At 39.6% G+C, this 72,089-nt stretch overlaps 1 pseudogene across 1 annotated transcript; it reads left to right on the plus strand.

The window, feature by feature from the left end:
- Positions 1 to 18,336: 18,336 nt before the first annotated feature.
- On the plus strand, positions 18,337 to 19,398 carry LOC126930937 (60S acidic ribosomal protein P0-like; annotated as a pseudogene). Its single transcript, XR_007717716.1, has one exon. The product of XR_007717716.1 is annotated as a 60S acidic ribosomal protein P0-like (transcript).
- Positions 19,399 to 72,089: the final 52,691 nt, after the last annotated feature.

Below are 72,089 nucleotides of genomic sequence, written 5' to 3' on the forward strand. Positions count from 1 at the left end.
GATGCTCTCTGCTGACTAGAGGTCAGTTTGACAAATTTATTTGTGTATCGTGGGCATTTGACTCCTTATTCAAGGATCACTGTCTGGGCCCACAGATTAATTACAGAGGAGCAAGTGATGGAACTAGTCAGAACCAGAGTCTGTTGTTTTAATGTGAAAAGGGCAACCCCTCCTCCTGGAATGTGGAAACTGAAGTTCGCCCCATCACTAATTGAATCAAGCCAACCACTAGAGCTGAATTATCTGCTTACTAGAAAGTAAGTCTGGCTCTGCTAACTATGTGGAGAGGGAAAAGGAACCTGCTGTAGCATCTCTGACCCAGCCTTCTTTCTCTGGGAATAAGAAAGGTATTATTTGCGAAACTCAATGTTTAGAAGCTCGCTTTGAAATCAGTCAGGGAGTCTGGGAGCTGATGCATGCTCTGTTCAGAAGGAAAAACGAAGCAGGATGGACTGGAGGTCAAGCACTTCCTACCTATTTTTCCAAATGCCCTACTTTCTCACTCTGAGTGTCCACCAAACCCCCAGGTTTTTTTTGTCTAGTCAACAAAAATAGAACTCAATGCCAAGATTAATGCCAGAAAAATAAAACTGGGAACAAAGGGAAGATAAAAGTTGGATTGCAGAACTTACATATTTGCCTACATATTCCACCCCCTCAATACTACAGTTATTTGTGTGTTGTAATAATATACCAGCTTCTCAAAATAGTTACTGTTTATAAATGTCTTAAATAAGCCAGGTAATATGCAATTGGTTTTATTTTTAACACCAATAGACTTTGGCCAAAATTAATTAATGGGTTATTAATATCTCAGAGATGTTACTTTAAATCCAGCAAAACAACTTGCTAGATAATGTTCAAAGTGGATACATTTATTACGTGGGCTATTCCTTTGTATAAAGGACTAATAGGAAAGGCTAGAGAATTTCAAGTCACAATTCAATTCCAACTTTTGCTTATCTTTAGAGTTTGTGGTTAAGGTCCCTTATAGTTTCAGCCTTTCTATATGAGGATTTAACTGGAACCCTGTAATTTCTTTGTACTGTCATTTGTATTTCCTGTCTCACTAGCCTCACCTTGAAACTGGGCAAGTTCCCAAAGATATCATAAGTCAAAGTCAAGTTGAACTACTTTTCAAAGGCTTTTTTGGTGCCCTTTTCTAACCAGGGAACTTTTATTTACCTTGACTCATGGTTCCAGGAGCTTAGAAAAACCTTTGCTGCTGATTCTGCTAATACTCAATAACTCCTTTTCAAATTGCCTAAATGTTAAGCAAATGCCATCTATAATTAACTGAAAATTATCAAATGCCATATTTGTAGCACTTGATGCCTTTTTGACTTTTTTAAAGTTGATTTACAATGGCAAACAAAAATAAATAAAAGAGCAGTACTTTTTCTTTAAAAAATCTATAATATGCCACAGTTATCTGGCATAATTATGATATGAGTTATTCCAGTTGATGGTTTCCTGATACAGCAAGTTGACCATTTGAAACTTCAAGAACTATAACAGGAAGAAATACACAGAAGATTCTGGAGTCCGTCTTTTCTACTTATTTGTTGAGTAACCTTCACCCCTTTAAGCTTTAGTTTTTGCATCTATAAAATAGAATCCACTTTGTGAACTATGAAAAATGCCTGGCTCATAATAAACATGGATTACAAAATCATGTTATTATTACAGAGGTATGTTCTACGTCTCCCACCAGATACTGTCCAGCCTTTAGAGTAGAAAACGCCTCATGCCTGTTCCTATAAGGACTGATGAAGGAGCTGCCAGACAGAAGCACTGCCCGTCATCTTTGCCTTTTTCATTGCTTGTTCCACTCTTCCACCATCAGAGGCCTTCTGCCTGCCATCCAGCGGACTCTACCCTACCATCCTCAAAGCTTCTATTTTCCCCTGGTTCTTTTGCCCCTTTTCTTCTTTATTTTGCTTCTTTTTCCTGTTTTCCTTGGCTTCTTTGCATATATACATCACCAATTAGCATATCCTTTACCATCTTTTCCTTTTAATCAGGGAACTGACATTGGTTTTCTGTTTTTAAAAGCTTTCTTTCACCCCAGAACTTAAAACATAATAGTAATAATAAAATAGATTTAAAATTAAAAAAAGAAAAGAAAAAGTTTTCTTTCTACCACAATCACTCTTACCTCTCTTTCTATTCAGAATGCTTGAGGGTGAAAGTAGACTTGATCACTACTTGCCTGAGGTTTTGCTATGTCTAATGCCAAAAGTCATAATCAAAGTCAGCTACTCACTTCTATCTTCTCTGCTTATTCTGCAACTCCATCTGTCACACAACTGCTGAAAACATCAACAACTCTTTTGTGTATTAATAATGATTGCTACGTTCACTGAATGTCGAGGAGGTGCCAGTATCAAGCTGAGTATTTTAATTGTGATATCTCATTTACTTCTCACCATAATCCCAGGAGATAATAATAATGGTGTTGGTGGAGGGGATGGTGGTGATGATAACTCCCATTTCATAGAAAAAATAATCTAAGGCTCATAGAGGTTATCCAGCTATTGAGTGATTAGGAGACAATAACTAATCAGTCTTGCTTAAGAGTCTTAGCCCTTAACTCCATACTCTATGCTTTTTCTTATAAATTTGTTAGTAAGAAGTCCTCTGGGTTGATTAAGCATTGAATCAAAGAATTCTCAATTGAGACCTCCTGTTTAAGAAAAACTTACAGTAACCATTTAAGAAAATGTATATAAAAGTAAATAAAATCTGCCTTTCTCTTCCTGTTGAACTGTGTCATCCATCTCCAGTTTAGAGACAACCTCAAAAATCCAAGCAGGAGTTTATTTTAAAGATCCCCTGTGGGTCACAAACCCCTGGGGCACTATTGATTTACTGCAAAGAGTTCCCAAATCCACATGTACACCAAGCAGAGTACAAGTCTGTTTTTCAAGTAACTAAATAGAGGCTGTTGAGAGGAATAGTAATACAAATGAATGTTTTAAATTTACTGATTTTATAATCATTTCATCACTTGTAATCATTTTCGTTTTCTCTGTCAATGGATGACTAAAGTAAGTCAATTATCATATGAATACATGATAACTTATCTTAAAAGTATTTACACTCAGAAAATAGGCATCTAGATATGATTAGATATGAGGCTTCCTTTGTTATTCTGAAAGGCAGAGTTGCCCAAGCAGCCTGAATTTATGTTGAGAGATCTACATTCTAACTTCAACTCATGCTTTGTGTGAATGGTATAGTTTAGTGGTAAAGAATGCTGGTGCTGAATCATAGCTCTGATACTGATGAATTGTGTGACCTTTTGCAATTTACTTAACTCCTCTGTTCTTCAGATTCCTCTTCTGTATGGAGAAAGTAGTAACACTTTCTTTTAAACGTATTTTAAAAGGTATTAAACATGACGCTTTTAGAACAGTCTCTGGCACAGAATAAGCTTTCAGTCAATGTTGGGTTTTTATCTGGTGTTCTTAGTATTAATACAAGTAAATCCAATCATCTGAAGGACTCACGGTCTGAATGGCAGGGTTACTCCCACTTTGGTTATGAGAAGAATGGTAGATTTAATCTAGCTCCGCTTCCTCCTTCCTGGGTGCTCCTAATTTCTCTTTGATTTCACATTTTTTTTCTTTTTTCGTAACATTCATACTCTAACTTACTACGTAATTTATTTATTGCTTATTAAGTACTCTGTACCCACCCCCTACGCCAAGTAGAACATAAACTCTACAAGGGCAGAAATATCTGTTTTGTCCACTACTATATTCCACACACAAAGAGCAGTGCATAGCACAGAGTAATTGCTCAATAAATATTGGCTAAGAATGAATATAAGGATAACCTGTCAAATCTTTCATATTTCGTTTTTCTCCACCCTTTTCACTCCCCTTTCAAGTCTATTCTTCAATGAACAAGAAAAATAATATCAGGACTAATATTTTGGGGGCACTTTCTGAATTCCAGGTAATGTATCCAGCATGAAAAACACATCATCTCATTTAATCCTATGAAAACAGTTGAGCTTTGAACAATGCGGGTTTGAACTGTGTGGGTCCACTTATAAATAGATCTTTTTCTGCCTCTACCACCCTTGCAACAGCAAGACCAACCCCTCCTTTTCCTCCTCTTTTGCCCGCTCAACCTGAAAACAATGACAATAAAGACCTTTATGATGATCCACTTCCACTTAATAAATACTAAATGTTTTTTTCTTTCTTATGATTTTCTTAATAACATTTTTTTCTCTAGCTTACTTTCTTATAAGAATATAGTATATAATACATATAACATACAAATAACATGTTAATCTATGGTTCTCTGGGACAAACTGCTCATGTTATTAGCAAAGCTTCCAGTCAAGAACAGGCTATTGATAGTTAAGCTTTTGGGGAGTCAGAGTGATACATGGATTTGCAACTGCACAAGGGTCTGTGCCTTTAACCCCCTAGTTCAAGGGTCAAATATGAATATAATTGTTCTCTTCATTTTACAGAGGTTGAGGCACTTGTCCAAGGTCACACAGATACTTTAAGTAGGAAAGCAGGTTAGAGCCCTGAGTTAGTCTTACTGTGGCATCTGAGCTCTCCAAATGTGACTCTGGGCCTGGCACAGTGGCCTTTCCATGGAAGATGGAACCTGAGTCCTAAGGTTAGGACCCAGTCCCAGAGGAGATGCTTTATCTGCAGACACTGAGAACAGAATCCCCCACAGAGTCAGTAAAGTGAAACTGAGGCCATCTATGTTTGCCAACATGCTAACATGAATTTTACAGTAATAATGTTTCTATCTTCCAGTTCATTGCATTTACTCTGCCATCATGAATAACATATTCCAGTGCATGCTAATCTAACAGCCTAACCCCAGAGTAATGAAAATGAAATCCTGCCACACATGAGGCCCTGAATTTTTAGCAGCATTTACCACTCAATATTAATTAACCTAAATGATCCATGAAGATTTGGCTTTGCAAGAAGTTTGACTATCTGTGGCTGCAAGGTTCTATAAGATTATGTGTCTGAATGATTGGGATAATTAATTCCACTAGTCATGAAGGAGAAGCTCATGAGATTTGGAAATGAGATGTGGGATTTAAGCATTTCCCAGTTTCTGTGGCAACTGTTGCTTCAATGACAACCAGTCAGGGCACAGAGTTACTGAACTCCCATCATCCTTGTCTAGCCTTGGGCACTTCCAGATCACTCTAAGCAGAATCATTATTATATCTGAGAATATACTCATCTTACAGGCCTGTGTAGGATTCAACAATACAAGGTGGCATGTATTAGAGTGGTACCCTAGAGCTCCGAGGCAAGGAGATTTCTTAAAGAAACATTCCAGAGAGGAAGTGATGGAATTGAAGTTGTGTGGCAAATGTTGAGATGCTTAATGAGCACAACTGTCCCATAGAGACTCAGACACAGCTAGGCTGCTCTCTCTCTATTTGTTTATGGCATGATAGTGGTGCAATTACAGAGAGGGAATCCCATCCCCACCATTGCTACTCAGCAGGCAGGGGAGTCTTGATGAGATTGAACTGAATAAGAGTTCTCCCTGTTATTATCTTTCCATTCCCTCCTTTAATCCAACCGATCTTAAATACTTAGTCAATGGAAATGTGGCCTTGTAAGGATTAATGCTCCTGTTTCCCCTTAACTATTTCTATTAGTAAATCAGATTTAAGTCAGGGGCTTAATATATATTTTTTTACATATTTTACATACATACATACATAAAAAAACAAGTATTTTTGTACTTAAAAAAATCTTTTACAAGCCCCTCAATTATTGAATAAAAATGGATTGGTATTTCCATAAATAAAAGCTGGAATTAAAAGAATAAACCGGAGCTGCTGAGAAAAAGTTTATCAAAAAGTGTTTTTAGGCAAATAAGCAATAATAAGCAATCGCTTAAATGATCTACATCAGAAGAATAACAATTTATTTATCTGGGCAGCAGGATGGTAAGATTTTTTTTTTTTTTAATGCAACAGTCTGATGTACTTCAGTGCTTATTTGAACTGAAGAAGCAGGGAGCTGCTTTCCAGTCACCTTGGAGGAGGCAGGTTATTTTTCTTTCTCTGCACCTAAGGATGCAGGTACCTTAGCTGAAGTGGAGAGGTAAATAATAGATGGATAGGTAGATGGATGACTGGATGGATGGATAAATAAATTCATTCACTAACTATTTATTGAGCACTTTTGTTTTGGGTACTAAGGACACAAAGTCATCAAAGATAAAAATCCCTGTACTCATGGAGCATATATCCTAGTGAAATACGAGAGATATGTTTGAATAAATCCCAAACGGATATGAGAGCTCTTAAGTCCCTGTGAAGTTGTTTCACAAACCATAGAGTGCATTTGCCTTAACCTGAACAGACCCTTAAGAATTAGTATCCCCATGCTGTGGGATTATTCCTGCCATTGAGATCAAACTGCCCTCTGTATTGATGAATGACATATCCATGGATGGAGCCAAAAATTAAAACTAAGTGAAGCTATTAAAATGAAAAGTACATTTTGTTCCTGCCCTGTGAGGGATAATATACATATCTTAAAAGTACCAGATGTGTTTTGTGCACAACTGTGTCTGCAAAGCTAAAGAAGACAAGTATTGGTCAGGCCATTCATGAGAATATACTTGGATTTTGCTTACTATAAATAAGCAAAAGGAAATGAAATTTTTCATGAATGTAGACTATGGCACCTGTCACTCTCATTTCTGAAAGAAATTAGGCCTGCCCAGAAAAACATCCTTGGGGCAATTTTTTTTCCACTAAATTTTTTTTGTTTTGTTTCGTTTTGCTTTTGTTTTTGTTTTTTTGAGACGGAGTCTCACTCTGTCGCCCAGGCTGGAGTGCAGTGGTATGATCTTGGCTCACTGCAACCTCTGCCTCCCAGGTTCAAGTGGTTCTCCTGCCTCAACCTCCCAAGTAGCTGGGACTACAGGCACGCGCCACCACACCCAGCTAATTTTTGTATTTTTAGTAGAGATTGAGTTTCACTGTATTGGCTAGGGTGGTCTCAATCTCCTAACCTTGTGATCCACCCACCTCGGCCTCCCAAAGTCCTGGGATTACAGGAGTGAGCCACCACACCCTGCCTTTTCCACTAAAATTTATGGTACAACCAATAAAACATTGGGACCAGACCTTCAAATGCTAATATTCACATCATTGTATGTACATCTTAATGACAAAGGTAAAGAAATAGTAAATGTTTCTCTTGAACCTACATTCCTTCTTTGGGATTTTTAGGTAAAGTGGGAAAAATGGAGTGTGTAGCTCCTTTAGGACAGGAACTCTTGTGGGGCTGGAGGGCATGAAGCATGGAGGAGTTCCCTAGGAGATGGAGCTGGGCTTGCTGCTAATATCATGGTGAAATTATCTTGAGCCAGTTATTGTCCTCAGGTTTTCAGGTTCTGAAAGTAATTTTTGTCATGGCACATACAGCTATTCAGGCCTTTCAGGACCCAGTTAGACACTGACCAAACTCACAACATTCGATATATAAACCAGAATGCTATTTTATTAATTTATGTTAGAAATCATCTCCCAGTAGGAGTTTATGTCTTCTGATGGGCATGAATATTCAGACCTCCAAATTATACATTAAAAAGCTTAAATGAAAGCCAAGGAAATTGCATGATCTCAGGACAAGAGGATTCCACCAAGCCAAGAAATAAATGAATTGTATTTCTCTAGGGAAATATTTCAGCACAGAGCTAAGAGTTTAGGATCTGAGTGAGACTAGGGTTGACTTCAAATCTCATTTACTACCTCTGGTGACCTTGAGAAAGCTCACTAGTGCTCAGTTTACTCTTTTAAATGTGAGGATGAAGAAAAGAAAGAATCCTTTTAAAGCATTTAGTACAGTGGTGATAGGAAGCATTCAATAAATGTTCAGTATTATTATACTCCTATCCAAAGAATTGACACTGGTTTTCTGGAATAAAAATCTATCTTAATAGGGTTGTTATGAGAATTAATTAGGATACTCAAAGAATATTAACTACGTTTCTAGATTAAAAACTAGGATAGCTTTTATGGAGTCAAAATAACCACGCCTGGGTAGTAGTGCTTCACAGACACTAAAGCTTCCTACTCTCACGATTGTTTCCATAAGGAACTACTGAACACCCTGGCATCACCCAAGAAAGATGCAATCCGATTGAATCGGATCACAGTTGCTTTTTTCATCAGACACATTCCAGACATATCTTTCTGTGGCTGGCAGCCCCTGTGGGTTTGGGGGTTTCCCAAATCTCTCAAGCAGGTTACTTTGACAAGGGTAAGATTATCTGTTAGAAGCTACTAGTTTCAGCCTCAAAATGTGCAGGTGGGTTTTCTCCTGGCCATTGTATTAAATCCATTGATTTTTCAAATGATGAAGAACAACATCTGTATGTGGAACACTTGAGCAGCTGGTTAAAAATGCAGACATCTGGCTGGGAGCGGCGGCTCATACCCTGTAATCCCAGCACTTTGGGAGGCCGAGGCAGGCAGATCACAAGGTCAGGAGTTCAAGACCAACCTGGCCAATGTGGCGAAACCCGGTCTCTACTAAAGATACAAAAAATTAGCTGGGCATGGTGGCACACCTGTAATCCCAGCTACTTGGGAGGGTGAGGTAGGAGAATCGTTTGAACCCAGGAGGCGGAGGTTGCAGTGAGCCGAGATCACGTCATTGCACTCCAGCTTGGGCAACAGGGTGAGACTCCATCTCAAAAAAACAAACACAAAAACAAAACAAAAAGCAGACATCTTGAAACGGCAGGAATGGTGGTGATCCTGGGGCAGGGTGGGGGAATGGGTGGCCTGGGAAGGGGCAAGGGAAATATTCTGGGCTGTTGGAAATGCTCCCCAGCTTCATCTGGGTGGTGGTTGCACAGTTGTATACATACATAGAAATTCACTGAGCACTTAAGGTGTGAGCACTTTACTATGAATATGTGATAACTCAATTAAAAGGTTTGCCCTCACCTCGGGCCTTTTGAATCAGAATCTCTAAGAGAAGGGCATGTGGATCTTTATTGTTTAGTAAGCACTCTCAGATGATTCTAATGTGCCCTGAAGTTTGAGAACCGCTGATCTATAAAAGGACATTTTTCAATATCAAAGACTCAGAAAAATAATTTGGAATCAAGACCATCCCAGGAAATGTGAGATGAGTGCCACAAATACCAGTATTCATAAATTCTGAAACCTTGGAGATGTGAGGCAACATCTGTTTCTTGTCCTAACAGGTAGGTCTCTGCATGCAGCTCTAACACAAAAATTGGAATGAGCCACTGGGAGGTGAGAACCCGCAGAGAGGCGTGCAGCAGGCACTGCTCTCAACATTCACCTTTGCAGCCAAGAGCCTCAGGCAGCAGGATTCCTCTCTCCAATCTGATAAAGTCAGAGAGCCGGTCAAGTTACTGGGGGTTGAATTACAATGCAGCACATTTGGGAAGAGCACTTGTCAAGAACATACCTCCTCCAAAATAAGCAGGAGTCTGTTCTGAAAAGAAGAAAAAGAATCTGCCTAATGGAGCTTTTTGAAAACTGAGATAAAAGATTTTCTTGTGTGACTGCCTGCAGAGTGTCATGATTCTGAATGAAAAGCTCTGCTGGCTCACAAACAGATGCTCTTATGTTTGGGAGAATGAATTGAGAGAATATTCAGGGATGGTCCAAGATTGCTGCAAGGATCTGTGTGCTAAAATCTCCTTCTGCGTTGGTGTTACATTATGCTGCCTCCTTTTCTTAGCATTATTCATTGTTATTTCCATAGGGCTGTATGCAGGAAAAGGCAAGTACACTTTACTTAGAGGGCATCTTCTGCCTGCATTTTTGCAGACTTGGGGAGGCTATGCAACGTCCACATGCTGTAGAACAAACCACAGGACTCTGTTAACCACCTCTTAAGTTTTCTTTTTACAATTCTGAATTCTGGACTTAGGAAGTAGTCTTTGATAAAGGAGGGCTCTAACTGAGCAAACAGAGTGAGAAAATGCAAATCCAGGATCTCCCCATGGACAGAATGGCTAAGGTTACACTGAAAAGTAATCCCCAGCACAACCTTCATTATTAATCTGCCCCAGCTTATAAAATGCTCTTTTCCCCACTCACAATAATTATTTCCTTCAGCTCATGCTCACTCCTGACAACACACCTGTTATTGCAAATCTATAATAACAGAGGGTAAATTTCCCTGGAGTATCTCAAGGTATTTATCTGTTGGCAAAACTGTGCTCTCTTCTGGGACTATTGTATGTACACAGATATTTCTGCCCACATGAATTACAGCATTTTCCATCTGGAAAAGGCCTTGAAGATAATCTAGGGAAGCTTCTTGTTCATAGATAATAGAAACAGGCCCAGAAAGACAAACTAACTCCAGGTTACAGAGCCAGTTAGGGATAAAACCTGAACTTCAGTTCACATCCTTTAGCCAAACTAGGATTGCCTTGATCACTCATACTTTGTCAACTAAGCATTTTTTTAATAGATTTAATGTTTTAAAGGCAGTTTTAGGTCCACAGCAATATCGAGGAGAAGGTACAGAAATTTCTCATATACTCCTGCCCCCACACAGCCCCTCAGTCCTTTTAAGTGCTTAGTAACTCTGGGCCAGTTCATGAAGGTTAAACCAAGTTAATACCCCTTCCCTGTCTACCTGTCAGATATTTTTACAGGATTAGATACCTGTAAAATGATATCCTATCAGAGTCACATTAGGAAGACTTCAGAAATGGCTCCATTCTCCTGCAACCAAAACGTACTTGTTCACTTCTCCCTCAGCAACTAGTCCTATTTCCTCCTTCTTGGGAATAAATCATGTCTCCCATTGGCAACACTATGTTTCCTTCCTAAATTCTGGAATTTCTCCACCTCTACTTTCCTGGGATCTGCCGTACACAGTCTCTTTTAGTGCACAGAAAACCTACTGATTATTTTAAAACAGTCCATGTCTTTTTCTTAATGTTTATCGTTAGTTTTCTCACACAAAAGCATAGGTTACTTTGGGGTTCTTATTAATCTGTAGTTGTATTTCATCAGTCTCCTGCAAATGGATGACAAAAATGTCCACACTATTCAGTAAGTTGAACATTTTCATTGTGCCCCATTGTCCCAGCAATGAAAGCACATGTCCAGGATGAGTCATCCACTTCCTGCCAAGAACAATTGGCAAGCATACTGTGGCTTCCTTTAGTTTGTCACTTCTTTGTCTCAGCCATTTAATTTTTAAATCTTGAATCACGGTGTATGATTTCAATCAAATCTGTAATTATTATAAGCAAATACCTTCTTTAGTTTAAAAGACAGAGGTTACATGTGAAACATATATATAAGCAATTCAGGAACTTAGCATTGCCCAGTAACGATATGTGGCTCAGCCCTACTTGTTTTTCAAGAAGCATCAGCATGGTTTGTGGTATTTCCTCACTGCCTAACTTAAGATGGGGCATCTTAAACATTTTTTTGATGTTATATCCTTCCAAAATTTTACAACGTTAGCTAGTTTAGTTTTGATGGATGGAAAAGACAAAACAGCAAGTCTAAAGTCATGAGGTATCAATGAGAGAACAAAGAGTATAATCCATGTCAAGGGCAACTAGCAAGAGACCGAAAATCTAACAACAAGCAGATCTTGAAACCTCTCAGGATAGATCCTTAAATTGTCACCGCGGTGCTCCCTACTTAACCCAGTTTCACCTTCATTAGTTCCCATGCCCCTTTCCCTAAGTTTTCTCAGATATCAAGCAGAGCCTTCCATCTCACCCAGCCTCTCAAGAGCTTCACTCTCAGCATCTGCCAAAGTCTACCTTCCTCACTTCTACTCTCCATTCCCAAAGAGCAAGAAGGTGGATATGTACCAGAAAAGGGCTAGAGATCCTTTACCTCAGTCTTTTAATTTTTAATCATTGGAAAGAGAAGGAATGCATTACAGGAGAAAGAATAATGGATTTGGTCAGAAACCAAGACAAAGTCTGATTCTGCCACTAATCACTCTGTGACTTTGAACCACTCACCAAAATGAATTTTAATCTCATAGAACTTCAATATCCTCATCAGTAAAGCGGGATAGTACACTTGTTTACTGTGAGGTGCAAAATTCGTCAAATGCCTTTATAAACCATATGGTGCCATGTGAATGTAAATAGTACGATGTGGATTCCTCTAGCACCGATGGCGAAGTGGCACTGAAAGGGCTTCTCAGGCTTCAATAACGCCTACACAAAAAGCGATCATTATGTCCTCACTTTTCCCTAGAAGTCTTCATTAAGAGAAAGGTGAAAGAACCATGTATACCTGGGCTAAATAAAAGAAATGTATTGGAGAATTTCTTTCTACTCTCTAATGTATATTTTACTTTAAGATAAATAGTTTAAATGTCCTGTTAAATAAAACTGATGCTCTGGGAAGCTGTGATATGTTTACCGCACGGCTTTTTGTGCCCTCAGAACCGCACCCCGTGTATTCTGGGTTGTAGACCTCTCCTTTCACCATATGTGCTTCCATAGGAAGCTCTCAAAAGCTGTACTACAATCATCTGATTACTGGTCAGCCTCTTCTTGACAGGCTCTTTGCTTTACATCTTGTTTCTTCCTAAAGCCTAGCATAGTGCGTGGTGTATTTTAAGCATCCTATAAATATTTGCTAAACATAATAAATAAATTAACTTTCTCTTTTCTCTTTTTTTGAGATGGAGTCTCGCTCTGTCTCCCAGGCTGGAATGCAGTGGCATAATCTAGGCTTACTGCAACCTCCACCTCCTGGGGTCAAGCAATTCTCTGCCTCAGCCTCCTGAATAGCTGGGATTACAGGTGCCCACCACCATGCCTAGTTAATTTTTTTGTATTTTTAGTAGAAATGTGGTTTCACTATCTTGGCCAGGCTGGTCTTGAACTCCTGACATCGTGATCCACCTGCCTCGGCCTCCCAAAGTGCTGGGATTACATTTTTTTGGGGTAACTGATAAACAATGCCCTAATTATTATTGACTTCCACTGATAAAAACTGAAAAGGCAAAGTGAGAGATTGAAAAGTTAAATGGCTGGGCCAAAATTCTAAGCCCAATGCTGGCTTTGAACTCTTCCACCCAGTTCCCAGACACCTTTCCCTGATCCTAAAGAGCCTGCCTCTCAGCATAAATGTTCATTTCATCACAGGTATGCCTGTCTTCACGTATAAACACTATTGATGGCTTACTCTGTGCATTTAATTCCTATAGTCCGCAATTATAAATATAAGAGACTTTGCTCCAGTCTTTGTTCTACATTCCACAATGTCTGTGTCACACACAAATTTCCCTTTGAAACCAGTGAGCATTCTGTGCCAGAAGATATCCTGGGGATGGAGGAGGAAGGGAGGGAGAGGGGAGAGAGAGAGAGACAGAGAGAGAGAGAGAGAGAGAGAGAGAGAGAGAATCAGAGTCACCATCTGTTGACAGTACTCTTGTGCAGAGCCAGTTTTGAAGGTTAATGACATGTCACGCATCCTCCAGCGTCTGGTAACAAAAACAGGCTGCTCTCCCAGAATTCGTTAGGGAGTTGTGGCCCCATGGAAGATGTAACTCGTCAGCCAGCACTCCAGTAGGGTCCAGGAAGACAATTTCTGCCAAAAGCTGGATGAAATTTAATGGAGATCCAGGAAAAACAACTTTTACTAAAATTCAAATGTGGAAGTGATCATTTTTCCCCGAGGCCAGTAAAAAGGCTATAAATTATTGACCTTCCAAAATGATCCTGCATAATTTTTATAAGGAACGCTTGCATTTCATCAGCAATTCTTCAATATACATCTACTCCTTTCTCTATTTCTTTTCAGAAAAATAAAGATTGTAAGCTTGTAATGCAAACAGGTCCAAGGGTTCACCAAGGATCTGCCCATGGCTTTTTTAGACGGTTAAATTTTTGGCATTGCAACTGATCCATAGCAAATCTGGGTCTCAGCTTTATTGACAGCCTACTGTTTAATGACTCACTTTGCTGTCTCATCAAGAATGCACCCAGTGGAAAGGCTACACCTTCTCAAATGTAATTGCATGCTTTCTCCACATCTCTTCTGGGCTCTCTTTAATTTTCAAAGCCCCACTGAGCAACCTTTAAAAATCTGAGCCCTTTCCCACCTGGTGCTCCAGGGATGCTTTAAGAGGAGGCGATTCTGCCTGTTTTTCTGTTAACCTAAGAACAAACTGTCTGGTCCCAGCATGGAGTAGAGTGGCTTGAACAAGAACGTGTAAAAAGAAACAGAGCAAGGAAACTGAAATGCTTCCAAGTTCCTCAGCATCATGTCTTTATAGCGTTGACATCATTAATACTGTTTGAAGTTAGCTCTGCCTAACTTCAAATATAAGTGTAAATTACAAACAAAAAACTAAATGAGTGTTCAATTACTTGCCAGCTTGGAGTATCCAATCCTCTCTTATTCAAGAGCAGAATTAAAAATAAAAGTTTGGTGGTATGAGGTGCTAAAATGATCACTCTTATAGAAGTCAGGAAATTTGGGCCATTTTCAGGTTCTTCTTGTGTGACTTTGTATAAATCACTAACTTCTGTGGGCCTCAAATTCTCCAGCTCTAAAGTTAAATTCAATTTAAAAGTATGTTTTTAGCCACTAAAAACAGGAGTGGATTTGTCTAGATTGGCACTGTCCAATAGAACCTTCGCCAATGAAGGAAATGTTCTATATCTGCACTATCCAACATGGTAGCCCTAGCGATATTGAGCACTATTGCGTATGTAAATGTAAGTACAATGACTGAAGAACTGGATTTTTACTTTTATTTAATTTTAATCAATTTAAATTTAAAACAAATATGTTTTAATGTGGTTAGTGGCTACTGTATTAGACAATGCAAGTTTAATTATTTCTAAGACTCCTTATTAAAGGTTATGTTTTGATGATTAATTTTTTTTTTTTTAAAGATGGAGTCTGGCTGTATCACCCAGGCTAGAATGCAGTGGCATGATCACTCACTGCAACCTCTGCTTCCTGGTTTCAAGTGATTCTCCTGCCTCAGCCTCCCAAGTAGCTGCAATTATAGGCATGCATCACCACACGGCTAATTTTTGTATAGTCGAGACGGGGTTTTACCATATTGGTCAGGCTGACCTCAAGTGATCCTCCCACCTCGGCCTCCCAAAGTGCTGGGATTACAGGCGTGAGTCATCGTGCCCAGCCTATGTTTTGATTATTTCTAACCGTAGCTAATGACCCAGAGTGAATCTTTCTTTTTATTCTGACTACTGTAATATTTACTTTATAAATTATTTGATATAAATAATCTTTAACAGAGTAATTAATCAGTCTGATTAAAAAATAGGAACTCTACATGAGAAAGATAAAACATATGAAAGAATTTTATAAATTTGAAAATGCAATGTAATTATAAAACAGTATTAACGAAATCTGTTACACCTAACTGCACACCTTTCTTCAAGTACCAGCTGATGCACATAGATTAAAAGCTGTTCTATCTCATAGCCCAGACCAATGGGAATACCTTGATGGAACCCTGCGGAAGGACAAAACACTTAACCTTCTGAGTACCTTTTTTCATTGATGTTTAAATAAATCGATTTTCGATTTCTTTTCCCTTCCACCACATTTGCCAAGGGTTTCTATCTAGATGTTACTATAACCTACACAATGAAATCATTCTTATGAATTATGCAACGCCTTATAACTGTTGCATGCATTTCTGTTGCTTCTTAGCTTTGCTTTGCAGCAGCAGAGCACATCAAACGTTGACCACAGGAAGTCCAAAGGGATGACTGTTGTTTACCAGAGACTCCCATGTTGGCCTGAGCCTGCATTTGCCTTTCTCTACTTCTGTTTAATTCCTTTCAGCCTCTAAACCTCCTCTCACTAACCTTTAGACTCTTCCAGCCCTTTCCACGTGGCATCTTAATTCTTCCTTTTGAGTTCACAACACTATCGTTTTTTCCTCTGGTCTGTGTTTGGCTCCTCCTTCCTGGCACATCATTTACTTAGTTCTGTACCTTCATGACTATCCCTTGCAGTGTGGCCCTGGGATTGTCTCCCCGTGGGGAGCCTCAGCTGGTACAGCCTAGAGACTATGCCTCTAGCCCCTCCCCAGATTCCTGAGGCCTAGATTCCAGAGAGTAATGGGTTTTAACAGGGAAAAAAGACTTCTCCTACCAACTATTGTGGAACAAAACATTTCCTGCTTTATCTTATTTTTTAAGTGATTCCAGGGTCTTCTATATAAGACACATGGCTCATCATTTGGGAAAAGTTATTTCTTTTTCAAAATAACTTTACTATATGTATAACCAGCACACAATAAATGATATCAACATAATCAAGAGAGTGAATATATTAATAACCTCAAAAGTTTCTGTGCCCCTTTTTAATCTCTCACTACCTCACTTACCTGCCTCCCCAATCCCTGCCGTGGGTCCAGGCAATCCCTGGTCTGCTTCCTGTCACTATAGATTATTTTGCATCATCTAGCATTTTATATAAATAAAATCATATGGGGCTGGGCACGGTGGCTTACACCTGTAGTCCCAACACTTTGGAAGGCCAAGGCAGGCGGATCACTTGTCAGGAGTTTGAGAGCAGCCTGGCCAACATGGTGAAACCCCGGCTGTACTAAAAAAAAAAAAAAAAAAAAAAAAAAAAAAAAAAAAAAAATAGCTTGGCATGGTGGCAGGCTCTTGTAATCCCAGCTACTCAGGAGGCTGAGGCAGTAGAATTGCTTGAACCGGGTAGGCTGAGGTAGCAGTGAGCCACTATCACACCACTACACTGCAGCCTGGGTGACACAGCGAGACTCTGTCTTAAAAAAAAAAAAAGAAAAAGAAAAAGAAAAGAAATCATATGGTATGTACTCTCTGTTGTCTAGCTGCTTTCACTTAGCATAATTATTTTGACATTCATCCCTACAGTGTATATCAATAGTTCATTCCTTTTTATTGCTAAGCAGTGTTCATTGTATGTATATACCATACAAATGGATGACATACCATCCATTCATCTGTCAATAGGCATTTGGGTTGTTTCCAGTTTTAATAATTACAAGATAAAGTTTCTATGAATATCTACAAACAAGTCTGTTTTGTGGACATTTGACTTCCTTTCTCTTGGGAAAATACTTGGGAATGGAATAGCTAGACCATATATATATATATAAAAATATATATATATATATTTTTTGGCCAACATTTGGCATATTCAAGTCTTTTTAGCTATTTGAATAAGTAAACAATGCATATTTTCAGCTGCTTGAAGTTGTCCCACAGTGCACTGACACTTTAAAAAAATTTTTTTATTCCTTTGTCTCTATGTTTCATTTTAGTTTTTTGTTTTTGTTTTTGTTTTTGTTTTTTTTGAGACAGAGTTTTGCTCTTGTTGCCCAGGCTGGAGTGCAATGGCTCGGCTTACCGCAACCTCTGCCTCCCAGGTTCAAGTGATTGTCCTGCCTCAGCCTCCCTAGTAGCTAGGGTTATAGGACTATGTCACCAGGCCCAACTAATATTGTATTTTTAGTAGAGATGAGGGTTCACCATGTTGGCCAGGCTGGTCTTGAACTCCTGACCTCAGGTGATCCACCTGCCTTGGCCTCTCGAAGTGCTGGGATTATAGGCATGAGCTACCGCACCTGGCCAATCTTTTCTTTAAAAATGTCTAAGCTGCTGTTAACCTCATACAGTGTCTTTTTAATTTAAGACATTATAGCTTTCAGCCCTGTAAGTTCAATTTGGACCTTTTTTATTTTCCAGGTCTGAACTTAACATTTTTGCTATAGCTTTTGTGCTATAGAATAATACAGTTACAATAACTGTTGAAATGTTCTTGTTGGCGATTTCTAACATCTAAGCAAGTTCTGGTCTGGTGTCAATTGACAGGTTTTTCTCCTCATCATTGGTCATATTTTACCACTTTTTTGCATGCCTAGGAATTTTTAAATTAATTCCAGACATTTTGAATTTTCCCTTGATGGGTGCTGGATATATATGCATTTCTACAGATATTTTTGAGTTTTGTTCAAAGACACAGTTACCTTACTTGGAAACAGTCTGACACATTTGAATCATGCTTTTGAGATTCATTAGGCAATACCAGAGCAGCATTTAGTCTAGAGCTAATAATTCTCCACTGCTAGACAATATTTTTCTAAGTATTCTACCCAATGTCCCATGAATTATAAGTTTTCCCATCTGGGTGATGGAAATAGGCACTATTTCTATCTCTGTGTGAGTTATTGGTACTTTTTCTTCTAATTTTTCTGGGAGGCAAGAGAAGTTTTCTCACACACATGTGCCCAGCAACATTCTCCTTAAAAATCAAAGGAGCTTCTCTCACCAGGCATCCTCGTGGAAGTGACATCGTCTTTCAACCCTGCATGGCAATCCCTGACTCACCGCTGTGATGCCCAGCGAAGAAAGGGTGACCTGGAAGTCCAACTACTTCCTTAAGATCATCCAACTATTGGATGATTATCCAAAATGTTTCATCATTGGAGCAGACAATGTGGGCTCCAAGCAGATGCAGCAGATTCGCATGTCCCTTCGCGGGAAGGCCGTGGTGCTGATGGGCAAGAACACCATGATGCGCAAGGCCATCCGAGGGCACCTGGAAAACAACCCAGCTCTGGAGAAACTGCTGCCTCATATCCGGGGGAATGTGGGCTTCGCGTTCACCAAGGAGGACCTCACTGAGATCAGGGACATGTTGCTGGCCAATAAGGTGCCAGCTGCTGCCCGTGCTGGTGCCAGCCCAGAACACTGGCCTCGGGCCCGAGAAGACCTCCTTTTTCCAGGCTTTAGGTATCACCACTAAAATCTCCAGGGGAACCATTGAAATCCTGAGTGATGTGCAGCTGATCAAGACTGGAGACAAAGTGGGAGCCAGCGAAGCCATGCTGCTGAACATGCTCAACATCTCCCCCTTCTCCTTTGGGCTGGCCATCCAGCAGGTGTTCGACAATGGCAGCACCTACAACCCTGAAGTGCATGACATCACAGAGGAAAGTCTGCATTCTCGCTTCCTGGAGGGTGTCCGCAACGTTGCCAGTGTCTGTCTGCAGATTGGCTACCCAACTGTTGCATCAGTACCCCATTCTATCATCAGCGGGTACAAATGAGTCCTGGCCTTGTCTGTGGAGACAGATTACACCTTCCCACTTGCTGAAAAGGTCAAGGCCTTCTTGGCTGATCCATCTGCCTTTGTGGCTGCTGCCCCTGTGGTCGCTGCCACTGTGGCTTCTCCTGCTGCTGCTGCTGCTGCTGCAGTCCCAGCTAAGGTTGAAGCCAAGGAAGAGTTGGAGGAGTCGGATGAGGATATGGGATTTGGTCTCTTTGACTAATCACCAAAAAGCAACCAACTTAGCCAGCTTTATTTGCAAAACAAGGAAATAAAGGCTTACTTGTTTAAAAAAAAAATCATAGGAGACAGCTGGGAGCGGTGCCTCACGCTTGTAATCCCAACACTTTGGGAGGCAGAGGTGGGTAGATCATGAGGTCAGGAGTTCAAGACCAGCCTGGCCAAGACGGTGAAACCCCGTCTCTACTGAAAATACAAAAATTAGCCAAGCATGGTGCACACGCCTATAATCCCAGTTACTCAGGAGGCTGAGGCAGATAATTGCTTGAACCCGGGAGGCGGAGGTTGCAGTGGTGCAGAGTTGGCACCACTGCACTCCAGCCTGGTGACAGAGTGAGACTCCATCTCAAAAAAAAAAAAAGATAAAAATTGAAGGAGAGTCCAGGCACAGTGGCTCCCAGCACTTTGGGAGGCCAAGGCAGGCAGATCACTTGGGGTCAGGAGTCCAAGACCAGCCTGGCCAACATGGTGAAACCCTGTCCCTACTAAAATACAAAAATTAGCTGGGCATGGTGGTGGGCACATTTAATCCCACTTACTCAGGAGGCTGAGGCAGGAGAATCGCTTGAACCTGGGAGGGAGAGTTGCAGTGAGCTGAGATCATACCACTGCACTCCAGTGTGGGCAACAGAACGAGAGAGGCTCTGTCTCAAACAAACAAAAAAGTGAAAGGAGACCCTTAGCAGGTCTCTGGACTTCTCTCTTCTGTGGCTCTCTGTTCTCCAGAACCCTGCCCTGCAAACTCTAGCTGCTTTTGTCTTCCTAGACTTTCAGGTCCTCTCAACTCACTGGGTCCACTGGCCCCACCTGCGTCTCCTCTCCCTGGACAGCCACCTGGGAACTCATTCAAGCAATAACCTGAGGCAAATACAGAGCTCACCTTGTTTGCTCCCCATCCCCCAGGTATCACTTTTTCATCACCTGATCTCCAGTGTCTTAACAAACTTTGTTCTATATATTTTGCCTGATTTTTTTTTCATTGATTCAATTGGAAAGATAAACTTGGTCTCAGTTACTTCATCTTGGTCAGAAGCAGAAGTCAATTATTTCTTTTTGGCATACCCCCAATCTAAAGAGGATAAAAAAATAAAAAATAACTGTATCCTTATAGGAAAGTTTCTAAGTTAGGTTAAATCCACCCAGGCTGCCAAAACAGTACAAAGCTTCAGTTGGAAAGTGGGGGAAATGGAGTGGTCCTTTCTCAGTGTTTAGGCCCATGAGTGCAGAACTTTCTGGAACATGGTCACAGGCAAAAGGAAACAAGAGACAAGCTGCTTCTTAGGAGATGGATCACAACACAAGATTTTGAGTCCACTGGAGAATAAAAGAAGGATATGGAAAATAATTCACACTTCACTGTCATTCAAAGTTCCTCTCTTCCCTTCTCACTTTGGTTCCTGCCTCTATTGATGCACTAAGCATTCTGAGTCTCTGCCATCTTTGTTAAGATTCCTTTGTTCTAGTCTCTAGAAAATCTCATCCCCCACCCTCCTCTTTCTCTTCCCCAAGCAAGAGCTCTGTCTCTCACATCATTTCACTTAGTTATAGTTAGAGGAAGGGACATTCATTTTAAGTCCAAGGATATTGGTGTTAAGGGAGAGGATGAAGCTGTCTGGAACCTTTGTCAATTCAGAGGGCTACATTGTAACTGGTGAGGACTTTCTGATTATTTTTTCTCTTTTTTCTATCAAGTGGAAATGAATTATAATTTTAACCTAAAAACAGATGCCTCTGAATACCCAATTTAGATAAATATAAGATTGAAAAAAGATACTGCTTTTATTTCAGATTTTAAAAATGAGACTCCAAATAGTATCTGATCATTTTAGCACTGAGTTCAATGTTTACTCTACTCTGACAGCACATCTTTTTTCACAGTTGCATAAGAATTATGGCAGAAAGTTAAAAGAAATATAGTAAAACTCACAAGAAACACTAGACATTTTTGAATAAATAGGAAAATGCCATAGACCAGGTCACATTCTCAAAGCATAGTGACATGCATTAAAAGGCCATTATAAAATGACACAAAAAACATTAGTTCTGACCCCAGTATCAGAACTATACACATGTGTCACCTTTTGATCACAAAGCATCTAGTAACAAAAATACAAGGATTGTCTCTTCTTAGAGTGACCACATATTTATTTCTAAATGAATCTATAGAGCATAAAAATAGATAGCTAAATATTAAGTCCAGGCCAGGCACGGTGGTGCACACCTGTAATCCCACCACTTTGGGAGGCTGAGGCAGGTGGATCACCTGAGGTTAGGAATTCAAGACCAGCCTGACCAACATGGTGACACCCCATCTCTACAAAAATTAGACGGGCATGATGGTGGGTACCTGTAATCCCAGCTACTCAGGAGGCTCAGGTGGGAGAATCACTTGAACCCAAGAGGAAGAAGTTGCAGTGAGCTGAGATCGCACCATTACACTCCAGTCTGGGCGACAGAGCAAGACTCTGTCTCAAAGAATAAAAAAAATAAAGATTAAGTCCAAAGAAATACTTGATATCATGTAAAGTTTTTAAAACTTCACTTAAAACTGGTTTCATTCAAACTGATTTACATGTATATAGACAGAACCAATGTTGTAAAATATATACAAAAATAGATAGGTAGGTAGGTAGATAGATAGATAGATAGATAGATAGATAGATAGATAGATAGATAGATGATAGATAAATAGAAGTCATCCACAGAATGTTATTTTCACATCGTTTTTTCTTTGCATTCTGCAGTGTACTGGGATAGCAGGAAACAGGGCACAATCAGACTTTCAACAACAGTGACAAGACAGGATAATGTAGTAGTTTAGAGCAATGTTTCTCAAAGTGTAGTCTGAGGAACACCCACATCATAAGCATATAGGGCACATGTTAAAAGTGGAAATACCTAGGGCCCTCTATGACAAATTAAATTCAAATTTCTGAGAGTGTGGCCTGGGATTCTGCATCTTAACATACTTTTCCACGGCTTCTACTTCATATGAAAACTTGGAAACCCCAGGTCACAAGCATAGACTCTGGAGCCATACTCCCTGGGTCCAAAACTCGACTAGATAGCTATTTTACTATGAGTTTGTCTCTCTGCATCAGTTTCTTCATCTGCAAACTGGAAATGATGATATTAATAGCATCTACCTACCTTCTAGGATTGTAAAAACATTAAACGAGTTAATGCATAAAGCCCTTAGAAATGTGTTGGGCACAATTTAAGCGCTATGTATGTCAATGCAACCAGGGTAGTTAAGTCAACCATGTTCCAAATTACTACCTCCTATATAAAGTACAGGAACTTAAAAGGAACAAAATAACAAGAAGTTATAAGGAGTAAGAACACAAGTTAGATCCACAGAATTCCCCTTAGCTAAGAGTTGGAAGGTTTTTGTTTGTTTTAGTTTTTGCTGGCAAAAAAAGACACCCTTTTGTGAAGCTGCACTTGCCCCCTAGAGAATATGGCAGCACCAAGTAATTCTCCTTCATTTATGGTCAAGCAACATTGCTCTCCTTTCTGCAAAGTTCTAGCTAGTTGTCTAGGAGTTGTCCTCTTCGACTAAAAGCCATATGCCTCAGAACAAAAAATTATTCATTAGGCTCTTGTTAAGACACCCTGGCTAGCACAGAGGCGCCCTGGCTGGCTACCTGCCCTCTGGACCTTATGTGACTCAGGTATTCTGACCTCATTCACACTGGCAGGAATTCACTTTGGCTCAGTTCTACAGTTTCTAGCAAAGACTAATTCTTGAGACAAATTAGTGGAGAAGATTCTGAATAAATAGCATTTAGAAACTGTTCTTATTCATAAGCCCTTGATTAAGAATGGATGGAGAGATAAATATAATAACCCTTTGAACAACGTCTTATTAGTAATTCCACAGCTTTGCTTCCACCATGGACCAGGATGTGATACATGGAGTAATGGGAAGTCTGGCAAGGTGTGTTCCCAGCATCTTCTGAACCATTCATTCAAATTATGAGCTTCCTCCAGCCTTCATTTGCTTTTCCTTCCAGCCTCGCCTCCCTGGTCCATGGCTGTTCCCTCTTACTAGCTCCTTTGTCCTTCTCTTGTTTCCTAACCTAAATTCCATCCTGCATCAATATAAATATCCATTATGATAAAGCCCAATTTCCTTACCTTTACGCCAAAGCTTCATGCTCTCCACTCTCCTCTCCATATACAGTAAGTCCTCACTTAATATCATTGATAGGTTCCTGGAAATTGCAACTTTAAGCAAAACGATGTAGAGTGAAAATTATTTTACCATAGGCTAATTGATATGAACAATAGCTAAGTTTTGGTGACATATTTCCGCCACACAAAAACAAATTTCTAAATAAAGACCCCAAACATGTCTAATATTACACATTGAAATAAATGTGAGCTATATGGACATTTAAGAGAGATTAATAAAAACAAGTAAGATAATTATTTACCCATTATTCCAGTTCAAGGTGCAGATGGTCTGAGCCTATCCCTGCAGTTCAGGGAGCAAGGTGGGAACCAACTCTGGACAGGACGTCATTCCATTACAAAGCATACACACACACAGAGAGACACACATACACACTCAGACTGGGACAATTTAGACACACTAGTTAATCATATGTGCACATCTCTAGAATGTGGGAGGAAACAGGCATACCCAGAGAAAACCCATGCAGATCTGAAGAGAATGTGCAAACTCCACCCAGACGGGGACCCCAGCAGAGAACTGATCATTTTTCCTAATCAATGTTATAATAAAGCCACGTTGAAAGAAGCAATATTATTTGAGGACCCAATGTATTCCAAATACATTAAACACCTTGCAGGTTTCCAAATGTGCCGCTGTCTCCCCGCCTACACGTCTTCACATATATTATCCCTTCTCCCTAGCGCAGTCTTCTCTCATACCCAACTCCATTCATTCACTTGGCTAATGCCTATTCACTCTTCAGAACTTAGCTAAGGCATCACCTCCTCCAGCGTCTTACCTAATCCAGCTCCTCTCAACGTATACATTAATCAGCTTCTTTTCACAAGTCCCATGTATTCCTCTGCCTCCCCTTTCTGAACTATTAATCCTTAAAGAACCAGCTTTCCACTAGAGCGGGTATTACGATAGTCTAGGATCTGCTATGGATGACCCAGCTCAAGACAACCAAAGCTGCTTGTTCTCCTATGCCTCGTTCATCTTTGTACTCCTATCTTCTAGCAGAGTGATCGCACTGATACACCGCTCCATGTTTCTCGGTGAGATGAATGTGATAGGTTGTGACCATATGGCTAAGGGTTCCAAGTTCATGTGACTTGGTGGAAAGAACGCATGCTTTGGAGTCAGACGGACCCGCACTTAAATCACAGGTCTGCCGCTTACTGTCTATGATATGGATGACAACTTACATAAGCTAATTTGAATCTAGGTTGTATATCTGCAAGTGAAGACAATAATCTTTACCCTACAGAGACATTGTGAGAAGTTAGTATAATACATACCAAACCCTTACCCAGTGCTGATAAAATGTAGCTTTTATTATTATTGTATTAATCATGAGAATCAGGATTTATTCCCATACAAATCAGATCAAAATCAATAGCAATTTGTAATCAATGTATTGCAAATATCTGAAAGACACTCTGAGATCTTTCTCAAATATCTAAGAATCGTTGCACACACCTAAAAGATACTTTTAGGATACTAGGTCCCTACAATAGTGCTGCAAATAAAATATATATGAAGTTCTTTTCAATGACAGGATCAATTCCTAGACAGCTGGTCCAGCTTCCTTCCAGTCAGTGTCTTGTTGGAAGAAATTCCCAGATGTGCTGAAAGTAGTGTGATAGATGTAAAATGGTATTTTTAATTAAACCCTTATTGAACATAGTGTGAAATGTTTTTACTTAATCCTTTGAAACCAATAGATAAAGCACTCACTGTTACCCCCATGTGATAACTGAGGGTTAGAGAGGTTAAGCAGCTTTCCAAATTTGCACACTGACCGAATGGGACATAGCCTTCAAGATTTGAGAAGACATTTTTGATGGTAGAATTACTTTGTTAGTTCTCTTATATGGTGAGATAACTAATGTTGATAACCTGTGAATAACTTAACATCTCTCAGAAGTTTCTCAGCTACAAGTTCCTCTGCACCCACCCTGGTTAATTTTGTGATTTGAATAGTCAGAAGAGATGAGTCAGAGAGGACTTTTACCTCAAACTTTCCACCGGAGTGGGTGTTACTATGGTCTAGGACCTGCTGTGTATGACCGCTGAAGACAACCAAAGCTGCTGCTTTTCAGGACTGCGGTTGTAGACTAAGAATAAACTATATGCCTGGCCTTGCAATTAAGACAGCAGGCATCAAAGATGGGTGCCGATCTTCTTGACTCCATGGTGGCAGCAACAGACCATTTGTCAATTTGAACTTATTTCCATTTTGTAGCTAACCTTGTTCTTTTGGCAAAAGCAATTGGTGCTCGCATGTCAACAGACATTAATCTGACTTCATGATTTTCTAGTAGGAAAGCATGGCTTATTCTTAATCCACTAGCTCTATAATTCATTCATTTTTACTAGTTTATTTTAAATGTATTTACTTATTTATTCCTTTATTAAGCACTTGCTATGTAGTGACATATTGAGAGACACCACAATAAAGTTGTAGGAATATGAAAGTTGGGTAAACATGGTTTTGCATCACACTTTTGTCATTTATTAGTTAATAACCCATGTTATTATATGTGAGTAATAAGGGCATCAGGTTGACTGGGCTTTAAAATCTCAGCTTTACAACTTATGAAATCTGTGACCTATAAGAAGTTTTCTTTTTTCTTTTCTTTGCTCTGTTATCCAGGCTGGAGTGCAGTAGGATGACTCAACTCACTGCAACCTCTGCCTCCCAGGCTCAAGCAATCCTCCCACCTCAGCCTCCTGAGTAGCAGGGACCATAGTCATGTACTACCATGTCCAGCTAATTTTTGTATTTTGTGTTGAGACAGGGTTTCACCATGTTGCCCAGCCTGGTCCTGAGCTCCTGGGCTCCCAAAGTGACAAATATCTTTGAGTTTAGCTTCTCTCCATGGTAAAATGGAAAGGATAATACTTACCTTATAGAATTCTTATGGAGAATTAAAACAAGATGTGAATATAAGGCACCTAGCACAGAACCTAACAGACAGTAAGTGCTCAAGATTTATTTCTTTTCCCTCCGACACTAGGTCCCAGACACTGCAGAAATAAATACATCTGAGATTTACAACTGCCATAAAAGAGATTATAAAGGGAAAGGAACTTAACATATTAAGCCCCTACCTTCTTTCAATCCATGTCTTAGGCATTTGCATGTGACGGTAGCCTTGAATTTAAAGTGCACTCATCTTAATTTAGTCACTCATTCATTCATTTGTTCACTTATCAATAAATATTTATTCAGCGCCTTCTATATGCCAGTCATTTGCCTAGGCAGTGGTGACACAGCAATGAATAAGTGGACCACGTCCTACCTTGAGCTTACATTCTAGAGATCTATAACCTTCCTGCCATACCTTGCTGCACAGATAAAAAACTCTGAAAATTAAAAACAGAAAAAAATATTCTTTCCAACTTGGAAATTAGAGAATGCTTCATGGAGAAGCGGAAGTTTGGCCTGAACTTCAAAGAACTTTAGGGCTCAGAGTAGGCTGGGAGAGTGGGTGGATGGAGCTCTTGCATCATAGCCCAGAGGCCGGGAAGAGCAGGACCTGCGAGGAAGCAGTGAGTTTGATTTGGTTGTTGGGTGGGGTGGGTAAAAGTGAGTAATATGAAATCTTTTGGAAATGTCTATGGAAATCAGATGGTGGTGCACATTGAAAAGCAGGCTGAGGAGTGTGGACTTATGTAGACCACAGAGAGCCATTTAAGTTTATTGAACAAGGTGGTAATAGGATCAGGGATAAGCTTCAGAAATATTAATTGGGCAATAATGCATAAAATGGATTAAAAGAGGGAAGGACTAGAGACAGAGGAAGACTCAGGAGGTTGTTAATTAAACATTGCTGGTATGTTTGGGGTTTTTCTATGGCCAGCGACAGACAGATCACCAGCAAATTCAGGTAAAGTTTTTCTTTCATCAGAATTTGGAAAGGTAAAAGTGGGTTAAAACAAAAACAGGAAAAAAAAATCTGCCTCATCTAAGAATGCATTACCTAATATTACACAAATGACAAATTCTTTTGATACATGAGAGATGTTTAGTGTCTTCAGTAGAACAACTAAATTAAACATAGGAGCGGAGAAAACCTGAGACAACAGGCCTTATGGTATAATATTCAAATTAAGTTGATTCTTAGGCCAGAGCTGTAAAATATTTGCAAACAAATTCTGATTCCTTGATTTTTTTTTTTTTTTTTTTTTTTTTTTTCTTTGAGACGGAGTCTCGCTCTTGTTGCCCAGGCTGGAGTGCAATGGCTCAATCTTGGCTCATCACAACCTCCACCTCCTAGGTTCAAGCCATTCTCCTGCCTCAGCCTCCCAAGCAGCTGGGATTACAGGTATGCACCACCACGCCTGGCTAATTTTGTATTTTTAGTAGAGATGGGGTTTCCCCTTGTTTGTCAGGCTGGTCTCGAACTCCTGACCTCAGGTGATCCGCCCGCCTCCGCCTCCCAAAGTGCTGGGATTACAGGCATGAGCCACCGTGCACAGCCCGATGGTTTTTTGTAAAAAAAAATTTCTATTGTAAAATAAGAATAAAGTTAAACATTTATATAAGAACTCTTGCAAGGTGGTAAATGCCCTCAGCATACTTTTGGTATAGCTTATGCTCTTCCTGGTTGGTATAGGTTGAGAATCTCTAGTTTAGAAATAAAAAATCTAAATGATTCCAAAATTTGAAACTTTTTGAACACTGATATCACCCTGCAAGTGGGAAATCCCACACCTGACCTCATGGGATGGGTTGCAGACAAAATGCAGTCAAAACTTTTTCATAAGCACAAAATTACTAAAAACATTAAATTATCTTCAGGTTATGTGTATAAGGTGAATGTGAAACATAAATGAATTTTGTGTTTAGATTTGGGTCCCATCCCCAAGCTATCTCATTGTATACATTCAAATATTCCAAAATCCACCCCCTTCCCCATCCACCAAAAAAAAAATCATGAAATCCTAAACACTTCTGGTCCCAAGTATTTCAGATAAGGGACACCCAATGTGTAGTGCTATTGTTCTGGGTCAAATTCTCAGTTGATGGAAAACAACACATTCCCAGACCAGCCACGTGGGACAGCATTCTGCCTTCCAAACATTACCTGCCTTTGCTACTTTCTCTTGGTTTCTGAAGAATCAAACTCAAACTACCCCAAATTGAGGTAATTCTCTTCTCTCTCCCATCCCCTTCCAACCCAGCTTGCTCTTCCCCTTGCCTTTTCACTTAAACAACAAACACTGATTAAGCACCTACTCTCTACCCACTTCTGTATGGATCATTGGGATCTCTGCTAAGTGCACCATTGACCAACAGAATCTTGTAGTCATCCTCAATTCTCCTCCCTCCATCTCTTATATCCACTGAGCAACCAAGACCTGCTGAGTCCATCTCTCAGAAGTCTTTCATATTCATCTGTCCCTCTTCAACCTCATTGATCCTGACCTAGGATGGGCCCTCATTAGTGCAATCCTGAATGATTACAAAGCCTCGTAACTCCTCTTTACCACTCACCCCCATCCCCATCCAGTCTCTCTACAATCCAAGCTCTCTCTTGCATGGATGGATGCCAATATGCAATCTTTGAAAACTTTGAGTAGCAAGGTTTTCAAACATCATCTCATCCCTTCTTAGGATGAGTGATCCATTTGTAAACTGCTGATTTACACCTTGCTACTCAAGGTGTGGTCAGCAACCACAGCACCAGCATGGTCCTGCAGCTGGTTAAAAATGCAAACTCTTACAACAGAATCTGCATTTTTAACAGAACCCAGATGATCCATATGCACATTTAAATTTGAGATGCACTGACTAAAAGCACAAATCCAATCCCTTCACTCTCTAGTTGACATTCTAGTGCAAAGACCAACAAATTATAACCTACAGTCCTAATCTGGCCCATTATCTATTTTTGAGCAGTCTGTGAAGTAAAAAAAAAATGCTTGGAAATAAATCAAAAGAAAAATAATATTTTATGACACATGAAATTTATATGAAATTCAAATTTCAGTGCTTAGTTTGATTGGAACACAACTATGCCCATTCATTTATATGAAAGGAGTCTTTTAAAAGTTTATGGAAAATGCATATTATGAAAAAAACTATGCATGGAGTTCAAATTTTTTTTGCACCAAAATAAACTCATGCCAACTGGTTACAGCATATATAAAAAGGATGTAGTTTGAGGCATAAACAAGGCTAAGACATTAGTTTGAAAAGAGCCTCAATAAGAACAATATGAATTCTGCTAAAATTGAAGCAAAAACAAACATCAGATTTATGGTGAAGCTTGAGTGGAAGAATGATGAAATCACTGATGCTTTATGAAAAGTTTATAGGACAATGCCCCAAAGAAATCAGCAGTTTACAAATGGATCACTCATCCTAAGAAGGGATGAAACGATGTTTAAGATGAAGCCAGCACCAGCAGATCATCCACATCAATTTGTGAGGAAAAAATTAATCTTGTTCATGCCTTAATTGAAGAGGACTGATGATTAACAGCAGTAACAATAGCCAACACCACAGACATCTCCATTGGTTCTTACACAATTCTGACTGAAAAATTAAAGTTGAACAAATTTTCCACTCAATGGCTGCCAAAACAATTGCACCCAGATCAGCTGTAGACAAAAGCAGGGCTTTCAATGGAAATTTTAAGCATGCAGTATCAAGATCCTGAAGCATTTCCTCTAAGAATTGTAACAGGAGATTAAACAAGGCTCTACTAGTACAATCTTGAAGACAAAGCACAATCAAAGCAATGGCTACCAAGAGGTGGAAGGGGGCCAGTGAAAGCAAAAGTGAATCAGCCAAGAGCAAAGGTCATGGCAACAATTTTGGGGGGATGCTCAAGGCATTTTCTCATTGACTTTCTGAAGAGTGAAAGAACAATAATATCTTCTTATTTTTATTTATTTATTTATTTATTTTGAGATGCAGTTTTGCTCTTGTTGCTCAGACTGGAGTGCAATGGGGCGATCTCGGCTCACTGCAATCTCTGCCTCCCGGGTTCAAGCGATTCTCCTGTCTCAGCCTCCCAAGTAGCTGGGATTACATGCATGTGCCACCATGCCTGGCTAATTTTGTATTTTTAGTAAAGATGGGGTTTCTCCATGTTGGTCAGGCTGGTCTCAAACTCCTGACGTTAGGTGATCTGCCCGCCTCGGCCTCCCAAAGTGCTGAGATTACAAGCGTGAGCCACCACACCTGCCCATAATATCTTCTTAATATGAGAGTATTCTGAGGAAGTTAGCCAAAGCTTTGGCAGAAAAACACTCAGGAAAGCTTCACTAGAATCCTTTTTTACCACGACAATGCACCTGCTCATTCCTCTCATCAAACAAGGGCCATTTGCAAGAGTTTTGGTAAGAAATCATTAGGCTTCCATCTTAGAGTCATGATTCAGTTTCTTCTAACTTCTTTTTGTCTCTTAATCATAAAAAAATCTTTAAAGGGCACCTATTTTTCTTCAGTTAATAATATAAAAAACATTACTTTGACATGGTGAATTCCCAGGACTCCCAGTTCTTTAGAGATGAACTAAATGGCTGGTATCATCACTTACAAAAATGTCTTGAACCTGAAGCTTATGCTGATTAAGAAAATTTATATTTTTAATTTTTGTTTTTTAATTCAATTTTCATGCACTTTTTGAAATCCCCTCATATATTGTCAGTGGTTGCTTTTGCATACAGTGGCAGAGTTAAGTAGTTATGACCGAGACTGTATGATCAGTAAATTCTAAAATATTTACTATCTTGCCCTTTAGAGAAAAAGCTTTTTGGCCCTTTTTCTAGGGAGAAAATATACGTAATTTTTTAAAAAAGAGAGATGGACATCCCAATTACTCTGGTTTGATAATTACACATTGTAAACAGGTATAAAACTATCACATATGTCCCAAAAATATGTACAACTATTAAAAGTCAATTTAAAAAATACAAGTTATGAGCTATGAAGACAAGAAATAAAGACTTGAATAAAATGTTGTATCTCTTGTTTACCCACAGCAGGTGCCGATACCCTTCTGTGATCCCACATGTTACGTTATTGGTACGGTCTTTGCAGAGTGAGGAAAAGAATCAAATACATTCCTCCCATTTCATGGCAGCTGATGTTTCCCCTTGGAAGGACAGAATGGTAGGTTTTAAACATGATGAGAGGAGCAAGATCATCTGGGTGTTCAGAGATGAGAAGGAAATCATGGAGGATTTGAGGGTCAATAATTGTACGGGCAGTTTCCACTCAGGTCCTTATTCCTACAGCTGAAAAAAAAGGGGGAAAAGGTGTCTTCTGGCTCTGCAGAGCTAAATAAATACTCCCATCGTTGGGCAATAATTCTTCCATTGAAAGGAATGTCTGAAGATTCCAAAATTCCGTGCTTTAAATATCAACAGCCACCCACCTGCAGGCCTTTACACATTCCCTGATTTTATGGCTATGTAAGATATTAAAGATATCAGTTCAGACCTTGTTTTCCAATGCAGATCCTTTTGGAATAACCCTGTCAGAACTGTTTCCAGTGGTTTGCTCTTTGCTTAATTGATACATTCCTTCAGAGTCACTAAAGCAGGTGTGAAAAATAGTTCGAATTCCAATTCCATGCCAGAACTAGAAAGAAGTGAAAGCCCCTTAGATCAAAAAGCTTCCAGAGACATTGTAACAGAGGCACTGAACATTTAAAGTCCGGAAAGTGGTTGCCTTTCCATCCTTCTTCCCTTATCCCTAGCTTCACATTTTCTAGAACAGTTAACTAAATGATTTTGCATTCACTTAATAAAAAAAAAAAGGTGTTACCAGCTGACAGTTGAGATTGGTCAATGTGCGAAGTACTATGGTAGATCTCTGGGTTACAATATTAAAAAAGATATTGTTCCTGTCCTGGAGAAGTTAGCAGCTATATGGGGAAGGCAGATGCAGAGACAGACAATTACAAACCAGTGTCTTCAGGGCTATGGTTCAGAGTGAGTATGTGAGCACAGAGAAACACGCAGCTCAAGCTCACGAGATTAGAAAGGTTTCCCAGAGGGGATGTCTGGGCTGAGTTCTGAAGGACATGTAGAAGTCAGTCGGATAAAAGGCTGGAGGTTAAGAGTAGAACAGGTATTCAAGGCAGAGAAACATCAAAGATGAGGGAAAATGGCCCACGTGAGCTGCAGGACAGTAGAAGATAAGAAGAGGGTTGAAAAAGTGGAGAGGAGAAAGGCTGGTGGGGTCAGGAAGAGGATGGCACATCTGCCATACCCCAAGAGCTTAGATTCCCTACTGAGGACAAAGGGGGCTTATTGTAGGGTTGTTGGTGAGGCAGCATGATCAGAGTTGTATTTCAGAAAGCAAATTCTAGCTACGGTGTGGAGAAAGCACTGAAGAAAATCAAGATTGGAGGTAAGGAGAATTAGGAGAATGCTGCAGGGGAGAAATCATGCTGACTCGCGCCATAGTGAAGATAAGGGTGGCAGAAAATAATAAGGCAAAGGCCACCATATACAGCCATGCAGAAAGCCATGCCCTGCACAAAGCACTTTCCCAAGGGGCAGATGGTTGTTGAAAATCAGACTTGGTCTCCTGGCCAAGGATTGTGACCCAGCAGGAGGAAAAAAGGAACCCTTTGTTTTCATCAGCTAGACAAGGTATCATTTCGTTATTCTCACAAAGTCACCATATGTATGGGTGGCATTAAAAGCCCTGCCAAAGATGAGTATATTCTAGAGAACTTTGAGGAGGAAAACAGTTGATCAGATATAGCAGTTAGAGAGAGAGGATTCAAAGTGGACACCAAAATGTTTGGCCCTGTTACCTTGACATTTACTAAGGCAGGAAATGCTTTCTCGGGCTAAACCAGTTCCATTTCACCTATTCAATCCAATTCCTTTTTTGCTATCATGAATTTCTTAAACAAATTCAAATACATTTATTCAAATAAAAAATACATTTTATTCATATTTAATAATGTTCATTTTTTATTTGATTAAAATTTTTTTTGGAGGTAATAGTAGATTCACATGCAATTGTGAGAAATAATGCAGAGAAATCCTATGTTCCTTTTACTCAGATTTCCCAAATGGTAACTTGTAAACTATGGTACAATACCACAACCAGGATACTGACATTGATACTGTCAAAATACAAAACATTTTCATCATCACAAGCATCCCTCATGGTGCCCTTTTAAAAGTATGAATGCAGAAAATCTGAGACAGGTCTCAGTTAATCTAGAAAGTTTATTTTGCCAAGGTTGAGAACGCACCCGAGACACAGACATATGCCCAAGGTGATCAGAGCACAGCTTGGTTTTATACATTTTAGGGAGACGTGAGATGTCAATCAATACATGTAAGAAGTACACTGGTTCAGTCTGGAAAAGCGGGACAACTTGAAGCAAAGGCAGAAAGACTGGAAGTGGGGAGGGAGCTTCCAGGTCACAGATGGGTCATACACAACCTGTTACTTTTTTTGAGTTTCTGATTAGCCTTTCCAAAAGAGGCAATCACATATGCATCTGTCTCTGCCAGAGGGGTGACTTGGAATTGAATGGGAGGCAGGTTTGCCCTAAGCAGTTTCCAGCTTGAGTTTTCCCTAGTCATTTTGGGAGCCCAAGATATTTTCCTTTCACAACCTCTAATTTCTTACCCATTTCTATAATTTTGTCACTTCAAGAATATTATATAAATGGAATAATGGAGCACGTATCATTTGGGATGGACTTTAAAAAAAAACTCAGCATAATTCTCTGGAGATTCATCCAGACTGTTGCATGTATCAATAACTCATTTCTTTTTATTTACAAGTAGTATTCCATGGTACTGGCATACCACAGTTTGACCATTCATCTGTTGAAGAATATCTGAGTCATTTTTAGTTATGGGCTATTATAAATAAAGCTGATTTAAACACTTGTGTACAGGTTTTGTGTGTGAGCATAAGCTCTCATTTTTCTGGGACAAATTCCCTGGAGTACAATTACTGAGCCATATGGTAATTGCATGTTTAGTGTTAAAGGAACTGCAAACTGTTCTCCAGAGTCCCTGTAGCATCAGCTGTGTAACAATGATCCAGTTTCTCTACATCCTTGCCAGTACGGGTGATGTCACTGAAACCGCCTTTGCAAAATTATAACGGAGGAAATTATGACAGTGAAAGAAATCAGACCTAACAGACTCTATCTTGCTTCTAACCCTTCAGCTGTCCTTGCTCATTCCTGGGTGGAGGCCAAACTAACTTTGGGAAAGAATTCGGTTCATGATTTGACTCTGAAACAAAATTGATAACAGCCATTTCCAGAAAGACTCCCTTCCTGCCTGGTGTCCAGTCTTTGCAGGACTAACAAATTAGCTATAAGATTAGAAATTACAATTTAGGGGTCATGTAGCCTCTGGCTCTAAGAGTCTAAACCTCCCCAAATTGCTCCTGGGGATAACATCACTATTGTAAAGCTTGAGATCAGTGCTTGAGATATTTTGCAGACCCTGCACTCGATGGATCATCTGACACCACCCAGACTGGTAATCTGGCCCAACCAGTTCTGCTATCATACCCAGGAACAGAAGACATTAAGAAAAACTCACTTCAACTCCCTATGATTCCATTTCCAACCTGACTAATCAGCACTCCCTACTCCCCAAGCCCCTAACTGCCAAATTATCTTTTAAAACTCTGATCCCCAAATGCTCGGGGAGACTGATTTGAGTAATAATAAAACTCTGGTCACCCACACAGCTGGCTCTGTGTGAATTACTCTTTCTCCATTGCAATTCCCATGTCTTGATAAATTGGCTCTGTCTAGGCAGTGGGAAAGATGAACCCACTGGACGGTTACATCGCTACATTTGTTGTTGTTGCTGTTATATTTTAGCCACTGATAGATGTACTGTATGGTTTTAATTTAATTTAAATTTTAAATTCACTATGGTTTTAATTTGCATGTTCCTAACGGCTAACAATGTAGAACATCTTTTCATGTGCTTAATTTGCCTTCTGTATATGTTTTCAGTGAAATGTTTCATGTCTATTACCTATTTTCTAATTGGACTGTTTGCTTGGTTTACTGTTATGTTGTGAGAATTTTAAGATTTCATTTTTATTCTTTGTCTTTCCCGTTTTTATTTATGACACATCTGAGACAATATGGTATAGGGTGAAGAAAGTAAGCTTTATCATGGGACAAACTATGAATCCCAGCTCTCCTCAGCTTCAGAACATTCATCTGTAAATTGGAGATGATAATGCTATCTTGTAGGGTGGCTATAAAAGGCAGTGTATATACAAACCACCTAACCTAGTATCTAACTTATACAATGTAAATACTCAAAACATGTAGCTACTCTTTTATTATTTATTGATCAGATCAAACATTCTGTAGCTTACTTCTTTTTCCACTCCCTTTGTCTCAAGTCTTATGGTCCTGTCTTCCTTCCTTTTATACTGCCAACATTACAACAGTCAATACCTTCTAAAAGTGCTTGCCTAGTTGCATAGAAATCCTTCTACCTAAAGAACATCTCAAATGTGCATGTTCAGCTAATAACACTCCATTCATAATTTTAAAACATTTTTAAAATACAGCTCCTTAAAAACAATAATAGGGTACTGGGTTTACTACCTGGGTGATGTAATAATATGTACAACAAACCCCCATGACACGCGTTTATCTATGTAACAACAAACCTTCGCATGTACCCCCAAACCTAAAATAAAAAATAAAGCAAAAAACAAACAATAATAAATTTTAAATTGTGAGTATTGACAATACATGTGCTTATTTGGGAGTATTTCCTGAAATTTATCAGAAAACAAAGGAAGATAAAGGAAGAAGAATCCAGATCTTGTTAGACTATGTAGCTTACATGGTTTTTCATAAGCTATAATTTTTACATAGTTTCATTTAGAGGGCATTAAATGTACACTGCATGGCTGGGCCTGTGTTGGATAATTTACGGACATTTTAAACAAAAAAGAAAGCATGACTTCTCCTTCTGGGAAGTAGGGCTTTATTTTCTATTTTCAGTTGGAAACTTTGAAAAGTTGAGTTTTATTTCAATAGGACAGTATTTACTGAGACATTTAGGTAGGAAGCAAGATCTTAGCCAAGAACTGTTAGTTAATCTTCAGCAGCTTATACATAAAAAGATATTACTGGAAACACTTACAGATTTGTTTATCCTCAAATAATGTGATCTATTTTCATTTTGAGAAAGAAAATAAAGAATTCCACAGAAAGAAATGCTTGCATGACTTTCTGAGTCATACTGTGTAGATTTTTTCCAGTAAGCTACATTATGCTGGATGCTGTTCAAAAGGGAAAATGTCAAACACACTGAGGTTCAGTCTGGCCAGTGGGTGGGTTTACTCAAGCACAGAAATCAAATATAGGCATTCAAGTCAATACCTCAGAAACGACAGAATGAATTACAAATCAGAGCTGGAATTTTAGAAGTTATTTTTCAGCTGAATCCCACAAATACAATATAAATGAATAATCCTTGTGAGCATTACAATGGCATTTATTGTATTTTTCTTAGAATCCTAAAGTTGAAGAAAACTAGACATTATAAAATTTAACCTTTCTTTTATATCATATCTCTGACACTTCTCTGACAGATTTTCCTACTTCTGCTTAAAAACTTCCAAAAATGGAGAGCTCACTACTTTGTAGTACAGTCCCTTCCTTTGTCAGATAAATGGAAGGCAAGGAAAAGAACCTGGAATTATATAAGCCAACATAATAACAGTGTTGGCTTAAGGACGGGCAAAATGATGCATTTCTTGTTGTTGTTCTTTTGCTTGTATTTTCTAGCTTTTCTATAATGGGTTTGTGTTTTTATAATAGGTAAAAGATAAGTACTCTCCAAAACCATGAAGAATTCCAATATTAACACTGGTGTTATCCCAACTTTTCACTCTAAAAATTAAGGCAGAGTAAGAATCAGTGGCTGAAAATTAGATACAAAAATTACCAATGTTCCAAAAATCTATGACTAGGAAATATCTATTTCAACGGCATCAATATGTCAACCAAGTATGTTGATCAAATTGTTTCCAGCAAAATTGCTCTGGTCAAATAGTAAGTTACTTAATAATTGTTAGACTATGTGCCCTCTGCTTCTATCAAAACATTCTGAGGATGCCAAACATTTTAGAAACAGTATCATTCTGTGAACTCTAATCAAGTTATTATTGATCTACACCACCAAATTTATTGTGTTCTGTAATTATCTAAATGGTGGTATTATTATTATTATTAAACTTAACATTTATCCCTGTTAAATTGATTGTATCACCTTGGTTTTTTCCTTCTTACAAGGTGCTAAGTGGAGCACTTAAGAGGTTATGGGGGAAAAATTTGTTCTCAGATGAGAAAGATCACGTTCTGCAGAATTACTCATGCATCTTTATGACTATTCCTGCTTCCCCACCTCCCAGGTCCTTGGCCTTCCCTCCTTGTTCCCAGTATATTATTAGCCAGCTCCTAGTACATAATATGCTTTCAAACAGATCATATGTATTGAGCATCTACTATGTACCTAACGCTTCCACATAGGAAGCGTTATTCCTCAACAGCCCCCCTTGTTTCTCAACAGCCCAGCTGATAGGTATCTACAGGTGCAGAAACAGGGGCTCAGTGATTAAGTAACTTCTTGAAGTTCCACAGTTACTCATTGGCAAGAGTATGATTTGAATCTATATCTGAATGGTTTTAATGCTAATGCTGCCTCTGGGTATTTTTGGCCTTGGCTTCTTGGCTTTAACCTTGCCCTGCAAAATCTCAGGTAGACTCTGTCACCTCCTCTCTGATTTCCAGCACTAAACACTAATCTAAACATCCTAGTTTTTTTCCTTTGCATTATCCATAACCATATTGGATGAGGTGCTTCCTGACTATTTAGAATTTGGGTATCCAATGTACAAGCACTATTTTCAAGATCTATAAGAGTTTATATTTGCTCACCTAGATTTTCTTCTAAGACATTGATAAGATTTGTGAAACACCCAAAGGAGAATTTTTCCAGAGTGCTATCTCTACATAAACATAATTTGAGTATATATTAGACAACCTACAATTCACCTTCTTGTCCATGAACATATTTTAACAAATTTTGTCAAATATTTTGGTGACATCAAAGCCTACAACATTTCCCTGATCTATCATTTTAGAAAAATTAATAAACAGTAAATCCAATACATACTGGACTATACTGGTTCATGTACTTGAGCAGTTCAAAGATAGGTCTGGGATGATGCAGATGCTAAAGTAATGTCACCCAGACCTAGTGTCTCTTCTTGGTTCAGTGCTCCTCCATTTTGACTTCCATCTTAGGGTCTACATAATACATGATGTATGCTGGCAGCTCCCAGCCTACACCCTCCCAGGCCCACTACATACAAATCACTTTCACTGAGGAGTTACAAGAGGCACACAACTAAGTAAGAGAGCCTTTAACCACAAAAAGGCAGTATAGTCTAATAGAGAAAGCATGTGCTTTGGTGGAAAATAGATCTGGATTTGGATCTAAGACTTGTCCTTGAGCAACTTATTCAAACCTGGTGTTTTAAATTCTAAAGTGGAGATTGTATGTAGTTCATAGAGTTGATGCGAAATCCTAAAATTTGAATAAAATAATGTAAATTAAGCACCTAGCATAATGCCAGGAACATCGCAGCTACACGTCGTATCAGCAAAAGTAAGTATACCAATAGTAATAATGCTAGTAGGGATACATGTTCTGTAACATTGATGTAAATTAATATATTGGGGTTTCAGAAGGTTCATATCTGATTGGGGTGATGGGGCTAGAAAACATTTCATGGAGGAAATGGTATTTAAAGTGGGTCTTAGAAGGATGAATGAGGGCCAGGCCCGGTGGTTCACCCCTGTAATACCAGCATTTTGGGAGGCCGAGGCGGGCAGATCACGAGGTCAGGAGTTCAAGACCAGCCTGACCAACATGGTGAAACCCCATCTCTACTAAATATACAAAAATTATCTGGTCATGGTGGTGAGCACCTGTAATCCCAGCTACTCAGAAGGCTGAGGCGGGAAAATTACTTGAACCCAGGAGGCGGAGGTTACGGTGAGCTGGGATCGCGCTGCTGCACTCCAGCCTGGGCAACAAAGCGAGACTCTGTGTCAAAATAAAAATAAAAGTAAATAAAAGCCATGAGGCTTTCATGGCTAAAGAAAAAAGGAGACTACCTTCTTAATTTTAATTATCAGATTTAAAATGTAAAAACATTGAAGATGAAATAGATGAAATGGTAAACTTCTAATAAATCTCACACAGATTCATGAAATGTTTTCTCAGCAAATAAAAAGACAAATGAACTGTGATCAAATGATTAAAGGGCAGTCATGAGATGTAGAGAGCATGTTATTTTCTTTCTTAGACACACCATCATCTATAGCTCAGGTGGGATGTTCATCTCACACTTTAGCACTTTGAGGTCTAAGCCAAGCTACAGATGCAGTGAAAATAGAAATGCTATAAAACCAGGGATGCCACAGTCCAATCTGGTGCAGTAAGAACACAAAGGAACAAAGTATCAAAAAAGATGAAGCACATGTTCTCAGTAGGTTTGGTTGTAAAGAAAAAGTTCTCAAAGGAGAAAAAAAGTTTTAATTCTAGAAACCTTTTTTTCCAAGTGCGTTTTGCTTTTGGGACCAAGTTGCAGGTTAATTTGGGTGGCTAAATAAATCAATAAGTTGTTATTCTGATGTGGACATAGTACTTTGCCGTTAAATAAAAGTTTCTTTCTTACATATTATCTTGTTTTATCTAGTTAAGGAGAGGAAAGGATGGAAGACAGAGGGGAGACAAAAAGGTCAGACATATAATCAAAGTAGCCTAATAAAAATTAGTTGGTATGGAGCTAAAGGGATGCCAAGGATTCCAATCAATTTGTACCTCAATGAAATGTGTGTGCTTTAAACACTGTGGTTTAAACCTTGTGGTTTGCAGACACTGAATTTCACAGATGTGTAATCAAGGAAGTCACCATCACACAAAGTTCTTGTGAAGTAGCTTTCTGAAGTAATTCACTCAAATTCTCCTGATGGTGAATGTGGGGAACATCAACCCATTCATTTGGGAGAGGAGTTCCCTGACTCTTACTTCCAGAAAGGAGACCATCTTTATGCACAATCTGTTGACCTCACTTAATTTCTTCAGTTTATTTCCCCTGGCTCAGAATCCTGAGAAAAAATCTAAACATTAAAATGCTGCACCTGAGAGGGTTTATATCTCTCAGTGGGGTAGAGCTAATGTCAAAACTACAAACTACCTGATACCTGAAATAGGCTGATAGCTTTTAAGAGTCATAATCCAAACAGAGCTGTCTGTTTACATTTCCTTATGTGAGTGAAATACCAAAGCAAACCAGATGTCTTTTGATGGGCTCTGGATTTTTACACACACACACACACACACACACACACACACACACACACACACACACACACACACATATTACATCCTGTCTTACAACTGAAATCTTTATCCACCCTCCCAACTCCATCCTTACCATCAAGGCCATTCATGGCAACACACTGTATCTGTTTTGTGGGAATTCTAAGGGAAATTAAATATAAAGTATAGAGGTGTAGACACATAATTGCCACTCCTTTATTTAACAAGTAATTGGTAAGTGCTTGCTATGTCCCAGTCACCATATAATCAGTAGGCACTATATGGCCAGTTGTTTTATGGGTTACCCATATTCTAGTAACTTGGAAATTCTGAAATAAAGAAAAAGTATCAGAACAAAACTGGAAATAAGATACCACTTTTTCTATTTACACAAGGAAATTAAGACTCAGAGATATCAAATAGATTGCCTGAGATCAAGTGCCCTGTAAATTGTAGAAGTGGGCTTTGAACCAGGTGTTCCTGATTCCAAACTCCACGCTCCACACCACTCGGACTCTTCAATAACTTTTTATGTGTCTATTGATGTGAACCAGTATTTACTCTGATGCTTAAAAAAAGAACTCTGTTTAGGGGAATGTAAACCAAATAAACAACTCAATCCAGAAAAAGAGTAGGAAATAGGCAAGCAAAGCACAAAAGTCCCAATTACTCAACTAAAACCATCTTAATAGAACCTGTAATTCATCTCGCATTCTCTGAGAAGCAATGAGTAGGCAAACTCTGAGCTATTATTCATTTACTATTTAATATTTACTTCCCGAACCCATTTCTGAATTGCAATTCTGACTGAAACGAAGACATAATTATCTTCTGCTCAGGACCATGAGACATTAATATACACACACTTTAAAAAATCATTTTATTGAATTAGACACCCATAGCTAATAAGCAGAGATGTACACTGTTTCTTGTGCAGTTTTCATCATCTTCTCTCTGGCCTTCCTCCCAGTATTATTATTATGCTCTTTGGCTCTTGTGTACACAACAAGGCACCAAGTGATGAGTGATTCTCTAGGCCAGAATATCATTTATTCACTTTGAATGCACACAAGTCAGAAAAGAACAAATGCACCAATGAAAAGTATAACCTTATTTTTTTAACAACTATTATGCTCATTTAAAAAATAACCAAAAGATACCAACACCACCCTAAAATTAAGAAATAAAATTAATCTATGTTAAGAGAAATACCAAACAATCCTCCATTCTACATAGAATTAATCCCAGGCTGGAGGAACATTGACGCATTTCAGGAAGCCAAAAGAAAACTCTGCAAATCAGGAAAAAGCAATCTGGATGAAATGGCCAAAAAAGGGCTTTGCAGAGTTTAACACTGAAGATGGAGACAAAGTCTAATATTTCTTATCTATTATTTGAGAGGCTTTTTTATATATACAAAGAGAAGGAAAAGCTGCATTTCTTATCTAATGATTAAGAGCAAATAGGGTGAATCAGAATTTGTTAAAATTAGGTGCAGCTGCAAGTGACAAAAATGACAAAATAGCAATGGCAGAAGTGCATTTCTCACATAAATAGAGTCTGTGGGAAGACAAGCCATGGCTAGTAAGCAACTTTATACTAAATCACTCCCGCTCTGTCCAACACTGTGCCTGGACTTACTTGCTTTCTTGCCTTACATCTGTAAATCCAGCTCTGCCTCATCTCAGCTACCCAAAGAAAGCAGCCCCAATGGGTGTGGGAAAGAATTACTCAATAAGCAGTTACCTATTTGGAAGGAAAATCGATCTCAATGTCAAATCAAACCATAAGCCAGAATAAATACAGATGGATTAGAGTGCTAAAGTTTTTTTTTTTTTTCCCTCAAAAAAAGTAATCAAATCATGAAAGATCTAAAATAAGAGCAAATATTTATCAACATCCTGAAGGGGAAGGTCCCTCTAAGTTTCAAAGGAATAAAATAATTCATAAAGGAAAAGATCAATAGATTTTACTATGTAAACTTGTCTAAAATGTCTCTGTGTTAAAACATAACCAAAATTATAAGAAACTTTTTAAAACTGGGAAAACATTTGCCTTAAACATGATAGAGAACATTTTCTATCATATTTGAAATTGCTGAAATAAATAGATAGAATAATTACTGTGACCTACCACAGCTCCACACATTAACGTGAATGAATCCTACGAACCAAATGTTACACAAAATGATCCACTCATGGGAGTTCAGACTATGATTTCGTTTTTATGAAGTTCGAAAACAGGCACAACTAAACTGTTTATGAATCCCTACATAGGTAATAAAAATATTAAGAAAAGCAAGGGATTGATGATCCAAAGTCAGGATCATGTTTTGGGTGAGGGAGGGAGGTGGGAAGAGCAAACACTCTAGACCATGGTCTAGGAGGGAAAGTGGGCCTTGGGCCAGCAGGCAGGAAGGCGAATGAGGAAACCACCTTTTACTTTGTGGGTTCCTAACTTGAGGCCTGATTGCACAGTTCTCTGTAGAATTATATTTCAAGCTGTACATACGTTTTATACACTCTTCCATATGTACCACATGTACTTCCCAATAAGACAGGGGAAAAGATCTCAAAATATAAATGGGAAATGGATGTGCACAGAAAATTCACAGAAAGTGGAAATGCAAATAACTAGCCATCTTAGGGGAAAATATCCTGCTTACTAGGAATTCAAGATACGTAATTTTTCTATCAACACATTGTCATTTTCTGCCTAATATTTGTGATTGTTTTTCTTTTTATAAAAACTTAATGCTTATAATATAGTGAAAGAGTACCCTTAAATGCTACTGAAGGAAGTGAAAACAATTAGGTAACATGTGTCAGAGGTCAAACCTGTCTTTAGGCCAGGCACGGTGGCTCACGCCTGTAATCCCAGCACTTCTGAGGCGGGCGGATCACCAGGTCAGGAGATGCAGACCATCCTGGCTAACGTGGTGAAACTCCGTCTCCACTGATAATACAAGGCTGGGCACAATGGCTCACGCCTGTAATCCCAGGACTTTGGGAGGCCGAGGCGGGTGGATCACAAGGTCAGGAGATCGAGACCATCCTGGCTAACACGGTGAAACCCCGTTTCCACTAAAAATACAAAAAATTAGCCGGGCATGGTGGCGGGCGCCTGTAGTCCCAGCTACTCGGGAGGCTGAGGCAGGAGAATGGCATGAACCCGGGAGGCGGAGCTTGCAGTGAGCCAAGATTGTGCCACTGCACTCCAGCCTGGGTGACAGAGCGAGACTACGTCTCAAAACAAACAAACAAACAAACAAACAAACCAAAAATACCTGTCTTTAACCTTCAACCTACAAATTCTACCTAGGGTATCTGAAGAAATAGTCCTAAACTGGAAAGGAAAAGCAATACATATCAGAGAATTGATATTGATACCAGCTAAAATTGTTAAATGCTAATTCTCTAACATCTAATCAAAGGAAAAAGCAAATAACTGTACAGTTAAGTAACAGAATATTACATAGATAAAATAACGCTTATAAAATTATAATAATGTAAAATACATTATATTAAAAGAAATAAGTTGGACACTAAACTGCATATATACTTTGGTACATTTGTGTAGACGTATACAAATCTTTTACCTAGAGGAGAAAAAGTCTAGAAGGAAATACATAGAAATGTTACAACTGTGATTTTCTTTTCAAAGTGGAAACTATGATAAATTTTCTTTTGAAAAAATGTCCCTGAATGTTCTAATTTTTAAATAATAAGAATACATCATATGCAAACTAATTTCTCTCTCTCTCTCTCTTTTTGTCTCTCCCTTTCTTTCTATCAAGGTTCTTTAAGGTATTGCTGATTCTGGCCCAATGGGATTGGACATCAGCCAGATTTCTGATTTTGCAACATCCAGTCAGAATCAAACTTTTTATATTCACATTAGCCATGTCTTGATTTATACCTTCTTTCCAGCCTCTGATCAATGATTTTATTTCCCAACTCACTGTTCACTTTCACTTTTCCAACTTACTATTGAGCTGGGCTGACCATCAATTTTCTGACATCTTTCTTGTGGCTCTGCATCAGCTCTCTGGTCCCTCAAGGACAGCCCTAATGTGCATGGCCTTTCAGGGATTTAGTGGTGCAAAGATGCTCTAAGTTTTAATTCTATGATGGGGGTTATTTATAGTTCCCTTTGTTTCCATTAGAGGGATTGCTATATTGTACAGAGCTACAGCTAGACTAATTTTACCTTAGCATAGCATAGTGGTTTAAAGCTTAGACTTAGATTCAATTAGACATGAGTTTGAGTCCTGGCACTACTGCTTTATTGTTACATGACCCTAAGCAAGTTATTTTTTTTAACCTAGTTCTTCTTCTGAAAAACATAAACTAATACCTACCTTAAAACTTTTACTGATCAAATGAGATGATCCATGTAAAACTCTTCATGCCTAGCATTTAAAAAGTATTCCACCAGTGTTCCCATTAGCATTATCTACCTGTACAGCATCATCCCTTCCCCACTTCTCACTTCAAATGTTACATTCTAATAGAAAGTAAAATAACCAATCATTTTGCATTTAATTACATTGCAGTTCTTTGTCTTTTTTGTCCCCTGCCAAGCCAACAATTTTACCTAAGAATGCTCTTCAATAAATGCTGCTCTCAATTCTTTCATGCAATAGATTCCTTTAAGCAAGTACAGGATTCAACAGAGTCCTAAAAAGAGGTTAGGAATATACACTAAGTGATGTCCCTGTAGAGCTGGAAAGCAGAGCAACCGGTGCTGAAAGAGAGTGCAAAAGCTGCCTGAAGAATTTGGAGCCAGAGTCATTGAGAACTTCTCAAGCATAGGAATCAAAGAAACAGAGCATGGAAACCTTCAAAGTCGCATGTGAGATACTAGGAGTATGAATCATAAAAAACAAAAATAGTGCCTATGGTTTGCCCACATGGAGTTCCTAGATAGATGACTTTGCTTTAGCTCACTGGCTGACTCAATGAAAACCATCAGTCACTTCTGTTGTTTTGCATTTTGAGAATGTGATAATTGACTGACTGTTTCACTTTGGCCATCTTATGAGTAAGCAGTATACCCCACCTTGATTACCACAGAATAGCTGCCTGAATTACATGGTAAAATGCACATTCACTTTCAATGTCTTAGCTGGAAATGCCTCCTCTTTGTGTCCTAGAAAGACCCTGTCCCTTTCAGATTTTTTTTTTGTTTGTTTGTTTGTTCGTTTTGTTTGTTTGTTTGTTTTTCTGCAGGAAATCTGGACCATCCGCTGGGGAGAAATCTATTTCTTTGCAGGGTAAAATGCTCCCTACAAATGGAATAGCTTTTATATCCCAGGACTGTTATTCAAAACACCTGTAAGCTCAGCTTCTTACAGTGGCGTCTGAAAAAGTGCAAAACAACAGCTATGTCTGGCGAGTAAAATCAATGGTTTCCTCGCAAACTAGAGTATGTGGCATACAACATAAAACGCAATTATATTTTGGATTAGGCTGAGCAGTAACAGGATTAGGGTAACAATGTTATCAACATTTACCCTGTTAAATTCATATCAGAGGACAGAGGCTTGCTCATTTCACATGATATCTTACCTGATTAACTGCAGGCAAATGGATATGGTTTCTGTTCTCCCTTTCTGCCCCAGAAAGGGGCCAAAATATACATAGGCTTAGAAAAAGGCAGGTGCTTCTCCACATAATTGGATCTGACTTGAACATATTGCACAGAAACACCACGAAGACTCTGGGTGACATATTCTATGCTTAACTATATGTTTAACATTTATAGGTCATTTAGTCCTCATCTGTATTATAATTTTGCTGTGTGCCATAAATGCAAAATGAGTTTTAGTGCTTTTTGATGTATGACTACAGTTTATTACATTTCCATAAAGCTGTCCAATATTTACTAGAGTTTTATACCTATATTAAATGATTTTCTTCAACTGCCAAGGAGATGATATTGCCATAGTAACAGTGTAATTTTCTAAACCCCATTTTCAGGTTTCTTTGGTTTCATCCAAGTGGTACATTTTCCATTTAACGTAGCAGTACATAAGGTGACAGTTGAATACCTTTATGTATGTGCTAAGAACTCTGACAGAAACTTTACCCTTGGGTCATATGAAACAATTCTTGGAAAAAGCTGCAGGAGATAGTAAATGGCTTAGGAAATTCAAATTTTCTCCTCATAAGCAAATGACAAAGGAAGAACACCTTGAAAGTTCACCTTGCCTACTGGACATTTCTCTGAGCCTCGGCAATGAGATGAGGAAAGTGATCCCTTCTTTCCAGTGTCTTATGGGGTACCCCAGCACTGGGTATCTTAAATCCTGATCTTGGGGTGCTCAATGTCAGGAAAAGTTTGTACTAGTGTCAACACAGACCTCTGATCCCTCTACTGGTTTTTATTTCCTTCACAAGCTATAAATACAGATTTTTAAAATTTTGTTTGCGTGTTTGCTTTTTGTCTATCCATGGGCCTCCACAGTTAATCCAGAGTGAAGTAGTGAGTTCCATGGGAGCAGGTACCATCTCTGCCTTTTATCTTACATTCTGAGCATGAAGCACAGTCTCTGGCACATAATAGGTGTTGAATAAATAAATAATTCAGGTAGATGATGTAACATTCCTTCCACATGTAGACCCTCAGCCCTGTAGATTCCTGGTTAGAAAAAAACGAACAAAAAAAAAAAAAAAGAAGAAGAAAAAAAATACTGTTTCCCTTCAGGGGGAATAAAGCTGCAATAAACTTAAATTATTTCATTATAGGACTTCAATATGAAAGACTTAAAAAAAAAAAAAAAGCTGCAACTCCAAATGTACCTTGTGTTTCAACCATGCCTGGGCTAGGATCCCTGTTCCAGTCCCACCAGCCCCTCAATGATGGCATGGGCCAGGCAGAGTGGTTTACATGGTAGATGTCTCTATCTGCACTAATGTTACAAATCAGCCTGCTCTTGACTTAGCTTTTGCCTTAGGTACACCCTGCACAATATGGCAGCTTGATTCACTAAGTCATATTTCCATATTGAAAGCTTTCACTACAGCAGAAAGGATGCCTCCATCCCTCCCACCTATTCTATGTGTGAAGGACGCTAGTTTCCTCCATGGAGAGACATAATCCATAAAGGTCTCAAAAGAGAGAGAACGATAAATCTAGTCTTGCATTTTCAGAATCATTTTCCTATCTAAAGAAAAATAACTTTAAATTAAAATGAGTATTAAGTCAATGATACCTCCAAGTTTCAAGTAAAAGGGAGAGTGTGCAGATACAAAGAAGCCTGTTACTAATACCAGGTATCTTCATGTGGAAAAATTCCTGTCATTCAAAGCAGCAAGCTGTACTAGTGCATTTCACTAAGGCAACAGCTAGAAGGGTCAAAACAGTGCTCAAAAGGCCAAGCCAGCCTGGGCTCCATCCCCACAAGAAGCAATCACCTTGTGCTGCTTCATGGCCATAGTTGTTCCACTCACTGGGCAGCCCTCTCATTCCAACGGTCAAAAAGGGAATCCAGCAAGAGAACATGGGTAGAGAGCACGCCGGGAGACAAAAGACATCGTAGCTCTCACACTTGATTCACAACAAACCAGAACGGTAATTTTCACATGTGAAGGACAGCATGTCAGCTGACAGATCCATAGTATTATCAGGAAGACAAAAATGTTAATAAACACTCCAAATTTCATTCTGATTGAACCACAGGAAGATAAACACAAAGGTTATGGAAGTATCAGTCCTGAATATATTCTATTTCTAAACTGAATCCCATATATGTGCTTTCTAAAATTCAAATTTATAAATAGGACATTAGTATAAGGCACTGTGATCAATTATAATAAATAGGCATAATTGACACAGTAATTGATGTTTGATGAAAAAACGCAAGGTAACTACATAATTTCAAATATAAGAGACAATTGTTTTTCCAAGAACCAACTGGAGATGTTAGTTTTGTCTTTAATATTTTCAGAAGACACGCTGAAAATATTTATTTATAGCTCTTCCTCTGTTATTTCTGCAAGAGGACTCTCATGGTACACTTTCAATATTTTATCTCTTGGATTGATTGTAACAATACAATAATATTTCCTTTTGTCATATTAATAAAAAACAACAGAGCTTTGCTACAAAAGTTACAATTTAATGAAAATCCAATGTAATAAATACAATATGTTTTTATTATCCAATTCCCTCAATCTCAAAATCAATATTAATTAAATATATAATAATAAATGGATTCATAATGGAGAAGTTATTTAAAAAATGCAATCAGTTATGGCCAACTCTATAGTGTTTAATGACTGACATATATTACCATCTTACTGATCATTCAGCATAAATATTCAGCCAGAATCTTAGAGGGACAGAATAGTTTCTTCCTTGCAATGAGTTCCATTTTTCCTTTTACATAAATGTATGTAGCTGGGATTACAGGCACACACCACTGTGCCCAGCTAAATTCTGTATTTTTAGTAGAGATGGTGTTTCATTATGCTGGCAGGGTTGGTCTCAAACTCCTGACCTCAGGTGATCCACCCATCCCAGCCTCCCAAAGTGCTGGGATTACAGGCATGAGCCACTGCGCCCAGCCTCAGGTAGTCTGTTTTACAGACGAAATAGAGAGTGTCACACAATCCAGTAAGTTAGCTCGCTAATTGAAGTCAGTTATGAGAAATACTAGCTACATAATCAGCAGATTTCACTTTCCTAGCTGGAATCCCTCAAGTTCAATGTGTTTTAGGATGGTATTTTGTTTTGTTTTAGATTATAACTTCTTTTCTAAGACTTCTGATTTTCCCCATATGCAAATCGATTAAATTTATTATGCAAAGAAAATACACAAGTAATATGAAATTACCTGTGAGACAATAGTTATTTTTTGTAAATATGTGTCCCTGATCTAAAACTGTTTTGTGTGAGACTTGTTCAATAGTAATTTTGGTCCCTTGATGTAGAGCAGGGTTCAGCTGCCTATTTTTGTAAGGCTAGTTCTGGAAATCAGTAACACTCTCTAGACTTCTTGTTAGTGATCCCTCCTTAGATCACTTAAAATCTCTGCTAGGGAGGATACATGAAAGGCTGGCCCAGAGTTTGGCTGTGGACTCAATAGGAAGTTGAAATGCAGCCCGTAATAAAGGTGAGACAATGAAAAGAAAGGGAGCTCAGGAGAAATCCAGCTCTGGGGAGGAATGCCGGTCCGGAAATGGATTTTGTTCTTACTTCCCTTTTGTGTTGTGTTTATGCCAAGCCATAGATCTTTTTAATGCAAAAGCAGTTATTTCAGGCTGAGGTCTGATCTTTCAGCAGGAGACTTTCTAGGTAGTTTCTTTCACATTATTCAAACTGCTTCTGCTAATTGATTGCCTTTTGTTTAGAGTCCAAAATGGAACATTATACTTTTCATCAATTTTCTCAGCAGTCTGCAAATGTACTATTTATTGTGTGTAAAGTTCTACTTAAATAATATTCAATCATCTTTCCAACAAATTTCATTGAGCAATGTTCCTGGAGTTGCTTAACAACGTGTAAAGCCTATTCATTGTGTGAAATGCTTCTGATGATAAATAGCCAATGTAGGAACTCTTTAGGCTTATAATTTCTTTAGATGAATTTTCTTGACAGTGTTGAAAAATGAATACCACTGTTTGCAAATAAGTATGTCATAGATTCCCATCAGCTATTCTTAAAGCTGCCCTTTTTGGGGGCAATTGCATAGTGGTGTTTTGGGGAGGGGGGTGAGGAGCATAAAAACTTCATAAAACATATGTATCACCGTTATGTTAATATATTTTTATTTCTATTCAAAAGGCACTTCACCTGAAGCAGTGGTTTCATCAAAAGCTGGTATTAGTAATTTTTATTCAAAGCTCTCCCAAATAAGCAGAGTCTATAAATGAAATTGTCTGTTATTCACAACCTGATCGTTGCCACTCTGCTTAAATAAAAACCTTCACAGCTTAAATAAAAACCTTCACACAAATTATATAACTCTACAAAACAGTAGAAGATCATTAAATTGGTCCAATTTCTTTTTTGTTTTATATTTATATGAATTAAAGACCAAAAAAAGGCATTTATTGAGTACTTACTATATCAGGCACGGTCATCACCAGGTATACAAAGATAAATAAGATTGCTGTCACAAGACAATTTGGCCATTCATAGGTGTCAGGTTCTCTTGGCAGCCTCTACTAAACCTTTAGACCAAAGGTAAATGAGAGCTATCTGTGCCCTCTCACACAACCTCACTACTGTTTGTATGTTACAATAAAAGCCAGTCTCAGACCAAATTCTGCCAAGCATACGTTTATTAGCATGGATGTGAAACAATCAAATACACACACTGTCATACAATCTGTCCCTGTAGGCTCAGTGAAGTCCTAGCTTCTGTTTTTAGTCACTCAGGACAGCACCTTGCATGAAAGGTGTTCTGGTGACAGAGGGGCCTATGTTCCAGCAGCAGGTTTCAGCTAACTAATCTAGATTGCTTCTGTTAAGTGGGGTGAACACAAGATTGCTGGGTTTGCCAGGTTCTTATATCCCATTCATGGAAGACAGAGGTGTTTGCACTATCTTTCCGGGCAGTATAATTATCCTGAATGCCATCCATTTCACTCATGGAAAAATATTTCTATTATCCCTTGATCTCAATTAGATAGTCATTTCCAAGTGATTAGGTTGTAATAACTCTCCCAGAATGTAGACTATAGGAGCTTGGAAATGCCAATTCATCACTTTTTGAGATTGTACCTATTTAGGATACTTCATCAACTTGCCAGTAGGATGTAGAGTTTGTCACTAACTGACACTCATACATATCATATCATCTATGAAGAAGTATTTCAAATAAATTACAGGCGGTAGAACATGAGTTTCTCAGCACCACAATTCCTGCACGTACAAAAATCTAATTGAGTACAGAGAAGGGAAGGATATACACAGCCTGGGGTATTAGGGAAGCTTCACATAGTAGGTTATATTTGAATGGAGTCTTGAAGTTTACCAGGGAGAAAAGGGAGTTGGGCATAAAGGAATCCCAGACTGAAAGAACAGCTTGTATAAAAGCAGGAAGACAAAAGACAATCATGCATGATCATGCATGCAGTGTAAAAAATCCAGGGCAGCTGAAACATGGAAAGAGCAAGGAGGTAAGGAGAGAAGTGAATGACAGAACATGAGGTTCTACAAACAGCAGGTAGCTTGGACTGCCTTTGATTTCTTCCTTTCCTTGTCTTTCCATCATCATCACAGCATGAGAGAGTGGAGAGAACAGAGTACTCCCAGTTAGAATTTGTCACTTCTTGGTCATCCAACCTTGGGCAAGTAATCTGCTGGGATTCATTCACTAAAATGTTGATTCACAGACCTAGCTAATCACTGAATCAAAATACAGTTTCCCAGGCCCCATCCCACACCTCCCAAATCAGGTTCTCTGGAGGTGGCTCCTGTAATCTGTTCTTTTGAAGTTCCTAATTTGCGAATTGCTGTCTTAAGTGCAGGAATTTGCCTTTGTTAAAAATGCTGTGAGTGGATGTTATTTCTTTTGGCCTATTTCTTCCAAGAAGAAAAAGGAGAGAGAAGTAACCCGAAGAGTTTGAAATAGTTAAAACCTAAAATCTTTAAAATCCTTTGGCCAAGTTGTGACATTTGTCGGGGGAGGGAAAGATTATCCAAAGGTAAAAGACTTTTCTCCCTTTGAAGCTATATTGGTGTGATGTGAATCAAACCATTCATGCAGAGAACAAAAGCACTTTTGACTTCAGCAGCCAGTTAAGATGGTAACTTAAATAAACAGGGAGGAAAAGAGATATGACAAAAGGTCAACTTAGTCATAGCTTCTTGAGCTTCAGCTGAAGCAGTGCCTAAGGCTGAACAGCTGAATTGAGTTGACAATTATTCACCCTTCCAGAGGTTCCCAACCTGAAATCACCAGACCTGTGAAGTCAATTCAGAGGGAGGTCGGGAAACTATTTTCAATATTTCAAAATTTCTACTGGATTGCTTCTCAAAGTGTTGTTCAAGGAACAGTGAAGTCTAAACCACCTGAATGACAAGGACAACGCTTGTTAAAAATTAAGATTCCCACCCCAACAGATTATATTTTAGATTGTTCAGTGTGGAAACTGGATATCTGTATTTATTTATTTTTTTAAATTATTTTTTATTTATTTATTTTTTGAGACAGACTTTCACTCTGTCACCCAAGCTGGAGTGCAGTGGTGCTATCTCGGCTCACTGCAGCCTCCGTCTCCCAGATTCAAGTGATTCTCCTACCTCAGCCTCCCGAGTAGCTGGGTCGCACCACCCCACCTGACTAATTTTTGTATTTTTAGTAGAGACGGGATTTTGCCATGTTGGCCAGACTGGTCTCGAACTCCTGATCTCAAGTGATCGGCCTGCCTTAGCCTCCCAAAGTGCTGAGATTACAGGTGTCAGCCACTGTGCCCGGCCCAGATCTGTATTTCTTTTTAAACACTAGAAGATTATGAAAGAACTAGTTTGTGATAAGGCTAAGAAAAATATATTTAACTAGCACCCCAGTTTCCTCTGCTTTGGCTAAAACTACCAAATCATTTTGGAGATTCTTTCCTATGAAGGAGTAAAGACATACTATACCCAAATATGCCATATTGATTATTTCAAGCTGAAAACACTGGAAAAATTGTAGTTTCAGGAAAAGGCTGACCTATCTTTTCCTGTCAGGTGCAAGCCATAAAGATTGCTTTGCGACAGGTGCCTTCCCACTGCCAGGACAAAAGAATAGTTCTTAACGTTGGAACCTGGGACTTGGCACTGCAACAGGACTGAATTAATAGACTCTGCCACTAGCTTTACACCCCGTGTATACCTCCTGGTGACTCCTCTAGAATTCACTACTCTAGGCAGATTTCTTTGTCCTGTCATTTCTTCACAAATTCATTTTTGTCTAAACATTATAAAAGCATCTTGCTTTGGCCATTTCTTGGAACTTCACACTCTGGTGGAGATCCCCTCCACATGGGTAAAACATGCATGCTTTTCTCTTGTTCATTTGCCTTGTGTCAGTTTGGCTCCCAGACCCAGCCAAAGAGTCCATAGAAGAGTAAAGGTACAGTGAAGGATATCCCTCCCTCCCCTACGCTTAGCTCATGCTAATCGGTATTCCTAACAATCCCATATAGGTCTTTGATTAATAAAAGTGGAGAAATATGGCCGGGCACAGTAGCTCATGCCTGTAATCCCAGCATTTTGGGAGGCCAAGGTGGGCGGATCACAAGGTCAGGAGATCGAGACCATCCTGGCTAACACGGTGAAACCCTGTCTCTACTAAAAATACAAAAAATTAGCCGGGTGTGGTGGCGGGCGCCTGTAGTCCTAGCTACTCAGGAGGCTGAGGCAGGAGAACGGCGTGAACCCGGGAGGCAGAGCTTGCAGCGAGCCGAGATCGCATCATTGCACTCCAGCCTGGGTGACAGAGCGAGACTCTGTCTCAAAAAAAAAAAAAAAAAAAGAAGAAGAAGAAATATAATTTAAAATGTTTAAAGGCATTTAAATAACCAAATTTTAAATGGGACTAAGTATCATTCAAAAAACCCATCAAAGTAGTTGTTAAAATTCACTAGACTTGTAAAACACAATAAAATTTTTGGACTGAATTAAAAGCCAGCAGAACTAGAAGTTTTTAATTGTAATTCTGTTAAATTGAATATTAATTTTTTTGGGGGGTGGGGATGGAGTTTCACTCTTGTTGCCCAGGCTGGAGTGCAATGGCACAATCTTGGCTTACTGCAACCTCTGCCTCCCAGGTTCAAGGGATTCTCCTGCCTCAGCCTCCCAAGTATCTGTGATTACAGGCACGTGCCACCATACCCAGCTAATTTTTGTATTTTTAGTAGAGATGGCGTTTTACCATGTTGGCCAGGCTAGTCTCAAATTCCTGACCTCAGGTGATCCACCTGCCTCAGTCTCCCAAAGTGCTGGGATTACAGGCATGAGTCATCACGCCCGACCTGAATATTAATTTCTATGACCAAAGAAAACCTCTGAGTAGCTTTTTCTGTACACATAACTCACCTTCAGGGCACTAACTAAAAAGTTCATTGTTAACATCATTGAGCAAAATCTCTTTGTCAGTAGGGATGACTGAGGCTTGCAGCATTTCTCATTTAGTGTAACACCTCCTTTGGGGTCAACAACAAAAAAAGAGTCAACAAACTCTATTCCCAGGTCCCCAGTGTGAGTCAGGATGTCAGAATCAGTGTTTTAGGACTAGGACTGGGTTGTAGAAGTCATTTAATCTAATCTGTAGATGAAGAGACAAACTGAGAGTCTAGAAGGTTAACTTGTCCAGCATCCCCTGCAAACAAACCAGTAGTGGAGCCAGAGTTAAATACAGGTCTCAGGACTCCCAGCCCAGTGTTCTTTTCAATATTAGTGCATATTTCTTAAGTTATACTAACCAGGCACTTTTTCTAGACTCTGAGGTTACAACAGTAATAAAGACAAAATCTTTAACTTCTTAGAGGATGGAAGTAGATGATAAACACATATATAGTTTTTGTGAAGTTTTTTTTTTTTTTTGAGACAGAGTCTTGCTCTGTCGCCCAGGCTGGAGTGCAGTGGTGCGATCTTGGCTCACTGCAAGCTCCGTCTCCTGGGTTCAAGCCATTCTCCTGCCTCAGCCTCCCAAGTAGTAGTGGGACTACAGGCGCCCACCGCCACACCCGGCTAATTTTTTGTATTTTTAGTAGAGACGGGGTTTCACCATGTTAGCCAGGATGGTCTCGATCTCTTGACCTTGTGATCCACCTGCCTCAGCCTCCCAAAGTGCTGGGATTACAGGCGTGAGTCACTGCACCTGGCTGTGAGGTTTTTTGTTTTGTTTTGTTTTGTTTTTCCTGAGACAGAGTCTCACCCTGTCGCCCAGGCTGGAGTGCAATGGCACAGTGTCTGCTCACTACAACCTCCTCCTCCTGGGTTCAAGTAATTCTTGTGCTTCAGCCTCCCAAGCAGCTGGGACTACAGGCATGTGCTACTATTCACCATTTTGGTCAAGCTGGTCTTGAACTCCTGACTTCTAGTGATTCACCTGCCTCAGCCACCCAAAGTGCTAGGACTACAGGCATGACTGCGCCTGGCCTGATAAACACACATATAAAGGAGAAAGTGTGAGTTGGTGATAAATGCTTTAAAGAAAACAAGGTGTCATGATGGAGAGTGTGTGTCTGACAGGTAGGTGGCGGTTGGGATGTGAGACTTTCATTTAGGTTGGCCAGGAGAAAAGTCATGTCTGTAGGACTGACCTTTGAACTAGAACTGAACGATGACAGAAGGCTACCAGTGCTGGGTGTAAAGGAGGGGAAAAAAAAAAAATCTTTTCTTCTATCCTTCTAGGTTCTTGGCTGAGACCCCTGTTACAACAGACAGATTAACAAGAGAGACAGATGGACACGGTGGCTCATGGCTATAATCTCAGCACTTTGGGAGGGCGAGGCAGATGGGTCATCTGAGTTCAGGAGTTCGAGACTAGCCTGGCCAACATGGTGAAACCCCGTCTCTACCAAAAAATACAAAAATTAACCGGGCGTGCTGGCAGGTGCCTGTAATTCCAGCTACTCAAGAGGCTGTGGAAGGAGAATTGCTTGAACCCGGGAGGTGGAGGTTGCAGTGAGCCATGATTGCGTCACTGTGCTCCAGCCTGGGTGAAAAGATCAAAACTCCATCTAAACAAACAAACAAACAAACAAAAACAATAAGGAGAAACACACGGGAGTTTATTAACATGCAAATCATGCATGTTACACATGAGAGACGAGTTCATAACCTTTAAGGACTCGACTTTTATAGCATTTTTAACAAAGAACAATAAATGTGTAGAGAAGTGACAGAACAAAGGAAAGCAGTTTTAGGTTTCCAAGGGCAGGGAACTATGGGAAGGTAAACATATGGGGTAAGGTAGTGGAGTAAGAGTTGCTGGCAGATTCCTCTGGTGCTGTCTCTGGGTTGGTAAGGGTCTGGAGTCAGACCTTGGAAAGGAGAATTTAGATCCGGCCTTTAGGCAGAAAGGGGGAGGGTTGAGAGAAATTGTCTTGTATTTGCTGCTTCTTAATAGCCTTCAGCTCTAAGTAATTGCTATGTCAAAAAGGCATATTTTGGGGTGACATATTCTGATCTCCTTCACCAGCAAAGAGCCCTGGGAAGAACATCAGGTGGTACAAACTATGGCGAGTACAAAGAGGCTGGGACAGAGAAGGACTTGGGAAGTGGGGAGGAAGAACATTAAACTTCAACATTAAAACTTGAAGGTAAAGCAAAGTTGCTTGGATTTTATTCTAAATGCAGTCTGGGCCACTGGAGGGTGGTGAGCAAGGAGTGACACAGCCAGATTTACCTTTTTAAAGGAGCACTCTAGATGCTATGAGGAGAATGTTCTGTAAGGACATGAGAGTAGAAACAGGAAAACCAGTTGGGAAGCTGCTACAATCCCCCAGACAAGAATGATGGTGACTTAACCAGTGTGGTAGTGGGCAGAAGTAGGCGATGGGCAGAAGTCATCAGATTCTTAATATATTTTGAAGGCAGAACCTATAGGACACACATCAGCCCATTGTTCTTTTTTGTGACTCACAGATATTTCTTGCCTCCCTCAGATGGTAAATATATTGTGGTTAGTGACAAGGCAATGGTGATACTGTGTAAAATTTGGAATCCCCCTATTTTAAAATGTCAGAAAAAGACAGAAATGCAGATCCCCAGCCCTAGATATGGCCCACCTCAATTTCCCTTGCAGCGACTCCTTGAGTGGTGGTAGTGCTTGAAAACTGTATTTTATGTGTTAATGGCTCAGGAGACAAATACATAAAGCAGAAAGGGCTTTAGAGACAGACAGACCTAGATCCAGATTTGGGCACCACAATTTACCAGCTGTGTGATCTTGAGCAAACAACTTGACTTCTTTGAACCTTTGTTTTATTGTCTACAAACTAGAAATAATCATTTTAAATATTTTAAAATATCATTTAAAATGATATTTTTAAATGGCTAAAATATCTTGCACAGTGTCTGATTCTGCATATATTAGGCATTCAAGAAGGGTAGTTATTATTCTGAGCTTGTTCCCTCTGACCTCTTACACTTTCCGGATGAGACTGTACCAGAACTAGGTAAACTGCAGCCCTTTGAGCTTAAAAGGGAGTATATCATGTAAAGGTGCATTTCCTGGAAGCTCAGAGGATCTCAATAATACTGTAAATATCTTGTTCTATGTTCACAAATATTTAGAGTGAATGGGCACTTATCACAGGCTCCTAAAACTGGGACTTTAAATTTGGTCTCTAGAGGCCTTGTGAAATTGCCTTCCTGAGTTTCACAGCCTCTAATGTTAAACGTCGTCTTAATTAAAACTTTCATTCTGAGAGAAAGAATCTAAAATAGGGAAAAGCCAGAGTGGGTCCCCTGGCTGCTGAAACTATCCAGAGCATAAAATAAAAACCTCAAGGTCAAGGACTATTTAACCAAAGCTTAGCAGAGATATTTTCAGACTCTTATGCAAATTAAAACCACAAGATTAAACATAATTCTGGGCATAGTATTCAGACAGGTCAATTCAGCCAATTCAGGCCTCTTTTCCCTGCTGAATACCTACAATTTGTCATGTCTACTTAAATGTCCCTTTTAGGCAGCTTCAACTCTACAGTTAATGAGAGAATAAATCATATGATAATTTGTTGGCTCTGTCCACAAATATCACCACCTTTGGTTTTCAAGGCCAGAGTCCCATTTTTTAGAGTTTTATTTTTGTTATCTTAAAGGTCAATCACCTCCACTTCTTACAGATACAAACAGCCCTGCCAAATGAGTGATTTTTTTTTTTTTTTTTCTTTTTCAGACACAGGGCCTCCCTCTATTGCCCAATCGGCCGTCAAAGCTCACTGCAGCCTCAAACTTCTGGGCTCAAGAGATCCTCCCATCTCAGCCTCCCAAGTAGCTGGGATTACAGATGCATGTTACTATGCCCAGCCCATTTTTTTTTGTTTCTGTGGTGGGGGGGGATCTCACTTTGTTGCCCAGGCTGGTTTCAAACTCTTGGCTTTAAGCAGTCCTCCGGCCTCAGCCTCCAAAAGTGCTTGGATTACAGGCGTGAGCCACTGCACCCAGCAGAGTAATTTTCAATTGTATTTCCATTAGTCTTTCCTTTAGTCTCATATCCACAGCTCCATATCCACATAAGGAATTGACACCCCTTTGATCTTCTATGAATCTTCCAAAATGACTACTAACTAATTTCAAATACCACCCAAGCACATACGATGTATTAGGACTGTACACTGACATTGCTTCTTCCCTTTCAACAGCATGGCACAATATTGGCACAAAGAAACCAGCAGAGAGTAATGATAGTGTCACACAGTTCATCGCATGGGTTCCAGTATCTTATGGGTTGCATGAAATTAGTTCATCTATATGGATTAATTCCTTTCAAAGTGGTTTTTAGTCAAGTTCCCCTCAAAAACATACTGTGCAGAGATTCCATTGTTCTGATCATTCTTAATATACCCGCTGCTGTTTTGCCAAAAATAACAACTAATATTCACATGATGTTGACCATATGCTGTGCACTGTTTAAAGACCTTTCATCTAGAAACTCATTTAATCCTCCTGAAAACTCTATAAGGAAAATACTGTAATTATCTCATTTTACAGATAGGGAATTGAGGAATAGCGATTAAGTAATTTTCAGAATGTCACCAGTTATGAAGTGAAACCAGTTGGTCTGACTCTATAGACAAAACTCTTAGCCCCTGCACTAGAGTTTTTCAACCTTGGCACTACTGACACTTTGGACCAGATAATTCTTTGTTGTGGAGGGCTGTCTTGTGTGTTGCAGGCTGACTAGCAACATCCCTGGCCTCCACTCACTAGATGCCAGTAGCAACAATACCATACCACCTGCATTGTGACAACGAAAAATGTCTCCAGACACTGCTCAATATCCCCTGGGAGGCATGTTATGACTACTACCCATTGAGATTCGCTGTCCTTTTGCTACCATATTGCTACTGCATTAAAACAATAAAGAATAACTACACTTACAGTTGTAGAAGGAAAGCTAAAATTCAAGGATTAGTATCATTAATCAAATGAATCCTCCCTCACTGTAATTAATATTGGCAGTAGACTGTGCTGTCTTTGCTCCCTCTTCTCTAGCCTTTTCCTAAATTGGAAAATTGCTCACCTAAGACCCTCAGTTGGCTCAGCTGGCGATTTGGCCTTTCCCTTTAAGTCTATAACTGGAGCACTGAAAGAGGTGTGTGGCTTCTTAAGCAGTAACTGAGGCCGATCTCAAAAAAATGCAGCCTTGAAGGTGTGAGGAGAGGTAAGCACAAACAGAACTTCATTTTCTCTTAGAAGGGAAAGTTATTTTCCCTTTCCACCTTCAGCAGGCTATTGATGCCTTGTTCCCAAATAGTAGGTTAAAATGTTCTGCGGTTCATGGGACTGCAAAGGTTTATGTGCTTACATGGTGCCACTCAGGTTCTCCCTGGATGCTGTGCACAGAAAAGCATTGAGAACACAACACTTTTCACAGCTTTTTGATGTTTTCTGGGGCTAAAAAAATTGGGTTGAAAATAAGGAAGACTTTTTCTTAGCTTTTCAAATCTCCATAACCAAGAGGATGCCTATGGTAATCTTGGAAACTGTTGCCAAAGGGAACATGCCTCGTGGGCAATGTCTAGTGAGTAGGTAGGAGACTGCACCTGATCAATAAACAATGGTGGAGTTGTTTTCATGGAGCATGTTTTCCATGAACCCAACCCAAGCAAATTAAACCATACATGAACCACCAGCCAGTGTGATATCTTTAAGAAATCAGACTATGCTCAATCAGAATAAAAACACCCAACTGGGTGTCATTAAGCTTTTGAAAGTCCTTATGCTGCTGGAATTTTTCCCTTGAGGTAATGATTTTGTTCAATATTGTTGCAGTGTGCATTTTTGAGTATTTGGCATGTGCTGGGAGCTATTATTCTAGTTCTCCCCCCACTCACAACTTCTCTGGCAGATACTACAGTGAAAATTTCAGTGAAGTCGCAATCAAGGAATCTTCAGTTCCACTGCTCCTTCTGCTAACAACACATTGTAACCTTGACTAAACTACCTAACTTCAATGAGAATCAGATTTGCCAACCATATAGTGAAAAGTTTGGATTGTTGGGAAAAAAAAAAAAACTGTAAGATTTCCTACAATTCTACAGTTCTATGATCCTTTAAATTTGTTTTTTAGCTAACGTGTATTGCACTCTTATTTATTACATGCAATTCATTGTTCTAAATACTTTTCCATGTATTATTGCACTTACATTTCACAACTCTGTAAGGCAGTCACTATGCTCACCATGTTAAAAATGAGGAATAATTCTATAATGTAGTTCAATGTAGTATCACCAAGGGGAAGTCTACCATTCAGGTGGAAGGAGAATCACGCTAGAGAGTACACAGCATAAGGGCAGGTGCCACAGCCAATCACCTGACCTCTCTCAGCACCTATCATAGGTCCTGGCACCTAATGGGAAGTCAATAAATACTGATTAGATATGTAAGTGAAAGAATAAAATTCAATATCATTTTTATAAAATGTATCAAGAAAGATGGGCAGCTATGGTTTACAAGCTTAGAACTCACCCAAAAGTCCATATGCTGTGTTTCAAAAACATTGAGGCTTTAGTTCTCGTATGAGTTTTGACGTGTCAAGATTACCCTTCATTTGCTTTTTAAAAATAAATGTATTCACATGGTGGAAGAATTTTAAAAATAAAATTTTTACTGTGGCTTCTCACTGATAATTCTGGAATGCATGGGAATTTTAATTTTCTAATCCTGGTTCATATAATCAGGGAGTACATTTTTAAGGAACTGTGTTTAACTGCAATCTTATTTTAAAATCTTTCACAAAAAGATAAAAATTTGGGCAACTATCTCGGAAGTCATGCTTTGTCAGATGAAATAATTATGTTTTTCGATAATTTTGGCAAACATTGAAAGGGAAAATGTGCTCTAGATGAGGAAAAAATTCAAGTGCATGTAATCGCTTATTTAACATCAAATAAAATGCTATTCTATCCTTTTGGTATGCCTGAAATATTTCCTAAAAGCAAAAAAAAAAAAAAGTTTATCAATAAAAAGATTAGTGATAGCTCAAAATGTAATAATTTGCTCTTGTTGTTATTCTTAGTATTAATTTTTTTCTGTTATTTCCATTTGATAGTGATAACACACAGAAAGTGCTGCAGGGTCTATGTCAAGGCCAAGATTGACCTCTACAGAATGAGCATTCAAAAATAGCAGGAAGGCCTGGTGCGGTGGCTCACACCTGTAATCCCAGAACTTTGGGAGATGGAAGCGGGCAGATCACAAGGCCAGCCTGGCCAACATGACGAAACCCCCTGTCTACCAAAAATACAAAACAATTAGCGGGGCATGGTGGGATGCACCTGTAGTCCCAGCTACTCAGGAGGAAGAGGCAGGGGAATTGCTTGAACCCAGGAGGCAGATGTTGCAGTGAGCTGAGATCATGGCACTGCACTGTAGCTTGGGCACAGAGTGAGACTGCATCTCAAAAAAAAAAAAAAAAAAGAAAAGAAAAGAAAAATAGGCCAAGCGTGGTGCCTTATGCCTGTAATCCTAGCACTTTGGTAGGTGGAGGCTGGTGGATCACCTGAGGTCAGGAGTTTGAGACCAGCCTGGCCAACATGGCAAAACCCCATCTCTACTAAAAATACAAAAATTAGCCGGGCATGGTGGCGGGTGCCTGTAATCCCAGCTACTTGGGAGGCTGAGGCAGGAGAATCACTTGAACCTGGGAGGTGGAGGTTGCAATGAGCTGAGACTGTACCATTGCACTCCAACCTGGGCGACAAGAGTGAAACTCCACCTCAGGAAAAAAAAAAAAAAATAGTGGGAAGAGTAGTGGAATGAATAATAGCCAGGCCTTATTTCTAAGAATCCATTTTAAAAATATATTTAAAAAAAAGATCAACCCAAAGTGATTCTGTATTGCCAGATCTTGTAAACTTTATGTGTCATCAAAACAACGAGGTCTCCTGCATTCCAAAATGTGTATTTCTAATCTACAAATTTTTATGTTGACATATATTTGTCTGTCACTTATGTGGTATGTAGAAAAGTAACTAAGATACCCACTGGATCCAGTTGCTTCAGAGCAAAGCTTTCATCCCCTTTAGTTTGGATGATAACCATCGATTCTGTAACCCAATGATCAAAGATATAAAAGAAATTGAGATTCAAAACTGACAACATTGACCTTTGGGATAAAATTCTCTAGCTACTGTATTCTTTCACAGAATGCTTAAGCTTTTTTGGTTGACTCTCCAAAGATTCCACCCTCAGTAAAGCAATTTTCTATAGCTAGAATTAACCCTTACATATGTTTTACAAAACCCTAAATTAGATTTTCCACATAGAATATGTTCAGTAAAGGATTTGGACTAATAAAGGATTTGGTTTTGGTCCACAGAAGACATGAAAATGATTATTTTCTACTAGCCCATTTATTCAATCATCTTTTCCTTCCACAAATATTTATTGACTGCCTTCTATACTCCAGGCACTGTGCTAGGCATTGTAGGTGCAGCAATGAACAAAACACAGTCCTTAGTCTTGACCTAACAGAAAAGATAAATAAGGACAGACCCAATTACAATACTTAGTATATGTGTTTTATGATCTGTGCTGACACCTCACCCAGTCTCCAGCAGCCCAAGATTTCCCACAGGAAATGCCATCCATGCTGAAATGTGAAGGACCAGTAGAAGCAATCCCAGGGGAAACGGCAGCATGGGGAGTAGTTGAGACCCAGGTAGAAAGTTGTTTCAGATACAGAAAATGAGATTGGCAGATAGATGGAGCATGGGGCATTCCAGAAACACAAGCTGTCTCTCACTACAGGGCAAGCAGATTTTTGCTCCCACTGCTGTATCCTATTTACAACCTCTTTTGACATAGATAGGATAGTTAAGACAATATCTATGAGTTTTTACCATATTTGGACGCAATTCTTTTTTCAGCTCTCAAATTTGGTGACAATACTATTTCCTTTTACATTTCTTCTCCCTCATGCCATGTTCTGCCCCTCCCGGTGACCTCTGCAGTCTGGCTCCTTTGCAATCTCCAGCTGCCTTCTGACTACGTCATTATCACCATTGAAGGGCTAATGAGACTGGACAGGAGGGCTGATGCCTACCATGCCGGTGCTTAAGTTCGACTCCCAGCTGCCTACATTTCTCTGGCTCACAGAATTCCACTGTTCTCCTTTCAGGAAGAAAAGGATTACAAGATTAGCTTCATGATACCATTTCCAGCCTACCATATATAGTAAGAGGAAGCAATTAAATGTGACTTCTATGACAACCTTTCAATCTTCAGCCAGACTCCCCATAGGATATCTGTCTGGAGGGAGGCAGCAGGGGTTTCAACTATGTAGGTGAGGTCAAGGAGTGTATAATTACAGCCAAGTGCTACAGAGTCTAACATCTCTTTTAGCCTCCTGCCACAAACAGCAACCAGTGTGTGAATAAGGCACAAAACAGTTGCTCAAGTTATAAAGCCAACATTGTGGGGAATCTGAAAGTCTAGTCTCCATGGGTAGTGCAAAAGAGAGTCCTTTAAGTAAATAGACTCAAACAGCTTTAGGAAACACTGTTAACCATGCCCAGCTAGCCTGGATTTTAGCTGCAATGGAGAAAAGAAATACATTTGTCAGAATCCTACTTTCCCGCCTCCCCCCCCCAAGACTCAGCCACTCCAAAAAGCCTTCCCAAAAGCATGCAGTCAGAATGGTCATCAGAACAATAAATCACAGAGATTTCTGGGGTATAAGAAGAAAAACAAAAGCTTTTCAAACCATTACGTTCTCAAGGAAGGTGGATAAACCTTCTAAAGGAAAACTCAAGATCTCCACTGCTGTTCTGAGCTCATAAATGGACAAAGAGTATTTTATTTAGGTGAACATTTTGAGATTTGGGTTGGCTTACTTACAGTGGAGTTTGAGGGAGTTGATTTGTTGTGCTTCATAAAGAGAGAATTGGCATCCCCGGGAACTCTAAAGTGTAGAAGGAGGACTGGGTCTAGGAGTCGAGGCAAAATCTCCAGCTTCAGGAAACCATTACAGCTGCGGAGAAGCTTTGGCCCAGGCTTTAGGGTTCTTGCATCCCTCTCTTAAGAGGAGAGATGTCTGTTGACCTTGGAAAAGAAATGAGGCATGAACCTGGGACAAGAGCCCATTAGCCCCACATGGTTCTAGCTGGTGCAGCACAGAGCCCTGGGAAACTAGGAGTTAGAAAGGACTCAGATGAAAAGATAGAGGGGGAAGGGAAAGGAGAAGGCAGCAAAATGGTGAATGGTGCTGTAGAGAGTGGCTTGACAGCAGGGGAAACAATTGCTCTGAGGCAGGATGGCCCAAAGAACTTCTAGAAGCAGGAGAGCTAATATTCAGTTTTAAATAGCTTGCTTTTTTTGCAACATAAACTCCTCCTTAAAGCATGAGTGAAATCTGCTGCACATACAAGGGCTTTGAGTGAATGACTGTTTCTGGGAAACCAAGAAAAGTGACTCAGGTACAGGTCTGCATTCATGTGAAACAAAACAAGAATGATAGGAGAGGGGGAAAAAAATAAAAAAAAAATTAAAAAAATAACATGAGCAGGACCCACAAAACAGAGATAAGACCATGACAAATAAACCCTCCAGAAATGTGCATGATCCTGTGTCATGAGTTTGACTTTTCTCAATTCTAGAATGGGGTATGGAGAAGGTAATCTTATCTAGACCTCAAGGGCAGGTGACCCAGCTAGCTCTCACTCAAGTGATATATAATCATTCTGCTGAGGCTTATGTCATGTGATTTGAAGGATGCAACAAGAATTTCCTAAACAAAATGTCGAATATTTTCTCTTGGCTTATGCCAGAGCCTGAAATCAACACCATCATCATTCTTTCAGGGTGAAGCATGAAAATATTCCCTTAAAATGCAATCATACTCTGACACCCATTAGGATCACTACTATCCAAAAAAAAAAAAAAAAAAAAAAAAAAACCAGAAAACAAGTGTTGGCAGGGATGTAAAGAAGTTGGAACTTTTGTGCACTGTTTACTGGGTTGTAAAATGATGCAGCCACTATGGAAAATTGTGGCTGTTCTTTAAAAAACTACAAATAGAACTACATGTGGTCCAGAAATCCCATTTCTGGGTATATTTCCAAAATAATTGAAAGCAGGATCTCAAAGAGATATGTGAACACTCCTGTTCTTAGCAGCACTATTCCCAACAGCAAAGAGGTGGGAACAACCCAAATGTCCATTAATAGATGAATGAATAAACAGCATGTGCTATGTACACGCAATGGAATACCATGCTCCCTTGAGAAGGAAGGACATCTTGTTATGGGCTAAGACAGAAATGAACCTTGCGGACAGTATGCTAAGTAAAATAGGCCACTCACAAAAGGACAATAACTGTATGATTCCACTTACATGAGGTATCTAAAGTAGTCAAATTTATAGATATGAAAAAGTAGAATGGTGGTTACCAGGGCTTGGGAGGAGGGGGAAGGAAGGAATCATTTAATAACTACAGAGGTTCAGTTCTGCAAGATGAAAACATTCTGGGGATCCGTTTCATACCTTTGTAGATATACTGAACACTATTGAACTGTCCACTTAAAAATGGTTAAGATGGTAAATTGTATATGTTTTTAACCACTATAAAAATGCAGCCATCTTCTGTATAACAGGTCATCTTAAACCATCCTCCTTTACACTTTCTTATGAATTCATTTATCAGATTAGCTTCATTCTCTGAAGGACAGATGCGTCAGTTTTCATAAAGAGGAGAGTCAAAAGGGTGTTAGGAAATGGAGGCTCAGGGCATCATAGAAATCTCTGGGCATCTGGGAAGACGACCAGGCACAGAAGCTAGGGAGCTAATGCAGAGGGGAGCGGGGGCTGCAGAAGCATAAGAGAGAGAGGGGCAACACAAAGACATGAGAAAATGCACTAAAAATGCATTTTTTTTCTCATATTTTCCCTGAAGCTGCTATCCTTGGGTGACCTCAAGAACTTAGAGGCAGTGAAAAGTTGCCTTTGCAAAGGCTGCCCTGAGAGACACTCAGAATAACATGGTTTGAAGGGCCCTTCTGGCAAGCGCATCACAGCTGGGTTTCCAGGACCACAAAGGCAGACTGAAACTTTCTCCATTAGCTGTGAGTGTGCCCTGCTGAACCTTGTGGGCCCAGATGGTGCTTATTTTTAGGCACCTTCCTCTTTCCATGACTAACTGGGAATTGTAAAGTATGGAGCTGGGTCTAAGAGCCAAGGCAAAGTCTCTATTTTGAGGAAAGCATTACAGCTGGGGAGAAGCTTTGGATCAGCAGTCTCCTGGGTTCCTGCCCCTCTGTTAAAGGGAGAGATGTCTGTTCACCCCTAAGCACAAATGGGGGCATGGACTTGGGGCTGAGGAAGCCCTGAGAACATATCAGCCCCAAATGACTACAGCTGGTGGAAAAGGAGCCCCAGCGAAGAGCTGCTGCTTGAGTGTTACCCCGATGCTGCCCCTGATGAGATGATTCTGCACTGATGGGCTTTCAGCAGTTAGTCTGGGCCTGCCTGGGCCACTCATCCACCCGTGGGCAGGACTCCAAGCCTCCAACTTTCATCTGGCTCTTTGCTCCAGGCCTTGCCCACACTGCATCAAGGCCAGCCTAGCATGAAGCTCTCATGTCCTCAGAAGGCACCTGGCAGAGAAGCTCAGTGTGGGCAGAAAAGAAGTACAAGGTTTTCTGAGAGTTCACTGAGTAAATACAGTGCATATAGACTACGAACCTCAGTCCATTCACTTGGGTATGTAAAAAATTGTGCATTACCTATTCTTCTCACTCTTGAAATCAATGTAATTCTGACTCCAAGCTCCATTCTCACTGGACCTGGAAGAAGTTAAAGCTATGCTTTCTTGCGTTTCCTCCTGCAAATATGTAAAGGTCCTGGGGTCTTACTAGCTTCAAGATGAGCAATTCCCTCAAGGTGTCAGTGTGGGTCCACACTGGCTGTGGCTGAGACACCCACTACCCCAGGTTGTGCTGCTTCTTTGCCAAGGTTAGAAATCTCAGATGAAACAGGGGAACACAAATGGGAGAACCCAAGCCTCCTACAGGTGCCCTTCCTGTCAACACTTCCCCCCTGAGGCCTTGTCACAACCTGAGTTAGGGTACAAATTCTGAGGGCAGGTCCTCTCTCTCCCTCCCAGTCACCAGAAATCTCTCCTTCCAGCCTTATTGTTTCTCAGATGGCCTGTTCCACTCCAGCCCGCTCCAGGACACACGTCAACCATTTAGGATCTTAGGACACAGTCTTGAATTTCATTAAAGCTTTTTGTGCTTTCAACCCTGATAAATTCCCGAGATAAACAATCACAAAGCTTGGCCAACATTAGGGGTTAGGAACTCCATTTGAAATAACGCATAGGTAGCCTAAGTGATGTGCACCATGTGTTGGAGGCAAAACCTAGACAAAGAAGCCAGGTGTGCTGATTGTAGGTAAGTGTCCTGTCCAGGATGCCACCAAATTGCAAGTCAGAGAGCATGCAGCAAATACTGGTTTTGGAACCAGCAGGCAAGAAACTGAAGGCTCACTTGTGTTTTATTATCAACACTGGGGAAGCTGAATAAAACCAGCTAGTGGTGGGCAGGGAGCCAGCAATGGCTTGATTAGATCTTCACTCCGTGGTTACCAGCCAGTGCCATCCAGGGAAAGCCTGAATCTGGAGGAGGAGAGGCTGTGCTGCCAGTGCAGCCAGCACCTGTGTTTGACTATTTCTACTGCTTATTTCAAGCAAACAGGCAGTGACGCAAGAAAGGCAGGAAAGAGGACTCTCTGAGCCTGGCATCTGGCGAGGCCATGTTTTACTGAGCATGCACGGTGCTTGTCTTCCATCTTGAGGATAAACCACTTGGCCCTCAGTCAGAAGCTCTCCTAACTAGAAAATGTCTTATTTTGGAAACAAATGCTAAGTAATGGGTTGGCTTCCTGGTGTTTATCTCTCTGGAGTCAGCTTCATATGTCTGGGGGCTGGAAGCGATTAGGGGAAGGACTGTTGGAAGCTACATCAGGAAGGTGGTCCTGTTTTCTGAGACGCCCTCTGACTTTTTTGCAGAGCATCTCACTTTCCTTGGGACACCCCCACCTTCTCGTGCCTAGCACCACCAGGCTGCCTTGCTCCCTTTCTCAGGATGACACCCAGACCTGAACTTTCCAGGCACTGTCTCAAGGTCAAAAATGATACTGCCTTCTTCATCCTCATCAAAATTGCCGTTTTCTGGATGTCATGCTGTGTAGAATCGGGTGGCGGTGGTGAATGGGCCCACATAAATAATTCATTCTAAAACACGAGCCCTGCCAATATTGTTATATAAAAGAAACTTTCCAGTGGAGTATAAACTTTATCACGAACTTGAGAATTTGTATCAGCTTTGTTCACTACCGTGATTTGATAGAAAATTATCTCATTAAACCCAACAAAACAGGCCAGTAATAATAATATGGTTAAAAATGAGCCTCAAGAGAAATATTTAGTAACATTTGCCAAGTTTGGAATGTAATACATTATTTTGCTATTGTTGAAATCCTCAGCAATAATAACAATGTGGAAAAAGTACTTTCTCAGAAGGGATGGTAATTTCATAAGTTTAACCCTAATGTATTTGTATGCAGAAAATGAATAATACATTGAGCTCCAAAAGAAAGAAGGCCCATGAGGCAAAAGGGATACTACTAGGGGAAAGTCAGGTCATTACTAGACAAGAGGCCTGAGACAAAATAAACATGGTCTCGTGCAGAATTTTTTAAACTTCATGTAATGAGTGTTGTGGAACCAATTCCGTGAGTTTTAACCACACTTTTCTTTCTAATGGTATGAAATGGAATGTACTATACCACGGATAGTAAGGTCAGTATACACATGTATAAAATATATATGAGTTTGAATAATATTAAATGTAACTATGAGGATCGTGGTTTAAACTGTTTGAAAGCAATAAGTTCAAGGTGCTGGTTTTAAACTATTTTTAAGCTCAGAATTTTTATGTGGAAGCTTAATATGTAAAATAGATCAAAATAAATCTGCCATCACTGCAGGCACTGGTGAAGGGGGCGGGACTCGGCCCTGTCAGCTCGCTACAATCCACCTTCCTGTGAGCAGCAGAATTTTGAAAAACACTGGTTCAGAAATTATACTGCTCCAGAAATTACACTGCTCCAGAATTACAGTCTGTCAGTTCCCCTAGTATAAGCATCAAATTGATTCTTACTATTGAGGTTTGAGAGACCCAATAATACCACCACCTATCCCACTGAAATTCTGAATTGAGAGAGACAATGGTGTCAAACAGATGAGGGTCAAGTATCAACAAAATACTAATAAAGGCTATGTTGGGGACTGTACTTAAGTGCAGGGTGTCAGTGGATTTCTTAATTTAAACGGCAGAATTAGATAGACCTATGCAATCACGGCAGCACTGGAAACCTGGAAGGCCCCAACCCTAATTCCCACTCAGAGGCAGAGAGACTCAGCAGACAAGCCCATCCCAAAAGCAAAGGGATGGGAAAGGCTAAGCTAGACATGCCTATTCAGAGAAGCCAGGAGTGCTATATTAATTGATACCTCTCCACAAGAAAATAGGAAGCAGGTGGAAAAGAGGCTCCTCTCCATGACACTTAGCAAAATGAAATATGCTTTTTCTTCATAGCACTTACTGCAATTAGAATGAATGTCTGCCTCCCTTAATAGACTTTAGACTCTTTGAAGGCAGAGGCTATATCTATTCTATATACCGTTATGTTGCTAGCGTCTAGCACACGTTACATGCTCAACAAATATGTGCTGCATGAATAAGACTAATGTAAAAATAGTGTCAATATAATAGAACACCTAAACCCCACTTTCAATACCAAGGTATTTGAGAATTGAATCATATTCATTCAATGTCAAGCAAAACTGAGGCAGGCCTGCTCTTGAGAGTATTTGAAAGATTGTATTTGCTCACCGTGGTGAACAAAGAAAAAAATTAGTCCTGGCAGGGCATGGTGGCACATGCCTGTATTCCCAGCATTTTGGAAGGCCGAGGCAGGTGGATCACCTGAGGTCAGGAGTTCAAGACCAGCCTGGCCAACGTGGTGTAACCCCGTCTCTACTAAAAATACAAAAAAAAAATTAGCTGGGCATGTTGGTGCATGCCTGTAGCCCCAGCTACTCAGGAGGCTGAAGCAGGAAAATCACTTGAACCTGGAAGGCAGGGGTTGCAGTGAGTCAAGATCATGTCACTGCACTCCAGCCTGGTGACAGAGTGAGACTCTGTCTTCCAAAAAAAAAAAAAAAAACTAGTCCTACTCAAGGAAAAGAAGCTGTGAAAAAGTAGGAAATCTGCCCCCATGAGAAAGAACCACCAGAGCAAAGCTTCCCTCTTCTGGAAAGTCTATCAGGGTCCTACAGTTTCCTAGAAGAAAGGCCTTCCTCCCATGTGGTCTCAAGCTCTTCTCTACGAGTAAAGTATAAATCACTTTCAGCTTCTGTGAGAAAACAACTTTGACTTATCAAGCCTACCTTTTAACGTGGCTTTTGCCTACCAAATCTACAAGGTGATGAAGCTGTTTTAATCAACAAATCCAAGAGAAGTAGCTATTTAAACAATAAGAATTGTAGCCATGTTTCCTCATACTGTAAGTCCATGCTCTTAGGGGGCATTAGGTCTCCAGCCACTAAAGAGTCGGAAGAGTCTCATTAGCAACAGCAGCATGTGAGGTCAAGTGGGAATGTACAGAGACACTAAGAACAGCCGTCAGCCAAAAATCTCTCCTTTATTCATCCCATATTATAGACTCCACTGGGGGAAGGCTATGAAAACTCCTATTTAGATTTAAATATATTTTGAGAAGGCAAGCCTCTTTGACCTTTATGTCACACCCCTTATGGACTTACAGCCCATCAATAAGGGTTATTGATAATTTAAACAGAAATTACTTATACCCTCTCTACAAAAAAAGAGCAACATTTTATTTATTATTTATTTATTTATTTATATTATTATTTGAGATGGAGTTTCACTCTTATTGTCCAGGCTGGAGTACAATGGCGTGATCTCAGCTCACCGC

This window comes from Macaca thibetana, chromosome 11 (assembly GCF_024542745.1).
Source record: "Macaca thibetana thibetana isolate TM-01 chromosome 11, ASM2454274v1, whole genome shotgun sequence".
NCBI lineage: Eukaryota > Metazoa > Chordata > Mammalia > Primates > Cercopithecidae > Macaca > Macaca thibetana.